This window comes from Syzygium oleosum, unplaced genomic scaffold (assembly GCF_021117445.2).
Source record: "Syzygium oleosum isolate NSW1041296 unplaced genomic scaffold, Sole_v2.1 Sole_v2.39, whole genome shotgun sequence".
In the NCBI taxonomy this organism is placed as follows: Eukaryota; Viridiplantae; Streptophyta; class Magnoliopsida; order Myrtales; family Myrtaceae; genus Syzygium; species Syzygium oleosum.
In genome coordinates, this window is record NW_026607523.1 from 1,452,277 (window position 1) to 1,524,365 (window position 72,089).

At 39.8% G+C, this 72,089-nt stretch overlaps 2 protein-coding genes across 5 annotated transcripts in view; both read left to right on the forward strand.

The window, feature by feature from the left end:
• Positions 1–20,715: 20,715 nt before the first annotated feature.
• LOC115691954 (very-long-chain aldehyde decarbonylase CER1-like) lies at positions 20,716–60,442 on the forward strand. 4 transcript variants are annotated; one of them, XM_056305807.1, is made up of 10 exons: positions 20,716–20,807; positions 44,614–44,837; positions 46,029–46,261; positions 54,464–54,683; positions 56,833–57,211; positions 57,332–57,439; positions 58,177–58,377; positions 59,172–59,270; positions 59,495–59,668; positions 60,006–60,442. In XM_056305807.1, the coding sequence occupies exons 1-10, from the start codon at positions 20,748–20,750 to the stop codon at positions 60,183–60,185; spliced, it is 1,878 nt and encodes a 625-aa protein (XP_056161782.1). In that variant the 5' UTR covers positions 20,716–20,747; the 3' UTR covers positions 60,186–60,442. The 4 variants fall into 4 exon arrangements, with proteins under 4 accessions (XP_056161782.1, XP_056161783.1, XP_056161780.1 ...); XM_056305805.1 differs by lacking the exons at positions 20,716–20,807; positions 44,614–44,837; positions 46,029–46,261 and adding exons at positions 50,406–50,583; positions 51,679–51,962; positions 53,147–53,379; XM_056305806.1 differs by lacking the exons at positions 20,716–20,807; positions 44,614–44,837; positions 46,029–46,261 and adding exons at positions 50,411–50,583; positions 51,679–51,902; positions 53,147–53,379.
• A 7,164-nt stretch (positions 60,443–67,606) lies between these two features.
• Positions 67,607–72,089, forward strand: part of LOC115691938 (very-long-chain aldehyde decarbonylase CER1) — a 7,109-nt gene continuing 2,626 nt past the window's right edge. The window contains exons 1-5 of the mRNA XM_030618684.2: positions 67,607–67,766; positions 69,023–69,246; positions 69,544–69,776; positions 70,405–70,624; positions 71,280–71,655. Coding sequence (XP_030474544.2) covers positions 67,707–67,766; positions 69,023–69,246; positions 69,544–69,776; positions 70,405–70,624; positions 71,280–71,655 — 1,113 coding nt within the window. The 5' untranslated portion in view covers positions 67,607–67,706. The remainder of the gene's footprint in view (positions 67,767–69,022; positions 69,247–69,543; positions 69,777–70,404; positions 70,625–71,279; positions 71,656–72,089) is intronic.

Below are 72,089 nucleotides of genomic sequence, written 5' to 3' on the forward strand. Positions count from 1 at the left end.
CGCATAAAGCCTTTGCAACCTGGGGATTAAGGGTAAGTAGAACATTTGTTTACATGGTCTACGCTTCTGATTACGACCTTGCCTCCTGTTAATCTTGTACCTAGGTTGGCTGCAGAATTTGCAAGATTCTGCATTTTCATCATCTCTCCAATATAACATACAACCCATACTACATACATCAATCCTTACAACTGGAAGACCTAAATTATCCACTAGCTTTTTCATATCGTAAAAGTCACTTGGCATGATGTTATCACGAGGCATTGTTTCCCGCATTACTTCAACAAAAGAGTTGAAGCAATCCACAGACACATTATGCTCTGCCTTGATATTTAACAGTCTTGCTGTCACTGATACCTTCGTGTGGTTGTCACAACCTGCCCATAAAGGTTCATCTGCTGTTTTCAACACTTCCCATAACTGATTGATTGAAAAGTTCCATCACATACATTCTCATCAAAACCTGTAATTTCTGCCTCTTCCAATTGTGATGCATGACTAGTTCCCACTTGTTCAAGTGTAGGAGTTAAACTAGTACTTGCATGATTCGATTCTGAAACAAAATTATGGCCGGCTTCATCAAACACCATCCCCTGATATGGGTTCAATTGGTCATAATAGCTACATTCTTCCCTAACTAACAATTGGTCGCTTCTTCGATATCCGTCATCAGATATAAATGGTTCACCATGATAAGTCCAATTATAATAGTTCGGAGTAAACCCAAATCTACAAAGATGTTATCTAACTATGTCAATGTCTTGAAATTTTTCATTACTGCACTTTCTACATGGACACCTTAACTTATTTCCATCCATGAACTCATATTTATTACTAGCAAAGTTCAAAAATAGTTCCACCCCGATTCGAAACTCATCGGTCAATCCTTGACGTCCAGGTAAGTTCTTATTATACATCCAACCCCTGTCTCTTTGCATTGTGTCTGTATAAAAATAAAAAAATTCTCGTACAATATTAAAAATATCATATCTATTGTTTAATATTGTTAATTAAAATCATAAAATTCTAACAATTACAATTTTCTTTTTTACGAAACAATTACTTTCAACTTGAAAAAAATGAAAAAATTACCATGTCAAGAAAACTTACCAAGTATTTGACTGAAACCTTTGTAGTAGAAAGTGGTCTATTTGATGAGAATTGCAACGTTCACTTGGATTGCGAGACCTTCAAATGGACACGTACCTAAAATAAAAACAAATTACTTAAAATTCATTTTTTTTCTCTTTTTTTTTCTTTTTCTTTTTTTTTTGTCCTTTCTTCTTGGCCGGTCGCCGGTCCGGCGACCGGCGAGCTCGCCTGGGCAAGTTCTGGGCGACCTCGAGCTCGCCGACGGCGAGGCTGGCCCTGGCCGGCACTGGCGAGGGCCGAGCTCGCCATGGCCGGCGAGCTCGCCCAGAACTCGCCCAGATCTGGGCGAGCTCGAGCTCGCCGGCCATGGCGAGCTCGGCCTCGCCATCGCCGGCGAGGGCCGCCAAACGGCCGGCGAGCTCCGGCTCACCCGGATCCGGGCGAGCTCAAGCTCGCCGGCCATGGCGAGCTCGGCCCTCGCCGTGCCGGCGAGGGCCGGCCAAGCCGCCGGGCGAGCTCCGGCTCGCCCGGATCTCGTCGAGGTCCGGGCGAGCCGGAGCTCGCCGGCCATGGCGAGCTCGGCCCTCGCCGGTGCCGGCGAGGACCAGCCAAGCCTGCCGGCGAGCTCGGCCTCGCCAATGCCGGCGAGGAGCCGGCCAAGCCGCCGGCGAGCTCGGCCCTCGCCCGGTGCCGGCGAGGGCTAGCCAAGCCGCCGGCGAGGCCCAGATCTCGCCCAGATTTGGGCAAGCACGAGCTCGCCGGCCATGGTGAGCTCGGCCCTCGCCGCCGGCCGGGGCCGAGCTTGCCATGGTCGGCGAGCTTGGCCAGCGAGCTCGCCCAGATCTCGAGCTTGGCCGGCGAGGCCCATGCGAGGCTAGCCCACCTGCGCGTCGGCGAGGTCGACCGACGGCCACGGCCAGGCCACTGGACCTCGCCCCATGGCCGGCGATCAGCCAAACCAGTAAGGAAGGGAAAAAAAATAATTTAATAACACCAACAAATGCAAATCCAACGATGAATAATTTTGCGACGAACCGTTTTCGTCGCCAATTATTCATGAAATTAGCCACGACACTTACCGGCGAAAAAACTTTACCGAGATTGATTTGCGCGTGCACCGATAAGTAATTCGAGAGAAATGAAAGAGAGAGACGGAGAGAGAACAGCGAGGGGATAAGAGGAATCAGTCGACAGAGAGAAATTGGGGGTCGGGACGGATATCAAAAAAATCATTTTTCGTGTCGCAAATTTGCCACGAATAAAATTCGTCGGAAATTTCCGACGAAACTTTTTTCGTCGCCAAAATTCGTCGGAAATTTGCGACGAAAAAATTTGCGTTGGAAATTTGCAACGAAATTTCCCACGAAAAATAAAATCGTCGGAAATTTCCGACGAAAAATATTTCGTTGGACAATTTCGTCGGAAATTTGCGACGAAAAGTGTTTCGTCGCAAAAATCGTCAGAAATTTGCGACGAAAATTGTTTCGTCGGAAATTTCCGACAAAAAATATTTCGTTGGAAAATTTCGTCGCAAATTTCCGATGAAAAGTGTTTCGTCGCAAAAATCGTCGGAAATTTGCGACGAAAATTGTTTCGTCGGAAATTTCGTCAGAATTTTCCGACGAAAAATTTTTCGTCGCAAATTTCCGACGATTTTATTTTTCGTTGGAAATGTCGTTGCAAATTTCCAACGAAAATTTTTTCGTTGGAAATTTTCGTCGGAAAAACCCGGTTTTTTTGTAGTGATTCTTCTCTGATGGATGAGAAAGACATCCGAGCAAACCATGCACGTGCAGTGATGGGCTACAATTTTTCTGCTAGAACTCTTAGAGTCGATCATTTAAAGAAGATATTTGCCCTTTGTTTCACATGGTAATGGTCCAACTCTTTGGAGAGACAAAAAAGCCTTCCAACAGCTAATCTAAGTAGATGAGAATTTGAGAATTGAGAAGTGAGAAGTAGTAAGAAAATTAGGGTTTTATTTATTTAGGGTTCCCGTTTCCCGTTTCGGTGCTCAATTCTCTTCCCGGTTCCCGATTTCAATTCCCCAGTTCTCGGTTATGGTTCTTGGTTCCGGTTCTAGGCCTCGGTTTAGGAACTGAACTAGGAATTGGGAACTGATGGTTCCTAAAAAGTGGAACCGAGAACTGGAACCTTCCTCCCTAGGACCGAGAACCTAACCGGACCCACCAATCCTGCTCTCCGGTTCCCAGTTCTATCCTGGAACGGTGCTCACCCCTACTATAGAAGACTCAACGTTTGGTCCACGTCGATGACAACTAGCCATTGAAATAAGCTCTGATACCAATTTTTCGTCGGAGAGAGTGTAAAGAAGTAGGAGGTAACACGAGTGAAAACTTAAATGGATACACTACAAAAAAATAAGAGTTTTCCAACAAATTTTCCAACGAAAAATTTGGCGAAATTCGTTGGAAAACGAATTTCCAACGAAATTTCGACGAAAAAAAATTCGTTGGAAATTCATCGTCGCAAATTTTTCCAACGAAAAATTTAAATTTTCGTTGGTAATTAGCAACGACATTGTTTCGTCGGAAAATTCGTTGGAAAAATTTGTTGGAAAATTCATTGGAAAATTCGATGGAAAATTCATTAGAAAATTTGTGGCAAAATTAGTTGGAAAATTCGTTGGAATATCGTTGGTAATTATTCGTTGCAAAATTCGTGGCAAAATTCGTTGGTAATTATTCGTGGTAAAACGAATTTCCGACGAAAAAAAATTTGTCGGTAATTCGGCGATGGAAATTTTTACGAAAAAAAATTTTAATTTTTCGTTGGTAAATTCCGACGCAAAAAATTTGTTGGAAAATTCGTTGCTAATTCTTCGTTGGAAACGTCGTGGCAAAATTCGTTGGTAATTTCCAACGAAATTAGCGACGAAAAAAAATTTGAAATTTTTTTTTTGTAAGGAAAAAAAAATTTGAATTTTCGTTGGTAATTTGCCACGAAAATTTATTCGTGGCAAAGTTCGTTGCAAAATTTCGTGGCAAAATTCGCGCTAACAATTCGTTGGAAAAATTCGTTGGTAATTATTCGTTGCAAAAATCGTGGGAAATCCGCGAATTTTTCCAACAAAAAATTGCAATTTTCGTTGGTAATTTCCGACGAGAACAAAATTCGTGGGAAAATTGCGAATTTTTCCGACAAAAAATTACAATTTTCGTTGGTAATTTCCGACGAAAACTAAACTCGTGGGTAAATTCGTTGGAAAAATCGTATATAAATTCGTCCTTTATTATTCGTTGCAAAAATCATTGGAAATCGCGAATTTTTCCAACAAAAATTACAATTTTCGTTGGTAATTTCCGAGGAAAAAAAATTCGTGGGAAATGGCGAATTTTTCCAACAAAAAATTACAATTTTCATTGAAATTTCCGACGAAAAATAAATTCGTCGGAAAATTCGTTGCAAAATTTGGCACTAATTATTCGTTGCAAAAATCATTGGAAAAATCATTGGAAATTCATTGGTAATTTCCTACGAAAACAAAATTCGTGGCAAAATTCGTTGCAAAATTTGTCGCTAATTATTCGTTGCAAAAATCGTGAGAAATCGCGAATTTTTTCGACAAAAAATTTCAATTTTCGTTGTTAATTTGCAACGAAATCTATTCCTGACAAAATTCGTCGCTAAGTTTGCGACGAATTTTGTTTAGCGACAATTTTGATTTTAAATCTAATTATTAGCAATATTAATTTTTTTTTGGGTAAGAAAACAATATTAATTTCTACAATGCATAAGTTGCAAAGTCTCACATGATGATATTCGATATTCAATCTCATAATACAAAGAGGCAGCTAAGTACTAATGAGCATCAGGTGATACATTCAAAACATTGAAATAATGCGGGACAACCATAAAACGTTGGCAGCTTTGATACTCGAGAAAGAACTAGGAAGGACTGACAATAAAATCATCAGCATCATCACCAATCGCCGCATCATTGTGTGGCTCAGCATTATACCCATCATCAATTGGATTAATATGAGGTAGAGGAGGAACCTCATTGCGATCGATGTCGAGATGTCGCATGACAATTTGCATTTGTTGTTGCATCACCCTTATTTGTTCGTCCTTCTGTCCAAGTAAATGCTTCATTTCTTCGTCCTTCTATACAAGCAACTGTTTCAGTTGGCTCAATTCTTGGGTTATATGCTCCTCATGTCGTGTCCTCCTTGAAACAGCCGCATTGGAGGATGAAGTTGCAGCAACCTTCGTTTTGTACATACTTGACAATGATCCCATCCCAAATATTTTTCCTCCCTTCATCCCACCCGCTGCCTCCACCCATAATGCCATACTATCAACCGATGGCTCAGACACGGCAACACCATCACCACCACCACCACCATCACCACCACCACCATCACCATCACCACCATCACCACTAGCAGTGCTCATTAAAAGTTCATCATATTTTTCCTATATTAACATTATAGATGGAAATAAAATAAATGCATATATATTACCATAAATATTGAAAACATTCATGATTTTCATTCTAGTTTCCATAAAGTCCGAACTATAACCTTACATACCTTAATAGCTTTTGCTTGAGCGCCAGTCCATATCTTATCCTTTTTTTGGAATGTGCGTTCAAATGTAGCTGTAAAAGTGGGTTCCGTCCCCAATTCATCTGCCTACAAAATATAAACATAAATGAGTAATCATTGAATTAAATGCACTGACATGTATAAACAGACTTACCATTCTTCTTTTATGCTCCCCGATGCTGATAGAGGCCCCAACATATGTGGCAGACGCAGACCCGTCACTACAACTAGAAGCTCGATTCTTCTTGTTCTGTTCACACATTTGCTTATGCTTCTCAGTTTCCCAAGTTCTCGTAATTTCCGTCCAATTGTCAGTTGTAAAAAAGGTCGGCTTTTCTTTTCTTCTCTTCGCTCTATTTATCACATATCGCATGTGATTACCGATTTTCTTCTTGAAAATTCTTCTAACCTCATCCTCTTCCATTTCATCCCACGTCAACTTACGCTACAACCAATAGAAAAGCAACTGAAAGTTATCCACTAGGGTCACATGTCACATATCCATTACAATGTACCAAACAATTCGTGACAAAATTCATTATTGACCATCAGTATGCTACACCGAACTTAGTTTGTGAAGAAAAATAACACTAACCTTGAACTCATTCCACCACAAAGTCTTTACTTCTGCGGGAGCGCTGCTGAAAGTAATAAACTGGCCCATCCAACAGTTATTGACTATTTTATTAAGTTCTCTCACAACATGCGTAGAATCCGTGAATCCGAAAACATGTTATAATAATATGGACAATGAGACAATGAAGCATACGGATAATTCGCAACACGGACAATTTTATTTACATCGATAATTTATATATACATAAAAAAAATGAAGTACTTACGAATCTCCACATGGGCATATAAAGAATCGGGTATCTTTTTCATCATTCGAGTGTTGCACTGAAGAAGAAAGTGGAACCGAAGGAGATGGAATCGGAGATGTGTTGACACCTAAATTTTTTGCCCAAAAATCATTTTCGAAAAATTGGAACTTGTTTTTCCACAAAAATATTTTGGAATTATTCTACTAAAAAAAACGGAAGAGCAAGGGCCAAGGATTCTAGTGTAGCTAGCCGAGACCTGAGGGATCAAATTGCAAATGAACCAGCAAGTTGGGGCCAAAATGCAATTTCCAAAAGTTGGGGGACCAAATCGCAAAATTTGTAAAATTTGCCCCCAAGCCCTTAAATCATCATTTATACCCCTAATCAAGCTTGAAATTGAAAACGGGCAAGGTAAAATTGATCAGATCAAGCCAAAAGGACTAAATTGGCTCAAATCGGGCATTCTCGGGCAAGAAAATGGCTAATTTTAAGGGACTTTCCTGCAAAATTGGGCATGGAAAATTGCAAATTCTGGTTATCATCTTAAACTAATATACTTCAACTTGCAAACTGATAAAAAATTCCGACCAAATTAATGGATTAAAGCACTTAAATCAGCTTCCAAAAACCGGTCCACGATTTGGTCTCAATTCGAGGCTGCTGAATAGCCAACTTTGTGGCCCCACCATATCCTACTCAGCCAGCCGATCAGCGTGAACTCTGGCCGAGGTGTGAGACCATCATTAGGAGTGCAAATGGACAAAAATTTGCCAGGGATAAGCTGCTGAAGGCACGTGATAATCTCAGTCAAACCTGCTCACTCAACAGCTGCAAAGTATGATGATTTTGGAGTCAGAGAGTTGGTGAAGAGACTCAGTTTGCAGGCTTGGTAAGTGGGCAATCACGGGCTAAAAATCTGGTTGGATTCGGTGGATAGGATCTCTGAAGCACTTTATTTTGGGGGATAAAAAGAAAGGGATGAGACAAGAGGAAGAGGGTGGACGGTCGTTCCAAAAAAACTCACCCTCGGACGCAACGCAAACAGAAAATCAACCCAAAAAAGTTCCAGATTGGCTTTTGGAGAGAAAAGGGAGATTTTCATGAACTTCGAGCCAAAATTAGCCAAAACCTTTAACTAGAGAGTGGAACTAAATTCAAATATCTTTCCAACCGTAGGTTGCACGTCCCAAATGGATGTCGGGAAGCCACCCAAAATCCCCTCGAAAAGCAGCCCATTCTCGGGTCAAGAGAGAGACCCAGAAATTTTAAGTGTTGGAGTCAGACGGTTACTGGTGAGGGAAAGTGGGAGTTTTTGAGAGACATGAGCAACATATGAGGATACCCTTGACTTGGAAATTAAACTAGAATACATCTAGTTGGGGTTGGTGTCAAATTAGTCAGAAAAAGAGGTCGTTGATTCTGGTTTTGGAGACCAACAAAAACCTTCGTTGTCAGTTCTTTCTTTGCAGATCTCATTTTCCAGTTTGAAGAAGCCTATTTCTCCGCGCCCTTGGAAGACAAGTTTTTGGTTCCCTCAGCCAAGGGATACTTCAAAGAGAAACTAGGAAGCAAGGTGAGTATCCTACATGTATTTTTGTTCAATTTTGAACATGTTTTAGTCATGAAAAAATCAAGAGAAAACAAGCCCAGTGTTGGAGCCCCTTCATGAGCCCTATATGTTTGACTTGCTACTCCTCTTTGCATGCGTTTTCTACCTTCATGAGCCTGATGAATGTTATATGGGTGTACAAATTATGCTGAGATCCACTTGGTTTGGTCTTTGAAGCCCCGTGTGAACCATGAGATGGCTTGCAACTTGAGTAAAAAGCCAAGCTAACCCACATTGATTCATGGCTAGTCATTATGAACCATGCGTGTATGCTTCTTGGAGGGGTTGTTTCGACGTGTTCACTTGATCATTCTCCATGATGTTTGTTTCATTTAAAAGTATATGTTACGTATATTCTTTCGGATGAAGTGATATTTCCCATAGATCTTGCACGTGATGAGTGTCGGGGCTTAAACCTGGGCATGCAACAGGTTTGCTTGACCTGGGTTTAAACCTAGATTGGCAAAAGCAGCCCGAACCCACATATTGGAGGCCGATTCCAACTTGGTTCTTGTGCGTTTTAGGCTGTGATTTCTAGCTAATCTCGTTCTTTGCATGTGATAATATAACCTTGATACTTTGGTTCCACTTGATATTACACACGGAGTGAGATTGAAAGTCACGAATATGGCTCGAAGAAGCCATTTGGGGCAGTTTAATGCACACCAAATGCTCGACGAAATGCCCAAGCCAAGCTCCGATCTTGAAACGGTTGATTTGAGCCCGGTTCTCGTAATATTCATATTCTGAGTTGTTTCATGTTCACGTAAACCGAGCATAGGCAGATTTAGGGAATTATTATTTTTTTAATAAAAAACGAAAAAAAAAAATCGGAAAATTTCAAAAAAAAAAATGAAAAATGTTGGATAGTATCAAATTATGCAAAAGATGACATTTATGAGATTTTCCTAATTTTATAAAGTCATTTCCCTAATTTGATGCTATTTTGGTATTCTATCGCCATTTCTACAAAAAAAAAATCCATTATGCATAGACTAAAATTACTAAGAATAGTTTTTGTGTAGCTAGAGTAATTTCATGCACATTTAAATTCTCATTTCGCTCATGGGGGTCCTGTCCCGGGGCATGATAACGAGGCCATGTAATATTATTTGCCCGACTTGTATCGGGTTTTCTCTTTCCTCGTTTACTTTCAAGTCATTTCAATTTCTTGGATGTTTACTTACTGCTTTGCTTTTCGATAATTGAGTGTTAATTTATTTCCTAAATTAGGTTAGTATTAATCTAGACATTGAAGAAAACAATCCCACAAAAACATTTGCAAGGACACTTAGCGGCTTTGATATCATAGGATTATAATTGGTGATCAAGATCGCGTGACCACTTAGATAATGCACTCTCAAGTTAGGTACCGAAAGGGCGCTAATAGAAATGTTAGTGTAAACAAGTCCCCGGCCCTAGAACCTCTAGTTGTGTAGGAATCGAGGCGACACTCCCGCGTCTTGATTGGTTTCTAGCCGACCCCAATAGGCTAGTGGCGACTCCTAGAAGTACTTAAGTTATCGAGAATTCAAAACGAAATCCGACGTTGCGCGGGGTATGAACTTGGGGAGAGTTCGCACCTAGATCGATGGGCCATCGGTCCGCCTTTTTAGGCAATACCACCTAAACTCGTTCCTTTTTCCCACGACGGAAAAAGAAGGGTCGCGACAAGATGGAACTGAAGTAAATTCAGTTAGCAAGTCCCGAGGTTCTACCCTAATATGTTGTTGAGGGTCGGAGGATGGGCCAATGTGTTCGTGTTGTCCATGAACATGTTGCGGTTGAGGGTTACATGAAAGGGCAGGGGAAGAGGACAGGGTCGGGGATGAAGACGAGGCAACGGAAGGGGCTGATCTTCTTTGTGAACCCGAACCACGCATGAGACCTCCACGTTTAAACTGACAAGTAGAAAGGTTAGACAAATATATTTAAAAATATGAACATGTATTAGGGACTGAAAATGACGTTATTCATTTTGCTTACCATTTTTGTTTCAGAGAACAATAAATAAACTCGACAAATTGAAACAAACCGACTATCGCCTCAGATAAATAGCAATCTTTGGCCCTCGTCGAAGCAACCTATTGAAATTTGGACCACATCAGATTCCACGAAAAATAAAATGAAGCATATTAAACGTGCAGAACGAATTACAACAAGTATCAACTCTGATGGCACATTTGTACAAATTTATGCCCGAAATATGCTATTTCGCAAAGTTCTAGTACAGACCTAGAAAAAAGATCACAAATTACGTTCAACAAGTAAATTTGCCACGAATGCAACACATTAATTTGTTCCATTTTTAAGCTTTATTTTACCTAAGTTTATATGTTAGCACAAAAATCATTAAAAACAAATCAACAACCGTGCCGGAATCACGGCCGCGAGCCCCCACCTCCGGTGAGGTCGTCGGCCACCCCTCCGGCGAGCTCGCCGGCGACCCCCGCCCAGGCGAGCTCGCGGCGACCCGCCCCGGCGAGCTCGTCGGCGACCCCCCTCTCCTCACGACCAGCTCGCCGGTGACCCCCCTCCGGCGAGCTCGCCGGCGACCCCCGTGGCCAGCTCGCCGGCGACCCCCGCACGGCCGGTCGCCCGCGACCGCCCCCCCGGCCAGCTCGCCGGCGACCCCCCCCACACGGCCGGCTCGCCGGCGAACCCCACCCCACGGCCAGCTCGCGACGACCCCCCACGGCTAGTCGCCCGCGACCCCCCCCACGGCCGCACGCCCGCGACCCCCTCCGGCCCCCTCAGGTGCGACCCACGGCCTCCGGCCAACTCGGCGGCCACCCACCCACCGGTCAACTCGGCGGCCACCCACCCACCGGCCAACTCGACGGCCACCCACCCACCGGCCAACTCCGCCGCGACCCCCCCTCCGGCCAACTCCGCCGCGACCCCCGCGACCCCCTCACGGCCAATCCGCGACACCATTTTATTCAAGGAATAGTTTAGGGTTACCTACCGAGCTGGGCGAAGTCGACGGCGAGGTGGATGGCGAGGAAGCCTGCGTCGACGGCGAGGTGGACGGCGAAGGCGGCGACGGCGAGGAGGACGGCGCTGAGGAGATTTGTGGCGATGGTGTTTTTGCAACAAAAGTGAAGTCTCGGCGAAAATAGACTATAGTGTAATATTTCCAACGAATTTCAAATTCGTTGGAAAATTTGTTGGAAATTTCCCACGAATTTAAATTCGTCGGAAATTTCCAACGAATTTGAAATGCGTTGGAAATTTCCAACGAATTTCAAATTAGTTCGCCATTGTCGAAAATTTGAAATTCGTAGGAAAATTCGTTGGAAATTTCCAATGCATTTTCCAATGAATTTGAAATTCGTTGGAAATATTGCATTATTGACTATTTTCGTGGGAAAACTCGTTGGAAATTTCCAACGAATTTTAAATTCGTGGAAAATTTCCAACGAGTTTTCCAACGAATTTCAAATTAGTCCGCCATTTTTCCGAAAATTTGAAATTCGTAATTTCCAACGAATTTGAAATTCGTGGGAAATTTCCCACGAATTTTCCAACGAAAGTAGTCTATAGTGCAATATTTTACAAAGAATTTGAAATTCGTGGGAAATTTCCCACGAATTTCAAATTCGTGGCAAAATATTTGCCGATAGACGATTTTCGTGGGAAAATTCGTGGGAAATTTCCCACGAATTTTCCCACGAATTTGAATTTGTGGAAAAATATTGCACGATTTTCTTGACAAAATATTGCACTATAGACTATGTCGTTGGAAAATTCGTGGGAAATTTCCCACGAATTTCAAATTCGTTGGAAATTTCCCACGAATTTTCCAACGAGTTAGTCTATAGTGCAATATTTTTTCAAGAATTTGAAATTCGTTGAAGAATTCGTGGGAAATTTCCAACGAAATTTAAATTCGTCGGAAATTCCCCACGAATTTTAATTTCGTTGGAAATTCCCCACGAATTTTAAATTCGTGGGAAATTTCCCACGAAATTTAAATTCGTCGGAAATTCCCCACGAATTTTCCAACGACATAGTCTATAGTGCAATATTTTGTCAAGAATTTCAAATTCGTTGGAAGATTCGTGGGAAATTTCCAACGAATTTTAAGTTCGTGGGAAATTTCCAACGAATTTTAAATTCGTGGGAAATTTCGAACGAATTGTATGTTCGTTGGAAATTACCCACGAATTTTCCAACGACATAGTCTATAGTGCAATATTTTGTCAAGAATTTCAAATTCGTTGGAAAATTCGTGGGAAATTTCCAACGAATTTTAAGTTCGTAGGAAATTTCCAACGAATTTTAAATTCGTGGGAAATTTCCAACGAATTGTATGTTCGTTGGAAATTACCCACGAATTTTCCAACGACATAGTCTATAGTGCAATATTTTGTCAAGAATTTGAAATTCGTTGGAAAATTCGTGGGAAATTTCCAACGAAATTTAAGTTCGTGGGAAATTTCCAACGAATTTTAAGTTCGTGGGAAATTTCCAACGAATTTTAAATTCGTGGGAAATTTCCCACGAATTGTAAGTTCGTTGGAAATTTCCCACGAATTTTCCAACAACATAGTCTATAGTGCAATATTTTGTCAAGAATTTGAAATTCGTTGGAAAATTCGTGGGAAATTTCCAACGAATTTTAAGTTCGTGGTAAATTTCCAATGACATAGTCTATAGTGCAATATTTTGTCAAGAATTTGAAATTCGTTGGAAAATTCGTGGGAAATTTCCAACGAATTTAAAATTCGTTGGAAATTTGCCACGAATTTTCTAACGACATAGTTTATAGTGCAATATTTTGTCAAGAATTTGAGATTCGTTGGAAAATTCGTGGGAAATTTCCAACGAATTTTAAGTTCGTGGGCAATTTCCAACGAATTTTAAATTCGTGGCAAATTTCCCACGAATTTTAAGTTCGTTGGAAATTCCCCACGAATTTTAAATTCGTGGGAAATTTCCAACGAATTTTAAGTTCGTTGGAAATTTCCCACGAATTTTCCAACGCAATACTCTATAGTGCAATATTTTGTCAAGAATTCGAAATTCGTTGGAAAATTCGTGGGAAATTTCCAACGAATTTTAAGTTCGTTGCAAATTTCCCACGAATTTTCCAACGAATTTCGAATTCGTGGAAATTTCCCAGGAATTTTCCCACGAATTTGAAAATTCTAATATTTTTCCCGACTATTTCAATTCCGTCGCTAAATCTGAAGCTAATTAGCCACGAATTCTAATTATAACAACAATGACAACAACAACAATAATAATTACGACAACAACAATAACAAAAATTTATGGGAAAAAAAAAACACATGTCGCAATAATAATAATAATTGCACATAAATAGTAAAAAGTCTCAAAAATCATATTCTTCATCTTCATCTTCATCTTCATCTTCATCTTCGTCTTTGTCTTCGTCTTCGTCATGCGCATCATCTTCATCCTCTGTCTCATAATCAAGTTCTGTACCAACTTCAAAATTTGATTCGCGAATTTCAGTTGGATCCACATCGATCATCGCTCCACATGGATCTCGTAAAGTTGGAATGGTATATTCATGAGTTTCAATCGTGTGACGAACTTTCTCTTGTTGATATGCTGTGTCCTTCCAGTGTTCCTCGATTTTTTTTCGTGCTTTGGTTTTACATACAACCCACCAATCGGCTTTGTCACGTTTCAAACTAGGATATGATGCATAATATACTTGAATTGCTTGTTGTGCCAAGACAAATGGTTCATATTTCATATATCTTTTCTTGTGATTTATTTCAACCAAATTAAACTTCGTATGCATGTTCATTCCTTTGACGGGGTCGAACCACATGTACTTAAATAGCACAACCCGCAAAATTAATGGTCAATGGTACTCTATCTCTACGATTTCATCTAATAAGCCATAAAAATCATCTTTCGAACTGCCACCATTGGATGACTGAACACACACACCACTATTCATTGTTGCTTTTCCCATTTCATATTTTCGAGTGTGAAAATTATACCCGTTTATGAAATATGCTGGCCAAGTTCGTACTCTGGACTTTGGACCCCACGCCAGATGATATAGCAATCCTTGCTCTGTCGCATGATTATGATTACTGTGAACCTAAGGTCACATACGCAATGTCAATAATATATATTTTAATATATGATGTATAAAAAATTCGAATAACTTGGATTTCGTCCACATACAACTTACATATGTTGTGAACCATGTTGCAAATTGTTCCTCGCACAAACGGTCAAACTCATTTGGTGGTAGTCCAAACATTGAATTTTGAAAAATCCTATTAACAAATACCATTTATATATTAGCAAATGTTTGACACACAATACATATACTTACAAATGTACACTTACTTGAAGTATGGCTCAACTTCTGGACAGTTCAGTAAAATATATGTATGGGCTGCCTGCTTTTCTTCACCTGTTAAGTGCCGAAACTTACTTGCGCCGCTTGGTCGACCCAAATAATTGAAAATAGAGAATGATTTGCAATTGGGATCAATGGGGCCCTCATCATTTCTTCCTGCTCTCCGCCTCTTGCACTGCACGTGCGGCTCAAAATAGTATGATGCAAATGTTGTCACTTCTTCCACAATATATGCATTACAAATTGAAGCTTCGACACATGCCTTATTCTTCACTTTTTTCTTCAAATGATATAAGAACCTAGTTACAATAGAAAAAAAATTTATCGGAACATAATATATAATGAAGTAATTTCAAATTTATTTAACAAAAAACTTACCTCCCAAATGGATACATCCATCGAAATTGGACAGGACCTGCAACTTTGGCCTCATAAGGCAAGTGAACTAAGAGATGCTCCATTGAATCAAAGAACGATGGAGGAAATATCATTTCTAAGTTGCAAAGAATAATTGGAATATCTCTCTCTAGTTTCTCCATGTGTGATGCTTTCAACGCTGTTGAGCAAATATCATGTAGGAAATTACATAACTCTGTAATGGCGCCCCAAACAAAGTTTGGTAGAAGTTCCTTGAAGGCTATTGGAATTAGTCTTTCCATAAATACGTGACAATCATGACTCTTCAGACCTGTCAACTTGCATTCATTCAAATCAACGCATCTCCCTAGATTCGAAGCATATATATCAGGAAATCGCACCGATTTCAACCATTGACAAACGACCCGTCTCTGCTCCTTGTCCAATGTATAAACTGCTTTTGGTTTTGGTCCCCTGCTTCTTGCATCCACATCTAGTGTTGGCCAATCGCAAATATCCCTCATATCTTTTCTTGTGTTCAAGTTGTCTTTTGTTTTTCCAGTGACATCCATCACAGTATTTATGACATTATCGAAAACGTTCTTCTCTATGTGCATGACGTCAAGATTATGATGAATAAGATGGGCCTTCCAATATGGTAGATCCCAAAATATACTGCGTTTAGTCCACTTATGTGTACTTCCGTACCCAATAGTTGTGCCGTGAGGGTTTTCAACAACCGTTGGAAACTCCTGCACTCGCTCCCAAATTTGATCACCAGTCAACCTCAATGGTGGATGTGTTCTTTCGATCCTATTCTTGAAAAACTATTTTTTATTCCTTCTGAATGTATGCTTTAGCGGCAAAAATTGCCTATGACAGTCAAAATAGTTGGGCTTCTTACCGTGCTTTAATCGGAATGACTTTGATCTCTCCATACATATCGGACATCCTAAGATCCCAGCTGTACTCCATCCAGATAACATTCCATAAGCTGGAAAGTCATTTATCGTCCAAAGAAGAGCAGCCTTCATTACAAATGTTTGATCGGTAGAAACGTCATACGTAGGGACACCTTCATCCCATAGCCGTTGTAACTCTTCAATCAATGGTTGCATATAAACATCTATAAACTTTTTTCGGATTTTGCGGGCCAGTCACGATCAATGTCAAAAACATATAAGGTGTCTTCATGCACATACCGGGTGGAAGATTGTACGGAGTTAAGATAACTGGCCAACATGAATAACTTTTTCCTGGTTTCCCAAATGGGGCAAATCCATCAGCACACAGACATAACTTGATGTTTCGAGGCTCTATCGCAAACTCGGGGTATGTTCTATCAAAATGTTTCCATGCCTCTGCATCTGAAGGATGACATATTAAACCATCTTCTGTTTCATGATTTGCATGCCAAGTCATGTGTTCAGCAGTGGCTTGAGACACATAAAGCCTTTGCAACCTGGGGATTAAGGGCAAGTAAAACATTTGCTTATATGGTCTACGCTTCTGATTACGACCCTGCCTCCTGTTAATCTTGTACCTAGGTTGGCTGCAGAATTTGCAAGATTCTGCATTTTCATCATATCTCCAATATAATATACAACCCCTACTACATACATCAATCCTTACAACTGGAAGACCTAAGCCATCCACTAGCTTTTTCATATCGTAAAAGTCACTTGGCATGATGTTATCACGAGGCATTGTTTCCCGCATTACTTCAACAAAAGAGTTGAAGCAATCCATAGACACATTATGCTCTGCCTTGATTTTTAACAGTCTTGCTGTCACCGATACCTTCGTGTGGTTGTCACAACCTGCCCATAAAGGTTCATCTGCTGTTTTCAATACATCCCAGAACTCATTAGATTGAAAAGTTTGATCACACACATTCTCATCAAAACCTGTAACTCCTGCCTTATTCAATTGTGATGCATGACTAGTTCCCACTTGTTCAAGTGTAGGAGTAAAACTAGTACTTGCATGATTCGATTCTGAAACAAAATTATGACCGACTTCATCAAACACCATCCTCTGGTATGGGTTCAATTGGTCATAATAGCTACATTCTTCCCCAACTAAAAATTGGTCGTTTTTTCGATATCCGTCATCAGATATAAATGGTTCACCATGGCAAGTCCAATTATAGTAGTTCGGAGTAAACCCAAATCTACAAAGATGTTCTCTAACTGTATCAACGTCTTGAAATTTTCCATTACTGCACTTTTTACATGGACACCTTAACTTATTTCCATCCATGAACTCATATTTACTACTAGCAAAGTCCAAAAATAGTTCCAACCCAATACGAAACTCATCGGTCAATCCTCGACGTCCAGGTAAGTTCTTATTATACATCCAACCCCTGTCTCTTTGCATTGTGTCTATATAAAAATTAAAAATTCTCATAAAATATAAAAAATATCATATCTATTGTTTAACATTGTTAATTAAAACCATAAATTTCCAAAAATTTAAATTTCGTTTTTAACGAAACAATTACTTTCATATTGAAAAAAATGAAAAATTACCATGTCAAGAAGACTTACCAAGTATTTGATTGAAATCTTTGCAGTAGAAAGTGGTTAATTTGATAAGAATTGCAACGTTCACTTGAATTGCGAAACCTTCAAATGGACACGTACATAAAATAAAAACAAATTACTTAAGATGCTTTGGTAATTATTTTCTATTTTTTTCTCTTTCTTTTTCTTTTCCTTTTCTTATTATTTTTTTTTCCATTCTTCTTGGCCGGTCGCCGGTTCGGCCACCGGCGACCGGCGAGCTCGCCATGGCCGTCGAGCTCGCCTGGGCAAGTTCTGGGCGAGCTCGAGCTCGCCATGGCCGACGAGCTCGGCCAACTCGCCAGTGCCGGCAAGGGCCCGCTCGCCATGGCCGGCCAGCTCGGCCAGCTCGCCATGGCCGGCGAGGGCCAGCTCGCCAGTGCTGGCGAGGGCCAGTTCGCAGGCCATGGCGAGCTTGGCCCTCGCCAGTGTCGAGAGGGCCGAGCTCTCCATGGCCGGCGAGCTCGGCCCGCTCGCCAGTGCCAGCGAGGGCCAGCTCGCCATGGCCGGCGAGCTCGGCCCTCGCTGTCAGTCCATGCGAGGCTAGCCCTTGCCGTTAGCCCATGCGAGGCTAGCCCTCGCCGGCACCGGCGAGGCTAGCCCATCTTAGCGTCGGCGAGGGCCGAGCCGCTCGGCGATGTCTTCGGCGACCGGCCAAACCAGAAAGGAAGAGAAAAAAAAAATTTCAATAACACCAAAAAATACAAATCCAATGATGAAATTAGCCACGACACTTACCGGCGGAAAAACTTTACCGAGATTGATTTGCGCGTGCGCAGATAGGTAAATCGAGAGAAACGAAAGAGAGAGGGAGAAAGAACATTGAGGGGGATATGAGGAATCAGTGGGGATGGATATCATAAAAATTATTTTCCGTGTCGAAACTTCAGTAGCGACAAATTTTTTCAATTCGTTGCAGCAAAAATTCGTCGGAAATTTCCAACGAAAAATTTTTCGTTGCAAATTTCCGACGAATTTTGCGACCAGAATTTTTTTGTCGCAAAATTCCGACGAATTTTGCGACGAAGAATTTTTCGTTGGAAATTTCCGACTAATTTTACGACGAAGAAGTTTTCGTCGGAAATTTCCGACGAATTTTACTGACGAATAATTATTCGTCGGAAATTTCCGACGAATTTTGCGACGAAGAATTTTTCGTCGGAAATTTCCGATGAAGAAGTTTTCGTCGGAAATTTCCGACAAATTTTACTGACGAATAATTATTCGTTGGAAATTTCCGACGAATTTTGCGACGAAGAATTATTCATCGGAAATTTCCAACGAATTTTGCGACGAAGAATTTTTCGTCGGAAATTTCCGACGAATTTAGTTTTCGTCGCAAAAGTCGTTGGTAATTTCCGAGGTAACACGAGTTAAAACTTAAATGGATAGGTCGCTCACCACTCATAGGTAACTAACCTAAAAGATAAGAGCAATACTTGTCACCTGTGGGAATCCATCTAAGAAGTAATAGCAAAACAATAAAAATTTCTTCTTCTCAAGCCAAAGGCTCAAATAATTATGAATCAATCAAGTCTTCTTCTATTATTCATCATAGCATGCTTATATAGATGAGCATGGAACAACCCTCTAAGTATGAGTAATTACTAAAGACTCATTGGAAAGACAAAAGACTTATAGGAAAGATATAACAAGATTTACTAGAAAACAACCATAATAAGCACTCTAGAAACTTGAACGACATTTACTATACCTTGAAAATATGGGAAATAAGTTTAGCTGGTTGTGGGTCTCCATGGTTTACTAGTTCCAATCACTGAATTAATGGCTTTCGAGAAATGCGAACAAATTCCGGACCCGTCCTAATCGATTAGACTTGGTATTCAACAATAGGCTTGCAAATTGGCAACTTGTTAGATCATTGTCAGCTTGTCCACTAGATCGGCAACTCTCTTGCATAGTCTACGTCTTCAAGGAATGCTCCAGCATCATCATGCATACAGATGGGAGAATCAGACCGAGAGTCATAAGTCTTATGTACGTAATGAAATTAAGTTTCGGACCTTTTCATTGGTACAATCAACTCTTTTCGGCTATTTCGAAAATGCTTAACCATGTAAGGACGGAGATTTCCGTCTCCCAGTATACCATTGAAAGGGATCGGCACTTCAAATCACGGAAACAAAAACAGAAAAAAGAAAAGAAAAGGCATTCGTCGCGTTTACCTTACGCCCGTAATTGCTGCAAAACTCATTAATGGAAGAGGCGGAAGCAGATCCAGCAACAAATGAGAGGAGTAAATTTCCTATCTACCAAGTCCTTGAGGGGAGGCCCAACTAACCATGTGAACAGATGTTGGCTATTTACTGAAAATCTTTGAAATGTTTGCGAGGTACGATATTTCGGGTTGAAGGTAGGACAAAATGTATTAATGCAAGACTCATTTCGAAAATGGATTGGTCTCTCGAGATATATCATCAACACCTCCGGCAAGCGCTAAGCTCGCAATTTTTCTCAAGTGCCAAAGATGAAATTCCATATACTATCACAGTTGTGAACACCCTTTTGAGCATGGCTGGAACATCCGACCTTGCACCTTTTTTTGCTATCGCATTCAAGAGCACAAACTCGTGTATTTCGAAAGCTACTCGTTACACTTGAGAAGTGATAATAATTTTATTCCCAACCTGGGTTTTAGTGTGCAAATAAGAGAGCTTGTGTCCTATGTATCTCAACAAATAAAAAAAATTTCAAAAAAGTTGAAAGTCCAATTTATCGATATTATTTGCGTATCAGATATCATATATTTCTTTATCTATGAATTGTTGAATAGCATCGATTTTATTGAAAATCGATATTCCGCCGTCTAAATTTTGCGGTTGATTACCCTATGGATATCTCCTCCTTCGATAATATCGTTAGATTCGTTTCTTTGAACGTTGCACACATGCAAAAGCAATGATTTTCTGGAGCAAATCAGTATCAACTTGTTGTGCAAACACAATCCTATAATTTGAAAATATTCCAATAATTTCCACGCCCCCTTTTATTCCTCGTTTTTCCTTAGTTTCCAAAGAATCCTAAGCAAACTCTTACAACGTTTTCCATTACTATATTATTATTATTATTATTATTATTATTATTATTATTATTATTATTTTGGTCAGAACGATAATATTATTTATGAGCCATCAAACGTGGGTGGCCCCATACCGGGACAGCATGACCTCCCCCTTTTTCTTTAAGGCAATACCTGCGCTGAGAACAGCAGAGAAGCATTATATAAGGTCCAACGCTACTAGAGCATTGCCTGTGCTGAGACTGAGACTCTGAGAGAGAGAGAGAGAGAGAGAGAGAGAGAGAGAGAGAGAGAGAGAGAGAGAGAGAGGAGTGGTGGTGTCGAAGTGAATCATGGCTTCTAAACCAGGACCACTCACTGATTGGCCATGGAAGCCTCTTGGAAGCTTGAAGGTATCAACTCTCTCTCTCTCTCTCTCTCTCTCTCTCTCTCTCTCTCTCTCTCTCTCTCTCTCTCTCTCTCTCTCTCTCTCTCTCTCTCTCTCTCTCTCTCTCTCTCTCTCTCTCTCTCATACATGCACGCAAAAGAAAAACTTGCGCACTTTGGCAACCGTTTGCGTAGTTACATGGGCTTATCGTCAAGGTTTCTGCAAACAAAGTGCATCAAGATCATGTTCCGATGCTTCGCTACCTCCTCGTTATCAAGAGGCTTAGACTCATTATCATAGTATAGATATCGTTAACGATATCATTTTTTCTCCCAAATGTTATTTTTCTTCACTGGCCAGCCCCTATAGATATGTATTTACCCCCGTGTCACCTCGTGGGAATACTTTGACCTAGACCCGAGTTGATAAGAATCGAGCCAGTCACGATCACTAACCATGTAGATTCCGATCATGTAGATCCCACGTGAACCATATGTAGCTCGATCTCATGTATGATCGACGGCTATGATCGTATACGGTTCATGGATTCTGGTCCAGGCAAGAATTTTCACTCGCCTCGTGGCCGAACATAGTAATACATGTGCTCCACGTGGTTGAAAATGTGAGGTAAGAAGAGAACATGGGTCGTGGTTATCAACAACCATGTACTCAAGTCTATATCGCCCATGCTCGTCTGTTGGCTGAGAAAATAGGCAATGTAGCATGCATCTCTAGGATGCTATGATAGATAAGCAATAAGCAATGATTGATATTGCAAGTAGAAAAACTTAAGTTACGGTATTTAATCTACTGTGAGATTAATAATATGTTCTAGGTCACAAAAAAATAAATAACAAATAATTATAAATTGTTGTGAGATTCACTCGTTTAAGGATTCGTGGTTCACAACAGGCCTTTACTTTTACTGTGGCCCAAAAATTGTTATACTAGCAAAGCTCTATTACAAGCTATGTGCGAGGCATATATTCAAAAGATAGGACAGAAAAATCTTCTTATAAGGCAACTTTCTTGAAAACGACAAGGCAATTTGCCAGGATCATTCGTTGATATCCCTTTATCGCCAAAGCAGTCGTGTCTCGCTTTTAATTCTTAATCAACGAGGCTTATCAACTGTCCTAAAAAGACGGCTCTTTTCATCGTTTTATCTGTGTGCAGTACGTGGTGCTGGCTCCTTGGGTGGTCCGCAGCACTTACGTCTTCTTCAACAGCAATGGGAGGGAGAGGGACCTGTCCACCTTCCTGATATTTCCGTTTCTGCTATGGAGGATGCTCCACAACCAAATATGGATAACTCTGTCTCGGTACCGCAACGCCAGAGGGATTGGCAGGATCGTCGACAAGGGCATTGAATTTGAGCAGGTCGACCGAGAAAGAGACTGGTCAGTCCATCCCTCCTCATCATCATATTCTTTTGTCTCGACGGGGATCAGAAAGATCATGTCCTCGTCATCATCTTTTTCTCGACTTTTCTTCAACCATAAGAAGGGGATCATAACAAGGGCTTATCAAGTTGATGATATCGACAGAAAAATGAAAAATGAAAAGGGTCTTAACTTTAATAGATGGATAGAAAAGTTTTGTCTCATCATAAAAAAATTGGTGGCACTTATTCATTAAGGGTTTGTGGCTTTTATTTTTTTGGACAAAAGCCCCCAAAAACCCTAAATTATGCATACCGTGACACATTTATCATAAACTTTTTCCGTGACACCAAAAATCCCAAGTTTGTACATGTGTGACACATTTATCCTCCGTTGAAGTTCTGTCAACGAGAACAGTTAAAAATCTACATACATGGGCGCCAGAAAACAAATTGCATTGACATGGTGCCCGCCTGGTTTGAAGTGAATTAAATTGACATTGTTTTGGTCGAAAAGTCATCTAACAGAACCCTGACAGAGGATAAATGTGTCACATAGGTACACGTTTGGGGGTTTTTATGTCAGAAGAAAAAGTTTCGGGAAAAAAATGTCATGGTTAGCATAGTTTAGAGTTTTGGATATCACAAAAAAAATTTTAGAGTAAATATGTCACATTAAGCATAATTTTGGGTTTTTTTGTTGCTGTTTCCTTATTTTTTTACTGGTTTACTTTTTTTATTCAAATCTTGCGGCATTTAACTCTCTTTTTTTATTTTTATTTTAAGCACCTAAAACATTCACGATTTGGTGATATCAACATGTAGATTCCAGTGTAATTTTTACGTGATTTTTGTAAATTTATAGATATCAACATGGCTGTTTCCATATTTAAATTTTGGTGGGACCGTAAAATATCTTTTGTTTTTTATTCTTTTCATAGATTGGTAAATTAAAGGTTGTGGTGGATGTTGAATATAGTGAACACTCATCTATAGGATAATTTAAAAAATTTCGCATCATTTGACATATGAATTTAGCAGACCAGTCGTAATATAAGGAGCATAATTAATATCTCGCAATCATATCATCAAACAGCTAATAGCAAGATTCTTTAAATAAGGAACGGAGTCGACCGTACACATTAAAAAAAATATTACAGCCTATGCGTGTGTTTTTTTTCAAACAAGCCTCGTTATTTCATGGAATGAACTAATGAAGTAATTGTTAAACATTTCTTTTTTTTCTTTATTTAATTTGTTAAATTTATTGTGCAGGAACGGCCAAATACTGTTCAATGGATTGATCTTCTACATTGGGGCGATGACGCACGCCGGATCTTCTTGCTTGCCGGTGTGGAGATCAGACGGTGTGATAACCACGATTTTGCTTCACGTCGGGCTGGTGGAGTTCCTCTACTACTGGCTTCACAGGGCGCTTCACCATCACTATCTCTACTCCCGTTATCATTCTCACCATCACTCCTCCATCGTCACCGAGCCTATCACCAGTACTTTGCTCTTCTTCTTCTTCTTCATCATCTTCTTCTTCTTCTTCTCTCTCTCTCTCTCTCTCATACATGCACGCAGAAGAAAAACTTGCGCACTTTGGCAACCGTTTGCGTAGTTACATGGGCTTATCGTCAAGGTTTTTGCAAACAAAGTGCATCAAGATCATGTTCCGATGCTTCGCTACCTCCTCGTTATCAAGAGGCTTAGACCCATTATCATAGTATAGATATCGTTAACGATATCATTTTTTCTCCCAAATGTTATTTTTCTTCACTGGCCAGCCCCTATAGATATGTATTTACCCCCGTGTCACCTCGTGGGAATACTTTGACCTAGACACCAGTTGATAAGAATCGAGCCAGTCACGATCACTAACCATGTAGATTCCGATCATGTAGATCCCACGTGAACCATATGTAGCTCGATCTCATGTATGATCGACGGCTATGATCGTATACGGTTCATGGATTCTGGTCCAGGCAAGAATTTTCACTCGCCTCGTGGCCGAACATAGTAATACATGTGCTCCACGTGGTTGAAAATGTGAGGTAAGAAGAGAACATGGGTCGTGGTTATCAACAACCATGTACTCAAGTCTATATCGCCCTTGCTCGTCTGTGGGCTGAGAAAATAGGCAATGTAGCACGCATCTCTAGGATGCTATGATAGATAAGCAATGAGCAATGATCGATATTGCAAGTAGAAAAACTTAAGTGACGGTCTTTAATCTACTGTGAGATTAACAATATGTTCTAGATCACAAAAAAATAAATAACAAATAATTATATATTGTTATGGGATTCACTTATTCAAGAATTCGTGGCTCACAACATGTCATTACTCTCACTTTGGCGCAAAAATTGTTATACTAGCAAAGCACTATTACAAGCTATGTGCGAGGCATATATTCAAAACATAGGACAGCAAAATCTTCTCACAAGGCAACTTTCTTGAAAACACAAGGCAATTTGCCAGGATCATTCGTTGATATCCCTTTACCGCCAAAGCAGTCGTGTCTCGCTTTTAATTCTTAATCAACGAGGCTTATCAACTGTCCTAAAAGACAGCTCTTTTCATCGTTTTATCTGTGTGCAGTACGTGGTGCTGGCTCCTTGGGTGGTCCGCAGCACTTACATCTTCTTCAACAGCAATGGGAGGGAGAGGGACGGGTCCACCTTCCCGATATTTCCGTTTTTGCTGTGGAGGATGCTCCACAATCAAATTTGGATAACTCTGTCTCGGTACCGCAACACCAGAGGGAATGGCAGGATCGTCGACAAGGGCATTGAATTTGAGCAGGTCGACCGAGAAAGAGACTGGTCAGTCCATCCCTCCTCATCAACATATTATTTTGTCTCGACGGGAATCAGAAAGATCATGTCCTCCTCATCATCTTTTTCTCGACTTTTCTTCAACCATAAGAAGGGGATCATAACAAGGGCTTATCAAGTTGATGATATCGACAGAAAAAGAAAAAATGAAAAGGGTCTTAACTTTAATAGATGGATAGAAAAGTTTTGTCTCATCATAAAAAATTTGGTGGCACTTATTCATTAAGGGTTTGTGGCTTTTATTTTTTTAGACAAAAGCCCCCAAAAACCCTAAATTATGCATACCGTGACACATTTATCATAAACTTTGTTCGTGACACCAAAAATCCCAAGTTTGTACATGTGTGACACATTTATCCTCCGTTAAAGTTCTGTCAATGAGAACAGTTAAAAATCTACATACATGGGTGCCAGAAAGCAAATTGCATTGACATGGTGCCCGCATGGTTTGAAGTGAATTAAATTGATATTGTTTTGGTCAAAAAGTCATCTAACAAAACCCTGACAGAGGATAAATGTGTCACATAGGTACACGTTTGGGGTTTTTTATGTCAGAAGAAAAAGTTTAGGGAAAATATGTCATGGTTAGCATAGTTTAGAGTTGTGGATATCACAAAAAAAAAGTTTAGAGTAAATATGTCACACTATGCATAATTTTGGGTTTTTTTGTAGCTGTTTCCTTATTTTTTTACTGGTTTACTTTTTTTATTCAAATCTTGCGGCATTTAACTCTCTTTTTTTTTTAAGCACCTAAAACATTCACGATTTGTAGATATCAACATGTAGATTCCAGTGTAATTTTTACGTGATTTTTGTAAATTTATAGATATCAACATGGCTGTTTCCATATTTAAATTTTGGTGGGACCGTAAAATATCTTTTGTTTTTTATTCTTTTCATAGATTGGTAAATTAAAGGTTGTGGTGGATGTTGAATATAATGAACACTCATCTATAGGATAAGTTAAAAAATTTCGCATCATTTGACATATGAATTTAGCAGACCAGTCGTAATATAAGGAGCATAATTAATATCTCGCAATCATATCATCAAACAGCTAATAGCAAGATTCTTTAAATAAGGAACGGAGTCGATTGTACACATTAAAAAAAATATTACAGCCTATGCGTGTGTTTTTTTTCAAACAAGCCTCGTTATTTCATGGAATGAACTAATGAAGTAATTGTTAAACATTTCTTTTTTTTCTATATTTAATTTGTTAAAATTATTGTGCAAGAACGGCCAAATACTGTTCAATGGATTGATCTTCTACATTGGGGCGATGACGCACGCCGGATCTTCTTGCTTGCCGGTGTGGAGATCAGACGGTGTGATAACCACGATTTTCTTCACGTCGGGCTGGTGGAGTTCCTCTACTACTGGCTTCAAAGGGCGCTTCACCATCACTATCTCTACTCCCGTTATCATTCTCACCATCACTCCTCCATCGTCACCGAGCCTATCACCTGTACTTTGCTCGTCTTCTTCTTCTTCATCTTCTTCTCTCTCTCTCTCTCTCTCTCTCTCTCTCTCTCTCTCTCTCTCTCTCTCTCTCTCTCTCTCTCTCTCTCTCTCTCTCATACATGCACGCAGAAGAAAAACTTGCGCACTTTGGCAACCGTTTGCGTAGTTACATGGGCTTATCGTCAAGGTTTCTGCAAACAAAGTGCATCAAGATCATGTTCCGATGCTTCGCTACCTCCTCGTTATCAAGAGGCTTAGACCCATTATCATAGTATAGATATCGTTAACGATATCATTTTTTCTCCCAAATGTTATTTTTCTTCACTGGCCAGCCCCTATAGATATGTATTTACCCCCGTGTCACCTCATGGGAATACTTTGACCTAGACCCGAGTTGATAAGAATCGAGCCAGTCACGATCACTAACCATGTAGATTCTGATCTTGTAGATCCCACGTGAACCATATGTAGCTCGATCTCATGTATGATCGACGGCTATGATCGTATACGGTTCATGGATTCTGGTCCAGGCAAGAATTTTCACTCGCCTCGTGGCGGAACATAGTAATACATGTGCTCCACGTGGTTGAAAATGTGAGGTAAGAAGAGAACATGGGTCGTGGTTATCAACAACCATGTACTCAAGTCTATATCGCCCTTGCTCGTCTGTTGGCTAAGAAAATAGGCAATGTAGCACGCATCTCTAGGATGCTATGATAGATAAGCAATGAGCAATGATCGATATTGCAAGTCGAAAAACTTAAGTGACGGACTTTAATCTACTGTGAGATTAACAATATGTTCTAGATCAGAAAAAAATAAGTAACAAATAATTATATATTGTTATGGGATTCACTTATTCAAGAATTCGTGGCTCACAACATGTCATTACTCTCATTGTGGCGCAAAAATTGTTATACTAGCAAAGCACTATTACAAGCTATGTGCGAGGCATATATTCAAAACATAGGACAGCAAAATCTTCTCACAAGGCAACTTTCTTGAAAACACAAGGCAATTTGCCAGGATCATTCGTTGATATCCCTTTACCGCCAAAGCAGTCGTGTCTCGCTTTTAATTCTTAATCAACGAGGCTTATCAACTGTCCTAAAAGTCAGCTCTTTTCATCGTTTTATCTGTGTGCAGTACGTGGTGCTGGCTCCTTGGGTGGTCCGCAGCACTTACATCTTCTTCAACAGCAATGGGAGGGAGAGGGACGTGTCCACCTTCCCGATATTTCCGTTTTTTCTGTGGAGGATGCTCCACAATCAAATTTGGATAACTCTGTCTCGGTACCGCAACGCCAGAGGGAATGGCAGGATCGTCGACAAGGGCATTGAATTTGAGCAGGTCGACCGAGAAAGAGACTGGTCAGTCCATCCCTCCTCATCAACATATTACTTTGTCTCGAACGGAATCAGAAAGATCATGTCCTCCTCATCATCTTTTTCTCGACTTTTCTTCAACCATAAGAAGGGGATCATAACAAGGGCTTATCAAGTTGATGATATCGACAGAAAAATGAAAAATGAAAAGGGTCTTAACTTTAATAGATGGATAGAAAAGTTTTGTCTCATCATAAAAAATTTGGTGGCACTTATTCATTAAGGGTTTGTGGCTTTTATTTTTTTGGACAAAAGCCCCCAAAAACCCTAAATTATGCATACCGTGACACATTTATCATAAACTTTGTTCGTGACACCAAAAATCCCAAGTTTGTACATGTGTGACACATTTATCCTCCATTAAAGTTCTGTCAATGAGAACAGTTAAAAATCTACATACATGGGCGCCAGAAAGCAAATTGCATTGACATGGTGCCCGCGTGGTTTGAAGTGAATTAAATTGATATTGTTTTGGTCGAAAAGTCATCTAAAAAATCCCTGACAGAGGATAAATGTGTCACATAGGTACACGTTTGGGGTTTTTTATGTCAGAAGAAAAAGTTTAGGGAAAATATGTCATGGTTAGCATAGTTTAGAGTTGTGGATATCACAAAAAAAAGTTTAGAGTAAATATGTCACAGTATGCATAATTTTGGGTTTTTTTGTAGCTGTTTCCTTATTTTTTTACTGGTTTACTTTTTTTATTCAAATCTTGCGGCATTTAACTCTCTTTTTTTTTTAAGCAACTAAAACATTCACGATTTGTAGATATCAACATGCAGATTCCAGTGTAATTTTTACGTGATTTTTGTAAATTTATAGATATCAACATGGTTGTTTCCCTATTTAAATTTTGGTGGGACCGTAAAATATCTTTTGTTTTTTATTCTTTTCATAGATTGGTAAATTTAAGGTTGTGGTGGATGTTGAATATAAAAAACACTCATTTATAGGATAAGTTAAAAAATTTCGCATCATTTGACATATGAATTTAGCAGACCAATCGTAATATAAGGAGCATAATTAATAACTCGCACTCATATCATCAAACAGCTAATAGCAAGATCCTTTAATTAAGGAACGGAGTCGACCGTACACATTAAAAAAAATATTAAAGCCTATGCGTGTGTTTTTCTTCAAACAAGCCTCATTATTTCATGGAATGAACTAATGAAGTAATTGTTAAACATTTCTTTTTTTTCTTTGTTTAATTTGTTAAAATTATTATGCAGGAACGGCCAAATACTGTTCAATTGATTGATCTTCTACATTGGGGCGATGACGCACGCCGAAGCTTCTTGCTTGCCGGTGTGGAGATGAGACGGTGTGATAACCACGATTTTGCTTCACGTCGGGCTGGTGGAGTTCCTCTACTACTGGCTTCACAGGGCGCTTCACCATCACTATCTCTACTCCCGTTATCATTCTCACCATCACTCCTCCATCGTCACCGAGCCTATCACCAGTACTTTGCTCTTCTTCTTCTTCTTCATCTTCTTCTTCTTCTTCTTCTTCTTCTTCTCTCTCTCTCTCTCTCTCTCTCTCTCTCTCTCTCTCTCTCTCTCTCTCTCTCTCTCTCTCTCTCTCTCTCTCTCATACATGCACGCAGAAGAAAAACTTGCGCACTTTGGCAACCGTTTGCGTAGTTACATGGGCTTATCGTCAAGGTTTCTGCAAACAAAGTGCATCAAGATCATGTTCCGATGCTTCGCTACCTCCTCGTTATCAAGAGGCTTAGACCCATTATCATAGTATAGATATCGTTAACGATATCATTTTTTCTCCCAAATGTTATTTTTCTTCACTGGCCAGCCCCTATAGATATGTATTTACCCCCGTGTCACCTCGTGGGAATACTTTGACCTAGACCCGAGTTGATAAGAATCGAGCCAGTCACGATCACTAACCATGTAGATTCCGATCTTGTAGATCCCACGTGAACCATATGTAGCTCGATCTCATGTATGATCGACGGCTATGATCGTATACGGTTCATGGATTCTGGTCCAGGCAAGATTTTTCACTCGCCTCGTGGCCGAACATAGTAATACATGTGCTCCACGTGGTTGAAAATGTGAGGTAAGAAGAGAACATGGATCGTGGTTATCAACAACCATGTACTCAAGTCTATATCGCCCTTGCTCGTCTGCTGGCTGAGAAAATAGGTAATGTAGCACGCATCTGTAGGATCCTATGATAGATAAGCAATGAGCAATGATCGATATTGCAAGTAGAAAAACTTAAGTGGCGGTCTTTAATCTACTGTGAGATTAACAATATGTTCTAGATCACAAAAAAATAAATAACAAATAATTATATATTGTCATGGGATTCACTTATTCAAGAATTCGTGGCTCACAACATGTCATTACTCTCACTGTGGCGCAAAAATTGTTATACTAGCAAAGCTCTATTACAAGCTATGTGCGAGGCATATATTCAAAACATAGGACAGCAAAATCTTCTCACAAGGCAACTTTCTTGAAAACACAAGGCAATTTGCCAAGATCATTCGTTGATATCCCTTTACCGCCAAAGCAGTCGTGTCTCGCTTTTAATTCTTAATCAACGAGGCTTATCAACTGTCCTAAAAAGACGGCTCTTTTCATCGTTTTATCTGTGTGCAGTACGTGGTGCTGGCTCCTTGGGTGGTCCGCAGCACTTACATCATCTTCAACAGCAATGGGAGGGAGAGGGACGGGTCCACCTTCCCGATATTTCCGTTTTTGCTGTGGAGGATGCTCCACAATCAAATTTGGATAACTCTGTCTCGGTACCGCAACGCCAGAGGGAATGGCAGGATCGTCGACAAGGGCATTGGGTTTGAGCAGGTCGACCGAGAAAGAGACTGGTCAGTCCATCCCTCCTCATCAACATATTATTTTGTCTCGACGGGAATCAGAAAGATCATGTCCTCATCATCATCTTTTTCTCGACTTTTCTTCAACCATAAGAAGGGGATCATAACAAGGGCTTATCAAGTTGATGATATCGACAGAAAAATGAAAAATGAAAAGGGTCTTAACTTTAATAGATGGATAGAAAAGTTTTGTCTCATCATAAAAAATTTGGTGGCACTTATTCATTAAGGGTTTGTGGCTTTTATTTTTTTGGACAAAAGCCCCCAAAAACCCTAAATTATGCATACCGTGACACATTTATCATAAACTTTTTCCGTGACACCAAAAATCCCAAGTTTGTACTTGTGTGACACATTTATCCTCCGTTAAATTTCTGTCAATGAGAACAGTTAAAAATCTACTTACATGGGCGCCAGAAAGCAAATTGCATTGACATGGTGCCCGCGTGGTTTGAAGTGAATTAAATTGATATTGTTTTGGTCGAAAAGTCATCTAACAGAACCCTGACAGAGGATAAATGTGTCACATAGGTACACGTTTGGGGTTTTTTATGTCAAAAGAAAAAGTTTAGGGAAAAAATGTCATGGTTAGCATAGTTTAGAGTTTTTGGATATCACAAAAAAAAGTTTAGAGTAAATAAGTCACAGTATGCATAATTTTGGGTTTTTTTGTAGCTGTTTCCTTATTTTTTTACTGGTTTACTTTGTTTATTCAAATCTTGCGGCATTTAACTCTCTTTTTTTTTTAAGCACCTAAAACATTCACGATTTGTAGATATCAACATGTAGATTCCAGTGTAATTTTTACGTGATTTTTGTAAATTTATAGATATCAACATGGCTGTTTCCATATTTAAATTTTGGTGGCACCGTAAAATATCTTTTGTTTTATTTCTTTTCATAGATTGGTAAATTAAAGGTTGTGGTGGATGTTGAATATAATGAACACTCATCTATAGGATAAGTTAAAAATTTTCGCATCATTTGACATATAAATTTAGCAGACCAGTCGTAATATAAAGAGCATAATTAATAACTCGCACTCATATCATCAAACAGCTAATAGCAAGATCCTTTAATTAAGGAACGGAGTCGACCGTACACATTAAAAAAAATATTACAGCCTATGCGTGTGTTTTTCTTCAAACAAGCCTCGTTATTTCATGGAATGAACTAATGAAGTAATTGTTAAACATTTCTTTTTTTTCTTTGTTTAATTTGTTAAAATTATTGTGCAGGAACGGCCAAATACTGTTCAATGGATTGATCTTCTACATTGGGGCGATGACGCACGCCGGAACTTCGTGCTTGCCGGTGTGGAGATCAGACGGTGTGATAACCACGATTTTACTTCACGTCGAGCTGGTGGAGTTCCTCTACTACTGGCTTCACAGGGCGCTTCACCATCACTATCTCTATTGCCGTTATCATTCTCACCATCACTCCTCCATCGTCACCGAGCCTATCACCTGTACTTTGCTCTTCTTCTTCTTCTTCTTCTTCTTCTTCTTCTTCTTCTTCTTCTCTCTCTCTCTCTCTCTCTCTCTCTCTCTCTCTCTCTCTCTCTCTCTCTCTCATACATGCACGCAGAAGAAAAACTTGCGCACTTTGGCAACCGTTTGCGTAGTTACATGGGCTTATCGTCAAGGTTTCTGCAAACAAAGTGCATCAAGATCATGTTCCGATGCTTCGCTACCTCCTCGTTATCAAGAGGCTTAGACCCATTATCATAGTATAGATATCGTTAACGATATCATTTTTTCTCCCAAATGTTATTTTTCTTCACTGGCCAGCCCCTATAGATATGTATTTACCCCCGTGTCACCTCGTGGGAATACTTTGACCTAGACCCGAGTTGATAAGAATCGAGCCAGTCACGATCACTAACCATGTAGATTCCGATCTTGTAGATCCCACGTGAACCATATGTAGCTCGATCTCATGTATGATCGACGGCTATGATCGTGTACGGTTCATGGATTCTGGTCCAGGCAAGATTTTTCACTCGCCTCGTGGCCGAACATAGTAATACATGTGCTCCACGTGGTTGAAAATGTGAGGTAAGAAGAGAACATGGGTCGTGGTTATCAACAACCATGTACTCAAGTCTATATCGCCCTTGCTCGTCTGTTGGCTGAGAAAATAGGTAATGTAGCACGCATCTGTAGGATCCTATGATAGATAAGCAATGAGCAATGATCGATATTGCAAGTAGAAAAACTTAAGTGACGGTCTTTAATCTACTGTGAGATTAACAATATGTTCTAGATCACAAAAAAATAAATAACAAATAATTATATATTGTTATGGGATTCACTTATTCAAGAATTCGTGGCTCACAACATGTCATTACTCTCACTGTGGCGCAAAAATTGTTATACTAGCAAAGCACTATTACAAGCTATGTGCGAGGCATATATTCAAAACATAGGACAGCAAAATCTTCTCACAAGGCAACTTTCTTGAAAACACAAGGCAATTTGCCAGGATCATTCGTTGATATCCCTTTACCGCCAAAGCAGTCGTGTCTCGCTTTTAATTCTTAATCAACGAGGCTTATCAACTGTCCTAAAAGACAGCTCTTTTCATCGTTTTATCTTTGTGCAGTACGTGGTGCTGGCTCCTTGGGTGGTCCGCAGCACTTACATCTTCTTCAACAGCAATGGGAGGGAGAGGGACGGGTCCACCTTCCCGATATTTCCGTTTTTGCTGTGGAGGATGCTCCACAATCAAATTTGGATAACTCTGTCTCGGTACCGCAACGCCAGAGGGAATGGCAGGATCGTCGACAAGGGCATTGAATTTGAGCAGGTCGACCGAGAAAGAGACTGGTCAGTCCATCCCTCCTCATCAACATATTATTTTGTCTCGACGGGAATCAGAAAGATCATGTCCTCATCATCATCTTTTTCTCGACTTTTCTTCAACCATAAGAAGGGGATCATAACAAGGGCTTATCAAGTTGATGATATCGACAGAAAAATGAAAAATGAAAAGGGTCTTAACTTTAATAGATGGATAGAAAAGTTTTGTCTCATCATAAAAAATTTGGTGGCACTTATTCATTAAGGGTTTGTGGCCTTTATTTTTTTGGACAAAAGCCCCCAAAAACCCTAAATTATGCATACCGTGACACATTTATCATAAACTTTTTCCGTGACACCAAAAATCCCAAGTTTGTACTTGTGTGACACGTTTATCCTCCGTTAAAGTTCTGTCAATGAGAACAGTTAAAAATCTACAAACATGGGCGCCAGAAAGCAAATTGCATTGACATGGTGCCCGCGTGGTTTGAAGTGAATTAAATTGATATTGTTTTGGTCGAAAAGTCATCTAACAAAACCCTGACAGAGGATAAATGTGTCACATAGGTACACGTTTGGGGTTTTTAATGTCAAAAGAAAAAGTTTAGGGAAAATATGTCATGGTTAGCATAGTTTAGAGTTTTTGGATATCACACAAAAAAGTTTAGAGTAAATATGTCACCGTATGCATAATTTTGGGTTTTTTTGTAGCTGTTTCCTTATTTTTTTACTGGTTTGCTTTGTTTATTCAAATCTTGCGGCATTTAACTCTCTTTTTTTTTTAAGCACCTAAAACATTCACGATTTGTAGATATCAACATGTAGATTCCAGTGTAATTTTTACGTGATTTTTGTAAATTTATAGATATCAACATGGCTGTTTCCCTATTTAAATTTTGGTGGCATCGTAAAATATCTTTTGTTTTATTTCTTTTCATAGATTGGTAAATTTAAGGTTGTGGTGGATGTTGAATATAAAGTACACTCATCTATAGGATAAGTTAAAAATTTTCGCATCATTTGACATATGAATTTAGCAGACGAGTCGTAATATAAGCAGCATAATTAATAACTCGCACTCATATCATCAAACAGCTAATAGCAAGATCCTTTAATTAAGGAACGGAGTCAACCGTACACATTAAAAAAAATATTACAGCCTATGCGTGTGTTTTTCTTCAAACAAGCCTCGTTATTTCATGGAATGAACTAATGAAGTAATTGTTAAACATTTCTTTTTTTTCTTTGTTTAATTTGTTAAAATTATTGTGCAGGAACGGCCAAATACTGTTCAATGGATTGATCTTCTACATTGGGGCGATGACGCACGCCGGAGCTTCTTACTTGCCGGTGTGGAGATCAGACGGTGTGATAACCACGATTTTTCTTCACGTCGGGCTGGTGGAGTTCCTCTACTACTGGCTTCACAGGGCGCTTCACCATCACTATCTCTACTCCCGTTATCATTCTCACCATCACTACTCCATCGTCACCAAGCCTATCACCTGTACTTTGCTCTTCTTCTTCTTCTTCATCATCATCATCTTCTTCTTCTTCTTCTACTCTCTCTCTCTCTCTCTCATACATGCACGCAGAAGAAAAACTTGCGCACTTTGGCAACCGTTTGCGTAGTTACATGAGCTTATCGTCAAGGTTTCTGCAAACAAAGTGCATCAAGATCATGTTCCGATGCTTCGCTACCTCCTCGTTATCAAGAGGCTTAGACCCATTATCATAGTATAGATATCGTTAACGATATCATTTTTTCTCCCAAATGTTATTTTTCTTCACTGGCCAGCCCCTATAGATATGTATTTACCCCCGTGTCACCTCGTGGGAATACTTTGACCTAGACCCGAGTTGATAAGAATCGAGCCAGTCACGATCACTAACCATGTAGATTCCGATCTTGTAGATCCCACGTGAACCATATGTAGCTCGATCTCATGTATGATCGACGGCTATGATCGTATACGGTTCATGGATTCTGGTCCAGGCAAGAATTTTCACTCGCCTCGTGGCCGAACATAGTAATACATGTGCTCCACGTGGTTGAAAATGTGAGGTAAGAAGAGAACATGGGTCGTGGTTATCAACAACCATGTACTCAAGTCTATATCGCCCTTGCTCGTCTGTTGGCTGAGAAAATAGGTAATGTAGCACGCATCTGTAGGATGCTATGATAGATCAGCAATGAGCAATGATCGATATTGCAAGTAGAAAAACTTAAGTGACGGTCTTTAATCTATTGTGAGATTAACAATATGTTCTAGATCACAAAAAAATAAATAACAAATAATTATATATTGTTATGGGATTCACTTATTCAAGAATTCGTGGCTCACAACATGTCATTACTCTCACTGTGGCGCAAATATTGTTATACTAGCAAAGCACTATTACAAGCTATGTGCGAGGCATATATTCAAAACATAGGACAGCAAAATCTTCTCACAAGGCAACTTTCTTGAAAACACAAGGCAATTTGCCAGGATCATTCGTTGATATCCCTTTACCGCCAAAGCAGTCGTGTCTCGCTTTTAATTCTTAATCAACGAGGCTTATCAACTGTCCTAAAAGACAGCTCTTTTCATCGTTTTATCTGTGTGCAGTACGTGGTGCTGGCTCCTTGGGTGGTCCGCAGCACTTACATCTTCTTCAACAGCAATGGGAGGGAGAGGGACGAGTCCACCTTCCCGATATTTCCGTTTTTGCTGTGGAGGATGCTCCACAATCAAATTTGGATAACTCTGTCTCGGTACCGCAACGCCAGAGGGAATGGCAGGATCGTCGACAAGGGCATTGAATTTGAGCAGGTCGACCGAGAAAGAGACTAGTCAGTCCATCCCTCCTCATCAACATATTATTTTGTCTCGACGGGAATCAGAAAGATCATGTCCTCCTCATCATCTTTTTCTCGACTTTTCTTCAACCATAAGAAGGGGATCATAACAAGGGCTTATCAAGTTGATGATTTCGACAGAAAAATGAAAAATGAAAAGGGTCTTAACATTAATAGATGGATAGAAAAGTTTTGTCTCATCATAAAAAATTTGGTGGCACTTATTCATGAAGGGTTTGTGGCTTTTATTTTTTTGCACAAAAGCCCCTAAAAACCCTAAATTATGCATACCGTGACACATTTATCATAAACTTTTTCCGTGACACCAAAAATCCCAAGTTTGTACTTGTGTGACACATTTATCCTCCGTTAAAGTTCTGTCAATGAGAACAGTTAAAAATCTACATACATGGGCGCCAGAAAGCAAATTGCATTGACATGGTGCCCGCGTGGTTTGAAGTGAATTAAATTGATATTGTTTTGGTCGAAAAGTCATCTAACAGAACCCTGACAGAGGATAAATGTGTCACATAAGTACACGTTTGGGTTTTTTTATGTCAGAAGAAAAAGTTTAGGGAAAAAATGTCATGGTTAGCATAGTTTAGAGTTTTTGGATATCACAAAAAAAAAGTTTAGAGTAAATATGTCACAGTATGCATAATTTTGGGTTTTTTTGTAGCTGTTTCCTTGTATTTTTACTGGTTTACTTTGTTTATTCAAATCTTGCGGCATTTAACTCTCTTTTTTTTTTTATGCATCTAAAACATTCACGATTTGTAGATATCAATATGTAGATTCCAGTGTAATTTTACGTGATTTTTGTAAATTTATAAATATCAACATGGCTGTTTCCCTATTTAAATTTTGGTGGCACCGTAAAATATCTTTTGTTTTATTTCTTTTCATAGATTGGTAAATTGAAGGTTGTGGTGGATGTTGAATATAAAGAACACTCATCTATAGGATAAGTTAAAAATTTTCGCATCATTTGACATATGAATTTAGCAGACCAGTCGTAATATAAGGAGCATAATTAATAATTTGCACTCGTATCATCAAACAGCTAATAGCAAGATCCTTTAATTAAGGAACGGAGTCGACCGTACACATTAAAAAAAATATTACAGCCTATGCGTATGTTTTTCTTCAAACAAGCCTCGTTATTTCATGGAATGAACTAATGAAGTAATTGTTAAACATTTCTTTTTTTTCTTTGTTTAATTTGTTAAAATTATTGTGCAGGAACGGCAAAATACTGTTCAATGGATTGATCTTCTATATTGGGGCGATGACGCACGCCGGAGCTTCTTGCTTGCCGGTGTGGAGATCAGACGGTGTGATAACCACGATTTTTCTTCACGTCGGGCTGGTGGAGTTCCTCTACTACTGGCTTCACAGGGCGCTTCACCATCACTATCTCTACTCCCGTTATCATTCTCACTATCACTCCTCCATCGTCACCGAGCCTATCACCTGTACTTTGCTCTTCTTCTTCTTCTTCTTCTTCTTCTTCTTCTTCTTCTTCTCTCTCTCTCTCTCTCTCTCTCTCTCTCTCTCTCTCATACATGCACGCAGAAGAAAAACTTGCGCACTTTGGCAACCGTTTGCGTAGTTACATGGGCTTATCGTCAAGGTTTCTGCAAACAAAGTGCATCAAGATCATGTTCCGATGCTTCGCTACCTCCTCGTTATCAAGAGGCTTAGACCCATTGTCATAGTATAGATATCGTTAACGATATCATTTTTTCTCCCAAATGTTATTTTTCTTCACTGGCCAGCCCCTATAGATATGTATTTACCCCCGTGTCACCTCGTGGGAATACTTTGACCTAGACCCGAGTTGATAAGAATCGAGCCAATCACGATCACTAACCATGTAGATTCCGATCTTGTAGATCCCACGTGAACCATATGTAGCTCGATCTCATGTATGATCGACGGCTATGATCGTATACGGTTCATGGATTCTGGTCCAGGCAAGAATTTTCACTCGCCTCGTGGCCGAACATAGTAATACATGTGCTCCACGTGGTTGAAACTGTGAGGTAAGAAGAGAACATGGGTCGTGGTTATCAACAACCATGTACTCAAGTGTATATCGCCCTTGCTCGTCTGTTGGCTGAGAAAATAGGCAATGTAGCACGCATCTCTAGGATGCTATGATAGATAAGCAATGAGCAATGATCGATATTGCAAGTAGAAAAACTTAAGTGACGGACTTTAATCTACTGTGAGATTAACAATATGTTCTAGATCACAAAAAAATAAGTAACAAATAATTATATATTGTTATGGGATTCACTTATTCAAGAATTCGTGGCTCACAACATGTCATTACTCTCACTGTGGCGCAAAAATTGTTATACTAGCAAAGCACTATTACAAGCTATGTGCGAGGCATATATTCAAAACATAGGACAGCAAAATCTTCTCACAAGGCAACTTTCTTGAAAACACAAGGCAATTTGCCAGGATCATTCGTTGATATCCCTTTACCGCCAAAGCAGTCGTGTCTCGCTTTTAATTCTTAATCAACGAGGCTTATCAACTGTCCTAAAAGACAGCTCTTTTCATCGTTTTATCTTTGTGCAGTACGTGGTGCTGGCTCCTTGGGTGGTCCGCAGCACTTACATCTTCTTCAACAGCAATGGGAGGGAGAGGGACGGGTCCACCTTCCCGATATTTCCGTTTTTGCTGTGGAGGATGCTCCACAATCAAATTTGGATAACTCTGTCTCGGTACCGCAACGCCAGAGGGAATGGCAGGATCGTCGACAAGGGCATTGAATTTGAGCAGGTCGACCGAGAAAGAGACTGGTCAGTCCATCCCTCCTCATCAACATATTATTTTGTCTCGACGGGAATCAGAAAGATCATGTCCTCATCATCATCTTTTTCTCGACTTTTCTTCAACCATAAGAAGGGGATCATAACAAGGGCTTATCAAGTTGATGATATCGACAGAAAAATGAAAAATGAAAAGGGTCTTAACTTTAATAGATGGATAGAAAAGTTTTGTCTCATCTTAAAAAATTTGGTGGCACTTATTCATTAAGGGTTTGTGGCCTTTATTTTTTTGGACAAAAGCCCCCAAAAACCCTAAATTATGCATACCGTGACACATTTATCATAAACTTTTTCCGTGACACCAAAAATCCCAAGTTTGTACTTGTGTGACACGTTTATCCTCCGTTAAAGTTCTGTCAATGAGAACAGTTAAAAATCTACAAACATGGGCGCCAGAAAGTAAATTGCATTGACATGGTGCCCGCGTGGTTTGAAGTGAATTAAATTGATATTGTTTTGGTCGAAAAGTCATCTAACAAAACCCTGACAGAGGATAAATGTGTCACATAGGTACACGTTTGGGGTTTTTAATGTCAAAAGAAAAAGTTTAGGGAAAATATGTCATGGTTAGCATAGTTTAGAGTTTTTGGATATCACACAAAAAAGTTTAGAGTAAATATGTCACCGTATGCATAATTTTGGGTTTTTTTGTAGCTGTTTCCTTATTTTTTTACTGGTTTGCTTTGTTTATTCAAATCTTGCGGCATTTAACTCTCTTTTTTTTTTTAAGCACCTAAAACATTCACGATTTGTAGATATCAACATGTAGATTCCAGTGTAATTTTTACGTGATTTTTGTAAATTTATAGATATCAACATGGCTGTTTCCCTATTTAAATTTTGGTGGCATCGTAAAATATCTTTTGTTTTATTTCTTTTCATAGATTGGTAAATTTAAGGTTGTGGTGGATGTTGAATATAAAGTACACTCATCTATAGGATAAGTTAAAAATTTTCGCATCATTTGACATATGAATTTAGCAGACGAGTCGTAATATAAGCAGCATAATTAATAACTCGCACTCATATCATCAAACAGCTAATAGCAAGATCCTTTAATTAAGGAACGGAGTCAACCGTACACATTAAAAAAAATATTACAGCCTATGCGTGTGTTTTTCTTCAAACAAGCCTTGTTATTTCATGGAATGAACTAATGAAGTAATTGTTAAACATTTCTTTTTTTTCTTTGTTTAATTTGTTAAAATTATTGTGCAGGAACGGCCAAATACTGTTCAATGGATTGATCTTCTACATTGGGGCGATGACGCACGCCGGAGCTTCTTACTTGCCGGTGTGGAGATCAGACGGTGTGATAACCACGATTTTTCTTCACGTCGGGCTGGTGGAGTTCCTCTACTACTGGCTTCACAGGGCGCTTCACCATCACTATCTCTACTCCCGTTATCATTCTCACCATCACTACTCCATCGTCACCGAGCCTATCACCTGTACTTTGCTCTTCTTCTTCTTCTTCATCATCATCTTCTTCTTCTTCTTCTTCTTCTTCTACTCTCTCTCTCTCTCTCTCATACATGCACGCAGAAGAAAAACTTGCGCACTTTGGCAACCGTTTGCGTAGTTACATGAGCTTATCGTCAAGGTTTCTGCAAACAAAGTGCATCAAGATCATGTTCCGATGCTTCGCTACCTCCTCGTTATCAAGAGGCTTAGACCCATTATCATAGTATAGATATCGTTAACGATATCATTTTTTCTCCCAAATGTTATTTTTCTTCACTGGCCAGCCCCTATAGATATGTATTTACCCCCGTGTCACCTCGTGGGAATACTTTGACCTAGACCCGAGTTGATAAGAATCGAGCCAGTCACGATCACTAAACATGTAGATTCCGATCTTGTAGATCCCACGTGAACCATATGTAGCTCGATCTCATGTATGATCGACGGCTATGATCGTATACGGTTCATGGATTCTGGTCCAGGCAAGAATTTTCACTCGCCTCGTGGCCGAACATAGTAATACATGTGCTCCACGTGGTTGAAAATGTGAGGTAAGAAGAGAACATGGGTCGTGGTTATCAACAACCATGTACTCAAGTCTATATCGCCCTTGCTCGTCTGTTGGCTGAGAAAATAGGTAATGTAGCACGCATCTGTAGGATGCTATGATAGATCAGCAATGAGCAATGATCGATATTGCAAGTAGAAAAACTTAAGTGACGGTCTTTAATCTACTGTGAGATTAACAATATGTTCTAGATCACAAAAAAATAAATAACAAATAATTATATATTGTTATGGGATTCACTTATTCAAGAATTCGTGGCTCACAACATGTCATTACTCTCACTGTGGCGCAAATATTGTTATACTAGCAAAGCACTATTACAAGCTATGTGCGAGGCATATATTCAAAACATAGGACAGCAAAATCTTCTCACAAGGCAACTTTCTTGAAAACACAAGGCAATTTGCCAGGATCATTCGTTGATATCCCTTTACCGCCAAAGCAGTCGTGTCTCGCTTTTAATTCTTAATCAACGAGGCTTATCAACTGTCCTAAAAGACAGCTCTTTTCATCGTTTTATCTGTGTGCAGTACGTGGTGCTGGCTCCTTGGGTGGTCCGCAGCACTTACATCTTCTTCAACAGCAATGGGAGGGAGAGGGACGAGTCCACCTTCCCGATATTTCCGTTTTTGCTGTGGAGGATGCTCCACAATCAAATTTGGATAACTCTGTCTCGGTACCGCAACGCCAGAGGGAATGGCAGGATCGTCGACAAGGGCATTGAATTTGAGCAGGTCGACCGAGAAAGAGACTAGTCAGTCCATCCCTCCTCATCAACATATTATTTTGTCTCGACGGGAATCAGAAAGATCATGTCCTCATCATCATCTTTTTCTCGAGTTTTCTTCAACCATAAGAAAGGGATCATAACAAGGGCTTATCAAGTTGATGATATCGACAGAAAAATGAAAAATGAAAAGGGTCTTAACTTTAATAGATGGATAGAAAAGTTTTGTCTCATCATAAAAAATTTGGTGGCACTTATTCATTAAGGGTTTGTGGCTTTTATTTTTTTGGACAAAAGCCCTCAAAAACCCTAAATTATGCATACCGTGACACATTTATCATAAACTTTTTCCGTGACACCAAAAAACCCAAGTTTGTACTTGTGTGACACATTTATCCTCCGTTAAAGTTCTGTCAATGAGAACAGTTAAAAATCTACATACATGGGCGCCAGAAAGCAAATTGCATTGACATGGTGCCCGCGTGGTTTGAAGTGAATTAAATTGATATTGTTTTGGTCGAAAAGTCATCTAACAGAACCCTGACAGAGGATAAATGTGTCACATAGGTACACGTTTGGGGTTTTTTATGTCAAAAGAAAAAGTTTAGGGAAAAAATGTCATGGTTAGCATAGTTTAGAGTTTTTGGATATCACAAAAAAAAGTTTAGAGTAAATATGTCACAGTATGCATAATTTTGGGTTTTTTTGTAGCTGTTTCCTTATTTTTTTACTGGTTTACTTTGTTTATTCAAATCTTGCGGCATTTAACTCTCTTTTTTTTTTTAAGCACCTAAAACATTCACGATTTGTAGATATCAACATGTAGATTCCAGTGTAATTTTTACGTGATTTTTGCAAATTTATAGATATCAACATGGCTGTTTCCCTATTTAAATTTTGGTGGCACTGTAAAATATCTTTTGTTTTATTTCTTTTCATAGATTGGTAAATTAAAGGTTGTGGTGGATGTTGAATATAATGAACACTCATCTATAGGATAAGTTAAAAATTTTCGCATCATTTGACATATGAATTTAGCAGACCAGTCGTAATATAAAGAGCATAATTAATAACTCGCACTCATATCATCAAACAGCTAATAGCAAGATCCTTTAATTAAGGAACGGAGTCGACCGTACACATTAAAAAAAATATTACAGCCTATGCGTGTGTTTTTCTTCAAACAAGCCTCGTTATTTCATGGAATGAACTAATGAAGTAATTGTTAAACATTTCGTTTTTTTCTTTGTTTAATTTGTTAAAATTATTGTGCAGGAACGGCCAAATACTGTTCAATGGATTGATCTTCTACATTGGGGCGATGACGCATGCCGGAGCTTCTTGCTTGCCGGTGTAGAGATCAGACGGTGTGATAACCACGATTTTACTTCACGTCGGGCTGGTGGAGTTCCTCTACTACTGGCTTCACAGGGCGCTTCACCATCACTATCTCTACTCCCGTTATCATTCTCACCATCACTCCTCCATCGTCACCGAGCCTATCACCTGTACTTTGCTCTTCTTCTTCTTCTTCTTCTTCTTCTTCTTCTCTCTCTCTCTCTCTCTCTCTCTCTCTCTCTCTCTCTCTCTCTCTCTCTCTCTCTCTCTCTCTCTCTCTCATACATGCACGCAGAAGAAAAACTTGCGCACTTTGGCAACCGTTTGCGTAGTTACATGGGCTTATCGTCAAGGTTTCTGCAAACAAAGTGCATCAAGATCATGTTCCGATGCTTCGCTACCTCCTCGTTATCAAGAGGCTTAGACCCATTATCATAGTATAGATATCGTTAACGATATCATTTTTTCTCCCAAATGTTATTTTTCTTCACTGGCCAGCCCCTATAGATATGTATTTACCCCCGTGTCACCTCGTGGGAATACTTTGACCTAGACCCGAGTTGATAAGAATCGAGCCAGTCACGATCACTAACCATGTAGATTCCGATCTTGTAGATCCCACGTGAACCATATGTAGCTCGATCTCATGTATGATCGACGGCTATGATCGTATACGGTTCATGGATTCTGGTCCAGGCAAGATTTTTCACTCGCCTCGTGGCCGAACATAGTAATACATGTGCTCCACGTGGTTGAAAATGTGAGGTAAGAAGAGAACATGGGTCGTGGTTATCAACAACCATGTACTCAAGTCTATATCGCCCTTGCTCGTCTGCTGGCTGAGAAAATAGGTAATGGAGCACGCATTTGTAGGATGCTATGATAGATAAGCAATGAGCAATGATCGATATTGCAAGTAGAAAAACTTAAGTGGCGGTCTTTAATCTACTGTGAGATTAACAATATGTTCTAGATCACAAAAAAATAAATAACAAATAATTATATATTGTTATGGGATTCACTTATTCAAGAATTCGTTGCTCACAACATGTCATTACTCTCACTGTGGCGCAAAAATTGTTATACTAGGAAAGCTCTATTGCAAGCTATGTGCGAGGCATATATTCAAAACATAGGACAGCAAAATCTTCTCACAAGGCAACTTTCTTGAAAACACAAGGCAATTTGCCAGGATCATTCGTTGATATCCCTTTACCGCCAAAGCAGTCGTGTCTCGCTTTTAATTCTTAATCAACGAGGCTTATCAACTGTCCTAAAAGACAGCTCTTTTCATCGTTTTATCTGTGTGCAGTACGTGGTGCTGGCTCCTTGGGTGGTCCGCAGCACTTACGTCTTCTTCAACAGCAATGGGAGGGAGAGGGACGTGTCCACCTTCCTGATATTTCCGTTTTTGCTGTGGAGGATGCTCCACAATCAAATTTGGATAACTCTGTCTCGGTACCGCAACGCCAGAGGGAATGGCAGGATCGTCGACAAGGGCATTGAATTTGAGCAGGTGGACCGAGAAAGAGACTGGTCAGTCCATCCCTCCTCATCACCATATTCTTTTGTCTCGACGGGGATCAGAAAGATCATGTCCTCGTCATCATCTTTTTCTCGACTTTTCTTCAACCATAAGAAGGGGATCATAACAAGGGCTTATCAAGTTGATGATATCGACAGAAAAATGAAAAATGAAAAGGGTCTTAACTTTAATAGATGGATAGAAAAGTTTTGTCTCATCATAAAAAAATTTGGTGGCACTTATTCATTAAGGGTTTGTGGCTTTTATTTTTTTGGACAAAAGCCCCCAAAAACCCTAAATTATGCATACCATGACACATTTATCGTCCGTTAAAGTTCTATCAATGAGAATAGTTAAAAATCTACATACATGGGCGCCAGAAAGCAAATTGCATTGACATGGTGCCGCGTGGTTTGAAGTTAATTAAATTGATATTGTTTTGGTCGAAAAGTCATCTAACAGAACTCTGACACAGGATAAATGTGTCACATAGGTACACGTTTGGGGTTTTTTATGTCAGAAGAAAAAGTTTAGGGAAAATATGTCATGGTTAGCATAGTTTAGAGTTCTGGATATCACAAAAAAAAATTTAGAGTAAATATGTCATAGTATGCATAATTTTGGGTTTTTTTGTAGCTGTTTCCTTATTTTTTTTACTGGTTTACTTTTTTTATTCAAATCTTGCGGCATTTAACTCTCTTTTTTTTTTTTAAGCACTTAAAACATTCACGATTTGGTGATATCAACACGTAGATTCCAGTGTAATTTTTACGTGATTTTTGTAAATTTATAGATATCAACATGGCTGTTTCCCTATTTAAATTTTGGTGGGACCGTAAAATATCTTTTGTTTTGTTTCTTTTCATAGATTGGTAAATTAAAGGTTGTGGTGGATGTTAAATATAATTAACACTCATCTATAGGATAAGTTAAAAATTTTCGCATCATTTGACATATGAATTTAGCAGACCAGTCGTAATATAAGGAGCATAATTAATATCTCGCAATCATATCATCAAACAGCTAATAGCAAGATCCTTTAATTAAGGAACGGAGTCGACCGTGCACATTAAAAAAAATATTACAGCCTATGCGTGTGTTTTTCTTCAAACAAGGCTCGTTATTTCATGGAATGAACTAATGAAGTAATTGTTAAACATTTCTTTTTTTTCTTTGTTTAATTTGTTAAAATTATTGTGCAGGGACGACCAAATACTGTTCAATGGATTGATCTTCTACATTGGGGCGATGACGCACGCCGGAGCTTCTTGCTTGCTGGTGTGGAGATCAGACGGTGTGATAACCACGATTTTGCTTCACGTCGGGCTGGTGGAGTTCCTCTACTACTGGCTTCGCAGGGCGCTTCACCATCACTATCTCTACTCCCGTTATCATTCTCACCATCACTCCTCCATCGTCACCGAGCCTATCACCTGTACTTTGTTCTTCTTCTTCTTCTTCTTCTTCTTCTTCTCTCTTTCTCTCTCTCTCTCTCTCCTCTTTAGTTAAATCTGAGCATCTTAATCTCAAAAAGGTCCCTCCTCTTTAGTTAAATATGAGCATCTTAATCTCAAAAAGCATGCACGAAGTGAACGATAGAAAGTAGGCAATGTCCATGTCATGCATTTGTTTTAGTGTCGATCTGACCTTTTTGGGTGCTTATGATGCTCATGTGATATATATGCAATTGCTTCTTTTCTTGTGAGTATCGGGCATTGTAGTTGAACGTGGACCACGCTCTTGCACGAGCCATGTGATTGAGCAGTTCACCTAGCTTTATATTGTCACAACTAATTCTGCATGCACGAAGATATCAAATTACAAAGAACTCATTCCTAAAGTGAGACCCTCATACTTTTATAGGTTAAATATAGAGATTAATCTTTGCTTTTAGATGAAGTGAATGCCATCCCTATAGTACTCTTTGTTCTTGTCCAAGTGGTATGAGGATCTCGGTCACAATGTGCATGTATCCTCGTCGCCTAACCCTAATCTTCAAATCATGATAATGTGCATTTTACACCGTATTCAACCACACCTTAAGATAAACCTCTCTTGCAAATCTTAATTACTCCCTCTTCTCTCTCGTAAGACCAGCACATGTCAGTATCTCGAAATCCAAGTCGTACATGTACAATTTTGAAGTCCAATAAGATTCGCGCATAGTTATTACAAGGGCAATGACATTTAAAGCGACTAGCTATGCATAACACTAGGGCAATTTGTACACTCGAAATTGCACAATTTCCTTAGTTGTAGTTTCGTATTAATGCCGGTGATGCAATTATCAACAATATCATTCCTATAATACCCACAACATTCCTGCGAATTGCACTGCAAATTAATCTGCTCAACCACATCAGTTGTTGCAACACTTACATTAGATTTCACAAAGTAAAAATCGCAAGTTCCTTTGTGCGTTGTGAACGATGAGAGACTTAAGTTTAACTTGAGCAAGCAAACTAATCCACCAAACGTAATCTCCAAGATGATGATAGATACAGACTGTACATGAACGGTGGGGTTCCTTTCAGTTGTATGATCCAAGGCGAATCTGAGCCTCGCTATCTTCCAACACTATTTCTCCTAATTTCCTTTTTCTTTTCCTTCCTTTTTACCAGATATTATCTCATTTAATGACAAGTTCTTGCTTTTTACCGTGACAAAAAATTGGTTTTGCGTTCGAGCAAGTTGCAGTGGGTCCCACTTGCCAAATAAAAATTGATGAGTTGGCCTTGTGCACGTGTCAAACGATAAGTGGACTGATCAATAAACTAACGCGGAGGGATGGGTCTACCTGATATTTTTTCCGCTGCGAGCGATGATGATCAGCCAAATAGAGGCCAATTGGAGTTGGCCAAAGTCAGCACTTGGAGCGCCGGTTGGTGGAACATAATGTGCACGAGGTGGGTGGGAGGCACTTAATGCAAGCGAATAAATCCTATGAAAGATCAATACCAAAAAAAAAAAAAAGTCCTATGAAAGATGTCGTGCATGTGTGACCAGAGCACAAGCCTTTGAAGCATATAGCTACATTCCTAAACGCAAGTCTTCGCAAGAAACAAAATTAAATATCAACATCTCAGTGGATTGGTAAATCATTCTTCTCCGATGGATGAGAAAGACATCCGAGCAAACCATGCACGTGCAGTGATGGGCTACAATTTTTCTACTAGAACTCTTAGAGTCGATCATTTAAAGAAGATATTTGCCCCTTTGTTTCACATGGTAATGGTTCAACACTTTGGAGAGACAAAAAAGCCTTCCAACAGCTAATCTAAGTAGATGAGAATTTGAGAATTGAGAAGTGAGAAGTAGTAAGAAAATTAGGGTTTTATTTATTTATTTAGGGTTCCCGTTTCCCGTTTCGGTTCTCAATTCTCTTCCCGGTTCCCGATTTCAGTTCCCCAGTTCTCGGTTATGGTTCTTGGTTCCGGTTCTAGGCCTCGGTTTAGGAACTGAACTAGGAATTGGGAACTGATGGTTCCTAAAAAGTGGAACCGAGAACTGGAACCTTCCTCCCTAGGACCGAGAACCTAACCGGACCCACCAATCCTGCTCTCTGGTTCCCAGTTCTATCCTGGAACGGTGCTCACCCCTACTATAGAAGACAAAACGTTTGGTCCACGTCGATGACAACTAGCCATTGAACTAAGCTCTGATACCAATTTTTCGTCGGAGAGAGTGTAAAGAAGTAGGAGGTAACACGAGTCAAAACTTAAATGGATAGGTCGCTCACCACTCATAGGTAACTTACCTAAAAGATAAGAGCAATACTTGTCACCTGTGGGAATCCATCTAAGAAGTAATAGCAAAACAATAAAAATTTCTTCTTCTCAAGCCAAAGGCTCAAATAATTATGAATCAATCAAGTCTTCTTCTATTATTCATCATAGCATGCTTATATAGATGAGCATGGAACAACCCTCTAAGTATGAGTAATTACTAAAGACTCATTGGAAAGACAAAAGACTTATAGGAAAGATATAACAAGATTTACTAGAAAACAACCATAATAAGCACTCTAGAAACTTGAACGACATTTACTATACCTTGAAAATATGGGAAATAAGTTTAGCTGGTTGTGGGTCTCCATGGTTTACTAGTTCCAATCACTGAATTAATGGCTTTCGAGAAATGCGAACAAATTCCGGACCCGTCCTAATCGATTAGACTTGGTATTCAGCAATAGGCTTGCAAATTGGCAACTTGTTAGATCATTGTCAGCTTGTCCACTAGATCGGCAACTCTCTTGCATAGTCTACGTCTTCAAGGAATGCTCCAGCATCATCATGCATACAGATGGGAGAATCAGACCGAGAGTCATAAGTCTTATGTACGTAATGAAATTAAGTTTCGGACCTTTTCATTGGTACAATCAACTCTTTTCGGCTATTTCGAAAATGCTTAACCATGTAAGGACGGAGATTTCCGTCTCCCAGTATACCATTGAAAGGGATCGGCACTTCAAATCACGGAAACAAAAACAGAAAAAAAGAAAAGAAAAGGCATTCGTCGCGTTTACCTTACGCCCGTAATTGCTGCAAAACTCATTAATGGAAGAGGCGGAAGCAGATCCAGCAACAAATGAGAGGAGTAAATTTCCTATCTACCAAGTCCTTGAGGGGAGGCCCAACTAACCATGTGAACAGATGTTGGCTATTTACTGAAAATCTTTGAAATGTTTGCGAGGTACGATATTTCGGGTTGAAGGTAGGACAAAATGTATTAATGCAAGACTCATTTCGAAAATGGATTGGTCTCTCGAGATATATCATCAACACCTCCGGCAAGCGCTAAGCTCGCAATTTTTCTCAAGTGCCAAAGATGAAATTCCATATACTATCACAGTTGTGAACACCCTTTTGAGCATGGCTGGAACATCCGACCTTGCACCTTTTTTTGCTATCGCATTCAAGAGCACAAACTCGTGTATTTCGAAAGCTACTCGTTACACTTGAGAAGTGATAATAATTCGATTCCTAACCTGGGTTTTAGTGTGCAAATAAGAGAGCTTGTGTCCTATGTATCTCAACAAATAAAAAAAATTTCAAAAAAGTTGAAAGTCCAATTTATCGATATTATTTGCGTATCAGATATCATATATTTCTTTATCTATGAATTGTTGAATAGCATCGATTTTATTGTAAATCGATATTCCGCCGTCTAAATTTTGCGGTTGATTACCCTATGGATATCTCCTCCTTCGATAATATCGTTAGATTCGTTTCTTTGAACGTTGCACACATGCAAAAGCAATGATTTTCTGGAGCAAATCAGTATCAACTTGTTGTGCAAACACAATCCTATAATTTGAAAATATTCCAATAATTTCCACGCCCCCTTTTATTCCTCGTTTTTCCTTAGTTTCCAAAGAATCCTAAGTAAACTCTTACAACGTTTTCCATTACTATATTATTATTATTATTATTATTATTATTATTATTATTATTATTATTATTATTTTGGTCAGAACGATAATATTATTTATGAGCCATCAAACGTGGGTGGCCCCGTACCGGGACAGCATGACCTCCCCCTTTTTCTTTAAGGCAATACCTGCGCTGAGAACAGCAGAGAAGCATTATATAAGGTCCAACGCTACTAGAGCAATGCCTGTGCTGAGACTGAGACTCTGAGAGAGAGAGAGAGAGAGAGAGAGAGAGAGAGAGAGGAGTGGTGGTGTCGAAGTGAATCATGGCTTCTAAACCAGGACCACTCACTGATTGGCCATGGAAGCCTCTTGGAAGCTTGAAGGTATCAACTCTCTCTCTCTCTCTCTCTCTCTCTCTCTCTCTCTCTCTCTCTCTCTCATACATGCACGCAGAAGAAAAATTTGCGCACTTTGGCAACCGTTTGCGTAGTTACATGGGCTTATCGTCAAGGTTTCTGCAAACAAAGTGCATCAAGATCATGTTCCGATGCGTCGCTACCTCCTTGTGATCAAGAGGCTTAGACTCATTATCATAGTATAGATATCGTTAACGATATCATTTTTTCTCCCAAATGTTATTTTTCTTCACTGGCCAGCCCCTATAGATATGTATTTACCCCCGTGTCACCTCGTGGGAATACTTTGACCTAGACCCGAGTTGATAAGAATCGAGCCAGTCACGATCACTAACCATGTAGATTCCGATCTTGTAGATCCCACGTGAACCATATGTAGCTCGATCTCATGTATGATCGACGGCTATGATCGTATACGGTTCATGGATTCTGGTCCAGGCAAGAATTTTCACTCGCCTCGTGGCCGAACATAGTAATACATGTGCTCCACGTGGTTGAAAATGAGAGGTAAGAAGAGAACATGGGTCGTGGTTATCAACAACCATGTACTCAAGTCTATATCGCCCATGCTCGTCTGTTGGCTGAGAAAATAGACAATGTAGCATGCATCTCTAGGATGCTATGATAGATAAGCAATGAGCAATGATTGATATTGCAAGTAGAAAAAATTAAGTTACGGTATTTAATCTACTGTGAGATTAATAATATGTTCTAGATCACAAAAAAATAAATAATAAATAATTATGAATTGTTGTGAGATTCATTCGTTTAAGGATTCGTGGTTCACAAGAGGCCTTTACTTTTACTGTGGCCCAAAAATTGTTATACTAACAAAAGCAAAGCTCTATTACAAGTTATGTGCGAGGCATATATTCAAAACATAGGACAGAAAAATCTTCTTATAAGGCAACTTTCTTGAAAACGACAAGGCAATTTGCCAGGATCATTCGTTGATATCCCTTTATCGCCAAAGCAGTCGTGTCTCGCTTTTAATTCTTAATCAACGAGGCTTATCAACTGTCCTAAAAAGACGGCTCTTTTCATCGTTTTATCTGTGTGCAGTACGTGGTGCTGGCTCCTTGGGTGGTCCGCAGCACTTACGTCTTCTTCAACAGCAATGGGAGGGAGAGGGACCTGTCCACCTTCCTGATATTTCCGTTTCTGCTATGGAGGATGCTCCACAACCAAATTTGGATAACTCTGTCTCGGTACCGCAATGCCAGAGGGAATGGCAGGATCGTCGACAAGGGCATTGAATTTGAGCAGGTCGACCGAGAAAGAGACTGGTCAGTCCATCCCTCCTCATCATCATCTTCTTTTGTCTCGACGGGGATCAGAAAGATCATGTCCTCATCATCATCTTTTTCTCGACTTTCTTCAACCATAAGAAGGGGATCATAACAAGGGCTTATCAAGTTGATGATATCGACAGAAAAATGAAAACTGAAAAGGGTCTTAACTTTAATAGATGGATAGAAAAGTTGTCTCATCATAAAAAATTTGGTGGCACTTATTCACTAAGGGTTTGTGGCTTTTATTTTTTTGGACAAAGGCCCCCAAAAATCCTAAATGATGCATACTGTGACACATTTATCATAAACATTTTTTCGTGACACCAAAAATCCTAAATTTGTACATGTGTGACACATTTACCCTCCGTCAAAGTTTTGTCAATGAGAATAGTTAAAAATCTTTATACATGGACGCTAGAAAGCAAATTGCGTTGACATGGTGCCCGTGTGGTTTGAAGTGAATTAAATTGACATTGTTTTGGCAGAAAAGTCATCTAACAGAACCCTTACAGAGGATAAATGTGTCACATAGGTATACGTTTGGAGTTTTTTATGTCAGAAGAAAAATTTTAGGGAAAATATGTCATAGTTAGTATAGTTTAGAGTTTCGGATATCACAAAAAAAAATTAGAGTAAATGTGTCACAGTGGGCATAATTTTGGGTTTTTTTGTAGCTGTTTCCGTATTTTTTCACTGGTTTACTTTTTTTATTCAAATATTGCAGCATTTAACTCTCTCTTTTTTTTAAGCACCTAAAACATTCCCGATTTATGGTTTTCAACATGTAGATTCCAGTGTAATTTTTACGTGATTTTTGTAAATTTAGAGATATCAACATGGCTGTTTCCCTATTTAAATTTTGGTGGGACCGTAAAATATCTTCTTTTTTTTTTTGCTTTTCATAGACTGGTAAATTAAAGGTTGTGGTGGATGTTGAATATAATTAACCACTCATCTATAGGATAAGTTAAAATTTTTCGCATCATTGGACATATGAATTTAGTAAACCAGTCGTAAATAAGGAGCATAATTAATATCTCGCAATCATATCATCAAACAGCTAATAGCAAGATCCTATAATTAAGGAACGGAGTCGACCGTACACATTAAAAAAAAATATTACAGCCTATCCGTGTGTTTTTCTTCAAACAAGCCTGGTTATTTCATGGAATGAACTAATGAAGTAATTGTTAAACATTTCCTTTTTTTTTGTTTAATTTGTTAAAATTATTGTGCAGGGACGACCAAATACTGTTCAATGGATTGATCTTCTACATTGGGGCAATGACACTTGCCGGAGGTTCTTGCTTGCCGGTGTGGAGATCAAACGGTGTGATAACCACGATTTTGCTTCACGTCGGGCCGGTGGAGTTCCTCTACTACTGGCTTCACAGGGCGCTTCACCATCACTATCTCTACTCCCGTTATCATTCTCACCATCACTCCTCCATTGTCACTGAGCCTATCACTTGTAGGAACTCTTCACCTGTACTCTCTCTCTCTCTCCTCTTTAGTTAAATACGAGCATCTTAATCTCAAAAAGCATGCACGAAGTGAACGATAGAAAGTAGGAAATGTCCATGTCATGCATTTACTTTAGTGTCGATCTGACCTTTTTGGGTGTTTATGATGCTCATGTGATATATATGCAAGTGCTTCTTTTCTTGTGAGTATCGGGCATTGTAGTTGAACGTGGACCACGTTCTTGCATGAGCCATGTGATTGAGCAGTTCACCTAGCTTTATCTTGTCACAACTAATTCTGCATGCACGAAGATATCAAATTACAAAGAACTCATAGCTGGATCGAGTGGCCATAGCTGCGAGGTTGAAGCTTGAGTGACCATAGCCGCGGGTTTGAGGCTACGAACTAGAGGAGATTAAGCTTGTGCAAGGGTCAACTTAGGTTTTGAAGTTGAAGAAGTCCTTGACGAGTAAAGAGGATGAAAGCTCCATTGGTTTTAGCCAAAATGTTGTAAGGTGATGTGGGGCATTTTGAAAAATGCCAAAAAAAAAAAAAATAGTTCACACATGCACTCCACGTTATCTTTCTCTAAAATAGTGCCTGTCGATAATTTTTAATAGCGCTAAGTCATGTCAATTGTCAGTAGAATCCACCGTAGGATCGCCTCAAGGGCTATCGGTAGCACATTTCAATAGTACAAGAACTATTATGAACATAAACAAGAAACAACTAGATGGGCGATTTCGAATTTCCAGTAATAATAGAGGGACTTACTGGTGATATTGTTCCAAATACATTTAAACTTCATAAGATACAAATGATGATAGATGCACCAAATTCTTTTACCAAAACGTTTTCGTTAAATGATGCGTAAAATTTTGATTGGTAATCTAAATTAGCGCAATCCATCCATTGAATGATCTGACTTGTTCAAACAACCAATCCAAATAACTTCGACATACCCTTTGCTGTAAATGTTTTCGGTAAGAAGTCTTACCATCTTGCATCATAATCAGACCGAACGTGCATTTATCTTCTTCAAGTTCAATTGTGTAGATTAACGAGACGCTGAAATTTTGGTTGGTTTGCAGCTGTGATTCATCCATTTGCGGAGCACGTGGCATACTTCTTGCTGTTCGCGATACCTCTGCTCACAACGGTGCGGATGGGGATGGCGTCGATCATGTCATTCGCCGGCTACGTGACGTACATTGACCTAATGAACAACATGGGGCACTGCAATTTCGAGCTCATTCCTAAGTGGATCTTCTCATACTTCCCCCCTCTCAAGTACCTCATGTACACCCCCTCGTAAGTCTCTCTCTCTCTCTCTTTCTAAACCACAGTAATCAATTATCGATGAGTCTATTAAGATTGGTTTACAAAATTAGTATACAAATTTATAAGACAGAAACCGTTATTGAGTGTCGAATATGACCTCATCGACAGTCAATCACATCATTTTATATACTAATTTTGTATATCAGTCATTATCCAGATCGTACTACGCAATCCGATATGATGACTTCTCAGAAGTGAACTCGTAACTTAAATTCCCGTTGTTTAAATGTTCAATATGTTCTCGCTACATACTTCAACAAGCAAGTTTTTGATTTAAAAGTCAGATTCTATCATTGTGCTACGAGCAAAAGAAATGTGCGAACGCAAATGTGTCAAGACACTTATTTTAAGTAACTAATTCATGAAATATCGTAATTTCCAATGCAGTAACTGTTGTCGCAAAGTGGATCATCGATACTTTGAAAATAAAAACATTGTTTTGACGAGTGTGAGGAAGGAAACATGGGTGTGATCGGGTCTGAATGAATGAATGCTGGGGAACAAAAAAACTTTGAGAGGGGCCTGCAATAAATGGGTTTTGGCCTTAGGATCAACAGGAGTTGTCATGGTAGGTTGGCGATTTATGTTTGTGTCTGGTGCAACAGAAAGTCATGTTGCTTTGAAGTACAGATCGACGTTCTTGGGTTACGTTGAATTCTTGTTTTGTGGAGATGTGGGGGAGCGGGATTGCCAAAAGGAAGAAACGGTAGGTGAAGAATTCAATAATCTTGTTATGGTGGGGCCCAAGGAAAAATTAAGAGGTGTGAAAAAGAAATGATCCCACCATCGTCCTCCACCCCCCACCATTTTTGTTCAGTTCCAAACGTACCTTCATCATATCCCAAAATTTACATTTTTTTTTGTTAATACCACGAAAAAATCCTAAATTAGTCCACCTATGATAAATTTTACTACAAACTAATGTTTTGATCACGAAAAATCCCCAAACTAGTATATATGTGATAAATTTATCTTCCGTTAGTTTCCATTAAATTTTACGGTCAAATTGCTAAGTTGGATGACACGTGGCTGTTGACAGGTGTACTAGTTTAGGGTTTTACCCATCTGTTTATCACAGATTTACCAATTTATGATTTTAATGGTATTAATCCAATTTAACGGAGGGTATATTTGTCATAGGTGTACCGATTTTGGATTTTTGGTGGTCAAAAAATTAGTTTTTTTTTTGGTAAAGAATAAAAAAAACTAATTTTGGGTTTGGGTGTACTAATTTGGGATTTTTCATGATATTAACTCTCTTTTTTTCATCTTCTTCCTCATCACTCATATCAATACCCTAAATATGGAACCCTTTACAGAATATCAAAATTCGATCAAAAATATTAAATCAACAAAGAGTCAATAACTTATGCTCTAAACAGCTCCATGGAATCATTTTCTTCAACGATTTAATTCTCATAGCACATTTCTCACCTCTCGATTTTTTTCGTTTAAACTAGAGTATCAAGGCCCATCTGTATTGAACTTTTCTTATTTACTCTATGATAAACTCTTGTGCGCACGCATTTTGACAATTTCATAATTCGAATTACTTTCTTCAACAATTCTATTCTCACGGTACATTTCTCACCTCTCAAATTTTTTTTTTCCGTTTAAACTAGAGTGTCAAGGCCCGTCTATATCGAACTTTTCTTAGTTACTATATGATAAACTCTTGTGTGCACGCATTTTGACAATGTCACAATTCGAATTACTTCGAACTTTTGTAAAATGCAAAAATTTGACCCGTAAGTTTAAATATTGCTTTCTTATAATTTAAATAGCTTTATAATTTTTGGCAGGAGGTACTTTTTGCTTTTACTTTCACTGAAATGAACATGTTTTGTAAGGGGGATTAACTATAAACACATAGTACTTATATGTACTTCGATCCAAATCGTATAAACTGATTGGTGGACTGATCAAGACAAGCTTTTGATCGTCGTGTGGCTACTTGAGACCAATCACATTTGTTGTATAATTGGATCTTATTGAGAAATATATGGACATAAAATTTTTCACATTGGGATTAGCTCTGTCTATACGTCAAAAGACTTCATACGATTAATATTTTGGCTAATTGATGATATTATTACGTCACATCATTCCAATGTTGCAGGTTTCATTCATTACATCACACACAATTCCGGACTAACTACTCCCTGTTCATGCCGTTTTACGACTACATCTACGGAACGATGGACAAGTACTCTGATAAACTCTACGAGACTTCGCTCGAGCGAGGCGCAGAAGTGTCCGATGTCGTGCATCTGACCCACCTTACATCTCCCGAGTCGATCTATCATCTGCGGGTAGGATTCGCCTCTCTTGCGTCCCGGCCCGACCGATCATCGAGGTGGTATCTCTGGTTGATTTGGCCTGTGACTCTATGGTCCATCATGGTTACTTCGCTTTATCAGCGCACTTTTGTGGTTGAGCGGCATCGCTTCAATAAACTCAAATTACAAACATGGGTCATTCCAAAGTATAGCATTCAAGTAAGATTTTCTTTTATCTATCCGCCCAATTGGTTTTTATTTTATATTACTGAAGTTTTTTTGCTCTTAGTTTGGTCATTTTCTCATTTGTATCAATCATTTCTTTGATCTTCTTTCTAGTACTTCATGCAATGGCAAAAGGAGCCGATCAATGGTCTGATTGAGAAAGCCATCTTGGAGGCAGAGGAAAAGGGGACCAAGGTTTTGTGCTTGGGTCTCTTGAACCAGGCAAGCATCTCATGACATTATAATATGAATCATGATAGGTTCATGGTGGACAATTTTGCAAGACAAAGTTTTATGGTCATGTAACTAGCTTGCTTAGGGTTCAACATTTTTAATTATTAAATGTGTTAGACTTTACTATAATGTAAACAAAATCATTCTCTAACACTTAAAAGAGGAGTGGGAGCATTCGGAAGCTTAGCTTATACTCTGCTATAATATTGGGCAACAAGTAGTTTCAAAAGGTTGACATTATATTAAATGATGATGATCTCACGAAATTTTGCAAGAAGCAAAAAATAACAAAACAAAACATTATTGAAAGAAGGGACAACTACAGGCAAGTCTCAAAACTTATCACGATAAGACACTTTATTCAAGTCCTAAAAATTTCTTTCGTAAATTTAAATCCTAAAACTTGTCAGATTGGTCCATTTTTAGTTCTTTTGTTGGCTCCGTTAAGTTTTAGTGGACAGAAAACTATGTGGCGTTATTTATTAGCGGCTCACATTAGACTAAAAAATAATACAAAAGTCATGTTGCATTTCTGTTCACTTAAAATTGACGGAGTTGAATGAAAGGACTCAATGCAATGAAATTGCGACTTGCAGGACTTAAATGCACGAAATGAAAGTTTTAGGACTTAAATATACTATCATTACAAGTTTTAGGACTTCTGCTGTTATTGCCCAACAAAGCAATATGACGACACTCAAGTACTCAAAACTTGGTATTTGCAGGGAGAGGAGCTGAATGGATGTGGTGGGTTGTATGTGGAGAGACATCCTCAGCTCAGAGTGAGAGTTGTGGATGGGAGTGGATTAGCAGTGGCTGTGGTGGTCAATAGCATTCCCAAAGGAACTGTGCGAGTCCTCTTCAGAGGGAGGCTCACTAAGGTGGCCTATGCCATTGCTTTTGCTTTGTGCCAAAGGGGAATCCAGGTAAAATAATTTGGATGGTAATTCTTTTATGCAGCTCTCCCCAGCCCGCCCGCGCGCCCGCGCGCCCCCCCCCCCCCAAATGCTTAAAGTAATCCTCCATTTCTTATAGTAATGGAGGCTGCATCTGGTGAGTAGCATTCAAGTGAAATTAGAGAGCACGCGATACATGTTCGATTCCCATATGAAATATATGAATCAAAAGGATTTAAACTCAGAACCTCCTGATAGCATAATTTGTGAAATTTTACGGGATTTGTGCTCACTGTTTTAAAATCTTAAACTATTAGATTATGATGTGGTTTAATACTTAAATATTTTGATATTATCTTCTTAAAAAGGACTTCCTAGTAATAAAAAGGGAAGAGAATTCAGATCCTCAACTAAAAAGATGACACCCGATTCTCAGTAGCAAAGTATATAAAAGATTGTATTAATTTAGAAAATTCCACTTGATTCTCCGTAGCAAAGTCTAGCTTTCTGTTCGGCAAAAAGATTTTACCTGCAATAGCTAAGTAGATATAGCATGGACATTACTTACGACACACATGCAAAAAGTTTTATTAACTTTCGATCGAAATGTGTGATTTTTCCATGTACATGTGAACATTGTCAATTTTCATTATATTGGAGATAGCATGAAATTGGCCACCTTACAACATCTTTGTTAATTCAAATCCCATAAACAAAAAAGAGGATAAGAGGGCTGTTCTTGGCATCATTTACTTATTGTCTTTCTGATTTGGCTCTCTACCTCTAACTGCGCTTCTTCAATGATGAAATAAAACTTATTTTAGGTGGCTACACTGCATGAACATGAGTACAAGATGCTGAAGAAATCACTCAATCACAAGTGTGACATCTATCTGCTTCGCTCAAGCGGCCATGCTCCAAAGGTAAATGAATCTTGCCCTTGTCGCAAACAACTTCAAATATCAACGTGCGTAGACTTTTAAGGATTCAGCGTGTTCGTTTCTGGGTTTTATTTGGATTCTTAGTAAGAATTGGAAACCCTAATTGCTATCACATCTGTGTATATAATGCCATAAGAACTTATTATCACAACCTGCTGGTGACGGTAACATTTACGAATGACTGCTAACGATCGGTAAATATTTAGGTATGGATAGTTGGAGATGACATAACAGAAGAAGATCAGTTAAAAGCATCAAAAGGGACATTATTCATACCCTTCTCGCAATTCCCTCCAAAAAAGTTGCGCAGCGACTGCTTCTATCACCACACACCAGCCATGGTCACTCCTCCGTCGCTTGAGAATGTGCATTCCTGTGAGGTATGATATGGCCTATAATTGAAATTTCAATTGATCTTTATTTATTCTGTGGAAGGGAGTGTGCTTTAATAATTTTTGCAGGGAACAAAACGTGTGCTTTTATTACATGTACAAAACCTACCTTACTAATATTCATAGTAAACACAGGGTGTAAAAAGATTGATTCTACCAGGTAGTTAAGACCAGTGACACATGGATCATTGTTACTTTGGCCGAACCACAATCCTTACATCACCATATAGTCGTTTTGATTCGCAGATTCCTTGTGTGGATAAATATGTATATTTGCAGCAGCCTTAGTATAAATCTTCCTCTTACTCTCGTTGTAATACTGCAGAACTGGTTGCCACGAAGATTGATGAGCGCATGGCACGTCGCGGGGATTCTACACGCAGCAGAAGGGTGGGAGGAGCATGAGTGCGGCTACACGATCACTGACATCGACAAAGCATGGCAAGCAAGTCTACGGCATGGCTTTCAACCTCTTGGCATCCCTGCTCATGTTCCCAGAAACTGAGTTAGATTTATCTCGATTCACATAAAGCATGGACATATCTGTGATACCATGCAACGTACAATACAATACCCTCTGGGATGACTTACGTAAAATTATGCCTCACGCTCTATTTATGAGGTTTTCGTTTTGGATAGGATCTGTTTAACATGATCCATTTGCTATATTCACCGCCAGAAGTTATGCGTTTTACGTTCTTACCAAGTTACAATAAAACATCTGTATCGTATAGCAATGAAATTCCTTAAGAGTTTAGTAAATTTTCGTTACTAGATGTAGCTTTCATAAAATCAGTTTTCTAGTATATTTGAATGAAAGTTACCAACTTCTTAAGAAACGTACTCGAAGTAAATTTCTAACTCTGTACTTACTCGATCCATCTTTCTAATAAGAATCCTTAGAAGTTGTCCCACCAGTACAGAATTGCCCCTCTTTGTGGTACGGGCAAACACTAAATAAATAAATAATTACACATTTCCTTTAACCACTGTTCAAGTTCATTTTCAGCATCTCCCTTTGTAAAGAGAAGGCAATTTGTGCGGTAGAAGTTCAAGATGCTTTCTCTATTTGGTTCTCCCACTATTAGCATATTCACACCTTTCATATGCTTTCAATGTGCTCTCCTATTTTGTTCTCCCTCTATTAGTTGATCTCCATTCAAGTTATTGTGTAAAGTAGAAAGTACGAGCAAGTATTCATTGGTGTCAATTATATTATCAGACCGAGCCAATTACATGTCACAACCGTTCCGGAGGTGAACCACCAAGGAAAAATCAATGGATTGCTAAGCATGGTGCTTAGAACAGGCTCTCCCAAGCCCTATCAATCGCAACTTGTTACTCGATTCAATCAGGCAATTTATCTTACCTATCTTACATTTTGGAGCAGCCACTAATCAATTACAGGTCGATTAGACACCCAAGTAAAATGTGAGAGTATATTTTACTTCTGCGAACCAGAAATTCAATGGATTCGGGAACTTGGTTATGCTAGATTAATTTAACGCATTTTCGGTACATTTTCTCTTTATTTCAAAAATGTTTTGCGTGCATTATTTATCAATTTTCATCCTACGCCACTAACAGGTGAGGGATGATCGTGCGAGTGCGTAATCAGGAAAGTAATACCCAATAATCAAAGCAGTAAATAAAAAACAGAAATTATAAAGAACCTGGACGCGCTAAGCAAAGCATATCACTATACATCATCACGAGGTTTCTGCAAACTATGACTTTAGAACAATTTGCATGAATGTTATGTATGTGCATGGATTATTGACTAACAAACATGCAATCTTTACTAATGAACCCTAAAATTCTATGTGATAGAAATTAACTTAATGCACTAATTACATTACTAAATGATGTGTAGGAATGTCATGGCTATATAACACGCAAGATGAGTTCTAAAATAAATGCGATGAAATTGAACATGCATTGATATGAAATGTCATCTATACGAGATACCAATCAAAATTAATCCTATATGACATAATTTACTAAATGTCATGCAATATGCATTATACAAAATCAATTAACCTAATTAATGCAATAGATATGAAACTCTCTAATTCAAATTTTTTGCTCTTTTTCTTAGTTAATTAACAAAAGACCGAATTAACCCTAGGAATCTACATGTTAAATTAACATGCATTCCAAATCCTATATGCAAGATGACATATATAAATAATGTATGTTTTCTAAATGCATGACATATCAATATATGCGATCTTAAGTTAGTTAACACGCATGAATGACATGAAGCTAACCCCGGATTAAATCTCTGATGCAAACTATAAAGCTAACCACTGATTCATTCTATACAGTGGGACTTGATTGAAACAACACAATTTGGGGTCATTTTATATATGGAAAAATTACCAAAATAGTTCTAAACCTATTGCTATTGTGCCAATTTAGTCTTAAATCTTTTTTTTGGGCCAATTCAGTCCTAAATGTAGCGTCCCAAGCCCGCCCCTTTCAAGAGGAATCCTCCTATTTCTCAATATTCATCAAATTTTTCGCAGGCGGAAGATGCTTCTTTCTAAGGTCAACATTTATAACATGAATGTGACATAGAAACATAGAAATATAGAAATGCAAGGACACGCAAAATATGAAATTACCATTCATCATACTTAATAACAGGGGTGATACAAGGGTGAGTTCGCACTCAGGGAGACTACCTATAGGCGCCACTACAACTCGAACTATTCACATGGACCCACCATTCACTTCAAAAAAACAAAAGCGATCACCCGAACACACGACTCTATCCCAAAATGTCACAGTCGTGTCTTCCAAAAGTTGCTCCTTCCCCCTCCTTGATACCATCCCCACTCAACCGCTACTAGCACCATCATTTGCTCCATCTTGCCTTAGGTGTGGGAGAGGCCCACTAGCCGTCCTCCAGCACGAACATAGATGGCGACAAACTCCAAAAGTATAGGTCCCACTAGGGACCCAATATCTACAGTCAGGATGTAGATACACTTGACAAAGACTATCCCCGGGAAGTATGGGTCCACAAACTCAAACAAGTGGCCCTCAAAATCAATGGGCACTCCGTAGCTAATGGAGGTCAATGTGAAAAGTATCGACATGGCTATAGATCTATAAAAAGGTGTCAATAATAAACAGTGAGCGAAAGCTCTGCAAAGTAAACTCTATCACGCCAAACTAAACAAATAATGTCAAGCATATCAACAGGATCAATCCGATAGACAACTAAACCAATCCACCAACCAGCCATAGCATGCATATACTCCCTTTTCTCTCTATGCTACTAATCACCAGGCATTAAGATCGTCAACCAATGAACAAACAATCACACGAGCACACATCGCATGCGTTATGTGACATTAATCAAACTTTAATCTCCACTCCAAGGCACAAGTCCGGTGCACTCGCGGGCCACACATGGAGGAACATCCCGTCTAGCAAGGTCCGGTGCGCCCTCCGGTCTGCCGCAGTATACGCCGAAATTCTCATCGGCCTGCGTGGGCTTCGTAGTCCACTAACCATGGCATCCCGATCAAACTCCCAGGGCATCTAGGGCATGGTACCTCCTAGGCATCGTAGTCCACCGGACACGGCATCCCGCTTTCCCTACGGCTCCTCGGGGCATCGTCATCCGTAGACCGACGGCATCAATCATCTATTAGTCACACATTCACCCACACAAACGATCTTTTCATTTATCACATGCATAGCTCACAATGAACTTACCACTTACCGTGTACCCCTCGAACTCAAACCAATTCATGAGTATCAACTTTGCCTCATCATATCAAGACCATTAATGCCTCATTGGAAAGCTAATTGAGTGTGGTTACTATCTCTAGTAGACAAGAAATTAAGAATCCATCATCTTCTAATAGAAATTCGAGATTTTCTAACAATAGGTAAAATAAGGCAGTTTTCACCATTTTGAGAAATCAAGACCAATAATATAGTAAATGATCTCAAAAAATTATGAAATTTGAATATATCATATAAAAGACCTTAAGTGACATTTTTCATGAATAGTGTAAAACCCAGATCATTTTGTATACCTGAGAATGAGCCACTTAAAATCTAACCAAAACTGGCCCGCTAGAGCAGAATGATTAAACCAAAAGAAATACTCGTTTCGCAAATCAAATCTTCTCAAAATACTTCGAAATTTTTATACGTTGTAGACATGGATTTCTTTAACAACTTTCGTAAAGGAAATATGTCCAATTTCGAACTGAAAATTTTTATAAAAATTCGAGAAGACAAAAAGGTCACTGATTTTACTGTACTGAACAGATTTAATACGGTAAGAAATAGGGGCTTCATGCAATCCATTTGAACTCAGAAAAATATTAATTTAAAGTATGTTATATTCCAAGATTTTCTGAACAACTTTTATGAAGAAAGTTTTCAATATTCATATCACAAAAAGCTCTATAAAAATGGAAAACCGTAAAAGTCCAGCAGTGTTCTGGAAAACAAATCCGAAGTTCAAGAAAACGACTCTAACTTGAAATCCACGAATTCTCATCCAGGAAACTCAAAACCAGAAGTCCAAACCAACATGCAACATCCATTTTCAACCTGGTTCAGCAACCTATACGCACAAAACTCATTGCAAAAGGTCTAAACCAACATACTTGGGCAAATACACAATCAAACCATTCTCCCCCGCAACATCAAGCCACCACATTGTCTAGTCCGAGACCCAAACTCAACATACAAACACTAAAATAGTTAGTATGGGGTGAGAGAGCACGCTTGCCTCGACGGCAAGTGTGACGGCACGGTGTGCGGGTCTTGGCGGGGAGAGAGAGCACAGTGCGGCGGTTTCCGGCTCGTGGTGGCTGCTGCCGCTGACGTGAGAAGACGGGACGGCAGAGGGAGCGGCATCGTGTGGACGGACGGTTGCCGCGGATGGGTCGAGCAGCTGCTGGTCAGCTGGGTCGGCGGCTGGTGAGTTCCGGGCAGAGAGAGAGAGACGAGAGAGAGAGTGAGAGAGAGAGCTGGCGAGGAAGAGAGCAGGTAGAAGAGATGAAGGAAAGAGAGTGGAATGACTCTTCCCCTTCCTTTGCATGCATGGCCATTGGCCGGATGGGGCGGTGGAGAAGACAGGCGCCACATGGCGCTTCTCCTCTGCCAAGTGGTGGAGGGGAAAGAAGAAAGAGAGAAAAAAAAGAAGAAAAGGGAAGAGAAAAGGGGGGCGGTGACGGTGGTGTTCCCGGTGGCATGGCGGCGGGAAAAGGGAAGGAAAATGAACGTGAGGGCGGAGCGGTAAAAAGGTCGGGTAGCGTGATGACGCAAAATCATAAACAGTCGGCGCGACGGCGATTGGCACCAAGAAACACGGCACACTTCTTTATAGACGACAATGGTGACGGTTTCCAAATTCTCCATTGACGAATGCCCTAATCATTTAGGATCCCTTCCATCCTCTGATCATATAAAGGTTCAGGATGTCACACTAGAACTTTGTATTTGTGCCAACTCAGTCCATCAGGCCAATTTTGGCCGGCCGGCGCTGACATGGACCCCGACCGGCGCCGGCCCTCCGGCCGACGCTGACGTGGTAATTTTTGAATATTTTTTATTTTTTCAATTTTTTTATTTTTTTTCCTTTTCTTCTTTCCCTGGTCTGTCCAGCGACCGGCGACCAACCAAGGGCTAGGGCCGGCGAAACTGGTCGCTGGCCACCGGTGAGGCTCACCCTCGCCGGCACTGGTAAGGGCGAGCCTCGACCTTGCTGTTGTGGGCGAGGTCAGCCGAGCAGCGGTCATGGCGAGGCCGCAGTGTCGCTGGCCCTAGCCCCTGGCTGGTCGCCGGTCGCTAGACCGGCCAGGGGAAGAAGAAAAGGAAAAAATATATATATGTTTTTTAAATTACCACGTCAGCATCGGCCGGAGGGCCAACACCGGCGTCCACGTAAGCGTCGGCTGGCCAAAATTGGCCGTGGACTAAATTGGCACAAATACAAAAGGTTTAGGAGTGAATTGGCAAAAAAAAAAAGGTTTATGACTGAATTGGCACAATTGCAATAGGTTTAGGACTGTTTTGGTAATTTTCCCTTTTGTATATTGATGAGGCATTAAATATCATGCATCAAAGTAAGTCCGCATCTCACGTATGCATTAACTTAGATAGTAAAGTTGAACAGATAGCTCTACTTGAGATTATTAAAGAAGTGTAAGCACAAAAATTCGAAGAAACGGGATATTGTTATACTTCCAAATGATTCCGTCAATAAGCCCACATACTAAAATTACTAAATTCTATAGAAAATTACTGAAATTCGAAAAAGTGAGGAGCCAAAACTTGACGGGTGTCGCTGTAGTATTCAACCATATATTCGTACAAAATGGTTTCAAGTTACACAACTACCTCCATAACTCATGCATGGAGTTGGGTGGAACCTATAAATGTTGAAGTGGACCGTGTCCCATCATAAACCTAGGATGAGCAAACACTTGGCTTCTGGCGAGGTCTTGCGGCCTTGCACTGGGCTGGCGAGGCCGTGCCTCGCCTAGCCACTAGCAAAGGCCGCGAGGTCGTGGCCAACCTTGCCAGCAGTCGGCGAGCTCGCTGGCCCTGGCCTCCAGCAGGTCGCCGAACCGGCAACCGGCTGGAGGAAGAAGAAATGAAAAGAAAAAAAAAAGATAAAAAGAAAAAATATTAAAAAATTCAAAAACTACTAAAATATTATTAAAAGTTGTCCACGTTGGCGCCACGTAAGCCGGTGGTGTTCACGTCACCAAAATCCGGTCAAAATTAGTCGGAAGGAATGAATTGGCGCAAAAAAACAAAAGATTTAGGACTAAATTAGCACCAAAAAAAGGTCTAGGACTAAATTGGCATCACTGCAAAAATTTTAGTACTTATTTAACACTTTTCCCGCTGTTTTTTCAGAAGTAAATGCCAAGGGAAAAGGGCCAAAAAAAGACCAACACATGTCAGTATCCCGAAATCCAAGTCGTACATGTACAATTTTGAAGTCCAATAAGATTCGCGCATAGTTATTACAAGGGCGATGACATTTAAAGTGACTAACTATGCATAACACTAGGGCAATTTATACACTCGAAATTGCATGATTTCCTTAGTTGTAGTTTCGTATTAATGCCCGTGATGCAATTATCAACAATATCATTCCTATAATACCCACAACGTTCCTGCGAATTGCACTGCAGATTAGTCTGCTCAATCACATCAGTTGTTGCGACACTTACATTAGATTTCACGAAGTAAAAATCGTAAGTTCCTTTGTGCGTTGTGAACGATGAGGGACTTGAGTTTAACTTGAGCAAGCAAACTAATCCACCAAACGTAATCTCCAAGATGATGATAGATACAGACTGTACATGAACGGCGGGGTTCCTTTCAGTTGTATGATCCAAGGCGAATCTGAGCTTCGCTATCTTCCAACACTATTTCTCCTAATTTCCTTTTTTCTTTTCCTCCCTTTTTCCCAGATATTATCTCATTTAATGACAAGTTCTTGCGTTTTACCGTGACAAAAAATTGGTTTTGTAACGGAAGATGGACAGTGGAGAGAGACTTTGGATGAAACGGTGGATTTGTTGGGGAAGATGAACAGTGGAGAGGGAGAAAGAGGAAGAGAAGCTTCGCTCGAGCAAGTTGCAGTGGGTCCCACTTGCCAAATAAAAAATTGACGAGTTGGCCTTGTGCACGTGTCAAACGATAAGTGGACTGATCAATAAACTGAAGTGGAGGGATAGGTCTAGCAGATATTTTTTCCGGTGCGAGCAATGATGATCAGCCAAATAGAGGACACTAGGAGTTGGCCAAAGTCAGTACTTTTTTTTTTGCTAGAAGGCCAATGTCAGTACTTGGAGCGCCGGTTGGTGGAACATAATGTGCAGGAGGTCGGTGGGAGCCTGGGAGGCACTTAATGAAAGATGTCGTGCATGTGTGATCACAGCACAAGCCTACTCAAACACATAGGGCATAAAAAAGAAGAACGAATGGTCTTGGATTCACTAAAAGAATAGTCCGGTGAAAAGCAGAAGAAGAAATGGCTTCCAAACCAGGAATTCTCACCGACTGGCCATGGAAGCCTCTGGGGAGCTTCAAGGTATATTGGTCTTCTAATTCGTGTTTCCTTGGCTAGTTTCAAAAGTGTTGTGTAAGGACGGTACATTTAGAGTGTGCTCAACATGTCGGCTCAAGTTGTTCTTCACAATACTGTGTTAACTCAAACATATATACATTTAGAGTTTGCTCAACATGTCGGCTCAAGTTGTTCTTCACAATACTGTGTTAACTCAAACATATATTAGAATTGTGTCGATGTATTTCATGTGCATAATCTATTTTCAAGCGAAGGATTCACTTGGTAGTGCTCGGGTTTGTCAGGAATATGTTATTGCAAAGTAAATTTTACTAGTCAGACAACGGAGATTAGTGTTTCAACTATCAAGAAAATAAAACGGAGAGTGGTGATTGTAATGATCGTGGAAAATAGCCCACCGGTTCCAACATATACGAATTACATATCACGCAAGAAATATGGGAAAATTACCAAAACAGTCCTAAACCTTTTTTTTTTGCCAATTCAGTCCTAAATTTTTTTGCATTTGTGCCAATTCAATCTATCCGGCCAATTTTGGCCGGCCGAAGTTGAGGTGGACGTCAGCCGGCGCTGGCCGTCCAGCCAACGCTGACGTGGCAAAAAAATTATTATTTTTTTATTTTTTATTTTTTATTTTTAAAATTTTTCTCTTTCATCTTCTTCAACCTCTAGCCAGTGGATGGGGCCGGCGAGGTCGGCCTACTCCGATGTGGCAAAAAAATTATCTTTTTTTCAAATTATTTATTTATTTTTTCTTTTTTTCTTTTCTTTAATTTTTTTTCTCTTTCATCTTCTTCAACCTCTGGCCGGCGAGGTCGGCCCCGCCGGCCGCTGGCGAGGCCATCCGGCGATCAGCCAGAGGATGGGCTCGGGGAGGTCTCGCCCTCGCCGGTCACTTCAAGCGAGGCCGACCTCGCTAGCGACGTTGCTGGGCGAGGACAAGCCTCGCCAGATCTGGCGAGGTGTTGTCCTTGCCGTCGCTGGCTAGGTCGGGCGAGGCCGTCCTCGCCGGCAACTGGCGAGGTCGGCCTCGCTCGAAGCGACCGGCGAGGCCGACCTCGCGTAGTCACTTGTGATCAACGAATGATCTCCCAAATTTATTTGCATGAGAGGTGTACATGCATGCACTTGCAAGTTTCACGTAGTCACTTGTGATCTTCCACTATCCTTTTGATTCTCGCGTGAAACGTCCCCCTTCTGAGCAAAATGCTAAGCTGATCAACTTATCTGTGTTTGGGGGTTGGGGGCCACTTCAACAGTACGTGATCTTGGCGCCATGGGCGGTTCACGGCACGTACCAATTCATTGCGAAAGGGCCTGGCAAGGGGGACTTCGGCTACTTCCTCATATTCCCATTTCTTCTGGCGAGGATGCTTCACAATCTGATTTGGATCTCTCTTTCTCGCCACCGGACTGCAAAAGGCAACAACCGGATCGTCGACAGAGGCATCGAGTTCGAGCAGGTGGACCGAGAAAGCAACTGGTCTCTCTCTCTCTCTCTCTTTGTGGAGCAGATCATTCATGTATTTTCTGCTAAATGAAACTATGCATTGACTAATGTTGCTTCAACCGAGATTAATAGGCGGGCAAGTTTACATATGAACAGTTGCCAGTCAAACTCACTCTCTAGGATGTATGTTTAAATGAGCACGACCCTTGTCATTTGAAGCAATATCTTCTTGACCAATAACACAGCACAATCGGGAAGCAATATTCTACAAATGAATCATAGTTTAGTCAGTTGTTACTCTCTTTTTTTTTCCTTCTTTTTGTTATGCAGGGACGACCAGATCTTGCTCAATGGGACTCTATTTTACGTGGGTCACATGGCAATCCCTCAAGCCTCTCACTTGCCAGTTTGGAGAACAGACGGCGTGATCATCACCGTCCTGATTCATGCCTTGGTCGTGGAATTCCTGTATTACTGGCTTCACCGAGCTCTCCACCACCATTTTCTCTACTCTCGCTATCACTCCCACCACCACTCCTCCATTGTCACTGAGCCCATCTCATGTAAGTTATGCTTCACATCACATTTAACTTAGTTTTTTGTTTGGTTTTGGTACATTTACAATTTTGTTTGGTTTTTGTACATTTACAACTGCTAAAGTAGCAAGCATAGTAAGTCCATTTCAGGATTAAAAAACGCATCGAACCATTACGGCTCTAATTCTGACGGTGTTATCATGTCTTCTATGATGAACGCATGTCGACAATCCTACACCAATGATCGGCTGCAAATTCTTTTTATACGAGTTAGGTATACTGAGATGATTTACAAAATTCGCTAGATCGCGCTTTGTGTACCACTAGTCATTACTCGACATGCACGGCCTGTGTTGCACTTCATTTTGTTAAGGCGAACAGCTATAAATTGTACTTGGCAAGTACTTGGTCCTGAGTATGGCTAACTCTACATGCACGGCCTGTGTACCACTAGTCATTACTCTACATGCACGGCCTGTGTTGCACTTCATTTTGTTAAGGCGAACAGCTATATATTGTACTTGGTAAGTACTTGGTCCTGAGTATGGATAACTCATTGAAATTAGATGGCGGACTTACTTGTCCCGAATATGGATAACTCATTGTCCTTTTACCTTTCTTTCTTTCTTTCTTATCTTTTCTTTTCTTTTTGCAGCCGTAATCCATCCATTCGCGGAACACATGGCATACTATATGCTATTCGCGATACCCTTACTCACGACGCTATTCGCGAGAACTGCTTCGATGGCATCCTTCCTTGGCTACATCATGTGCATTGATTTCATGAACAACGTGGGTCACTGCAACTTCGAGCTCATCCCCAATTGGCTCTTCACCATCTTTCCACCTCTCAAGTACTTAATGTACACTCCATCGTAAGTACCACAACACATAATTCGATGTCATTTGATCTCTCTCTCTCTCTCTCTCTCTCTCTCTCTCTCTCTCTCTCTCTCTCTCTCTCTCTCTCTCTCCATTGTTTTCACACTATTAAAAGCATCAAAGGGAAAAGCCTTTATGAAATCATTAAGGCGAAGTTGAAGAAAGGAGCCTATATGTAAAAGCGGGACACATATGATTTGCGGTACTAGGGAAGATGGGCAAAATAATCAATGTCAGAGTAGTTTTTGTTTGAAAAAGGAAAATTTGCCAAAAAGGGAAAAATCAAAACAAGTACTTGAGCATGAGTAGAAGACATAAACACAGAAATGGATTACGTGCATGAATACAAGCGTACGTTGGCTCGATATCAGTTCACGGTCATACATAAGTGGGGGACAGATTTAAATGAGAGGTAGGTTGGTCTAGGCCCACAAAATTATGCGACATTATAACTTTGTCGGACAATGTCCTTATACTGTTTATTAAGTAATGAATATGAAAAAGTTCACAAAATTTGTAGATTTAAATTTTCTTAGAACAACATTCAATCACGACCAATACTCGTTAATTAGTATTCTTATGACATTGGTTCTCGTGACACGTAGATTTTTAGTTAGGAATTGCTCCTGAGTCAAGACACTCTGACAGGTTCCATTCGTTGCACCACACCCAATTCCGGACAAATTACTGTCTTTTCATGCCAATCTATGATTACGTATACGGAACGGTGGACCAAGCATCGGACGGCACATACGAGACATCCCTTCGAAGAGTGGAAGATTCGCCGGACGTGGTGCATCTGACGCACCTGACAACGCCGGAGTCCATCTACCATCTTCGTTTGGGATTCGCATCCCTCGCGTCTCGGCCCCACTCGCCCAAGTGGTACACGTGGATCATGTGGCCTCTCACGCTGGCCACCGTGGCGTGGACCTGGATCTGCGGCCACTCTTTCGTCTTGGAGAGGAACGCCTTCAAGAAACTCAAGTTGCAATCTTGGGTGATTCCGAGATACAATTTCCAAGTAAGAGCTAAAGATAAGAGCGTGTTGTGTTTCCGCACTTGGTGTTTACTTTCCCTTGTTGTATCTAGTGCATTAACTTTGATTATTTTCCTTTTTTGCGGTACTCTTGAATTGGCAAAATGTCCCAGCGGGACACCTACCTGATCCCAACATGCTTACTTCGCCCCACCCCTCGAATATCACATGAGTTTGCAGTACACTCATATGTCACATGGTGATCAATAGCTCTCCAAAATAAAAATATATCAAATGTCTTCATTTTAAGGAAGATAGTAATTGCACGATGGATGGTTGGAGATCATAATTTATTGATTCCTAAGTTTGTCAATAAAACTTCATGAAAGATATTGTTTGGAAAAATTCAAAATGTTTATTGTTTGAATTTTGGGTGATGACCATGGTACATGTCATGGATTCTCTTAATAACTAAACAA

What these genes read in the sequence shown, in the direction of transcription:
- LOC115691954 (XM_056305805.1), top strand. Translation starts at nt 50,524, where the DNA reads ATGGCTTCTAAACCAGGACCACTCACTGATTGGCCATGGAAGCCTCTT. An exon ending in AGCCTCTTGGAAGCTTGAAG is followed by an intron (nt 50,584 to 51,678) that starts GTATCAACTCTC and finishes ATCTGTGTGCAG; the next exon opens with TACGTGGTGCTGGCTCCTTG. An exon ending in CAAGCGGCCATGCTCCAAAG is followed by an intron (nt 59,271 to 59,494) that starts GTAAATGAATCT and finishes GTAAATATTTAG; the next exon opens with GTATGGATAGTTGGAGATGA.